Below are 72,089 nucleotides of genomic sequence, written 5' to 3' on the forward strand. Positions count from 1 at the left end.
CTCGATTATCTCGAGAACAAAAAATGATATCGACGTGGGACCAACTGCATTCGACGCGTAATTACGTACTTGGAACTGATTAGATTTCCAACAGAATCGGTCCAGCCGATCGGTCCAGAACTGAAAATGTTTTCAGGAAAATCGGTTAAAGCCATTTTTATGCAGAATCAAAAAACTGAAAAAATAGTGAACTACCTAAATTCTGCAATTTATAAATTATACCATTTTTTAGACGGAATTTCGAGATCTTTTGAAAATATGAATATCAAATGTTTAGAATAATTGTACAGAAATATGATGACAGTATTTCCTAGAAAAAAAAATTTTAAAAAACGAAATCAGCAATAAAAAAATTTTAAACTTGTGTTGGGATGGAGAAAATAGCGTCGAGGATAATAAAATAGTCAATGATTATTGTTAATAATTCCATTCGTTATAAAGAATGGAAACGGGTTTTATTCGAGGTGTTTTTTCATTTTTTCCACTGGGAAGTTAGTCGTGTGGACCTTTCGGGTCGCAACAAGATCACTGCAGAGCACTGATATTTTAAAATATATTTTAAAAAAAGCTAAAAATGAATAGCAATAAACTTAAGGATTGAAGTTAACGATGATTACTCGAGTTATTTTTTGAGTTTTCCTAAGACTTCGTTAAAATAGAAAGGATTTCGAAGAATAGTTAAGGAAGTCAATAAAACTTTAAAAAAAGAGTACATGAGGTAAGAAGAGCGTTAGCTTTTTTAAAAAGGGAAAGACCATGCGAAGGGACTTGTGCGCGCCTGAAAACTGGCAAAAAAAACCCGTATGGATGGAAAGTATAAAAATCGCAGGGCAACGCGATAATTACTTGAGAGAAATCTAAGAATGTCGTGACAAAGGGTACAAAATCTTTTACACCGACGAGTCATGGTGTGGAGCCAATCATAGCAGAAAATATGGATGGACCGAACAAATTGACGCAAGTAAATTTGACAGCTGTGAATTATATCGCGAGAAAGTACAAGAAGTGTACGGAGAAAGAGGTGGTTTTATCACACCTTCTTGAGCAGGAAAAAAAGTCATAATGTTGCACATTCGAGGAGATGACGGATTTGTACCTGGAGTGATGAAATGCTTTGTAGGAATAAAAGGATCCAACGATTATCATGACGAAATCAACGCTCAGCATTACCAGGAATGGATTGCAGACGTACTGCGCGTACTACCGAAGAAATCGGTGATAGTACTAGATCAAGTGCCATAGCACACGATGCTGGACCTTACCACTATTCAAGACATTATGTGTTGAACAAAGTTGCAAGAGAAATAAGAAATGACGAAGTTAAAATTCTCTGGCTCCCTGTAGCTCATTGCGTGTATAACCCCATCGAATTAGTATGGGCAAACGTGAAAAATTACGTCGCCAAACGTAAGAAGACTTTTTAAGTCAATGATGTTCATCAGCTATGCGTCGAAGCGATGGATTCTGTTCCGCCAACGCTATGGCCACGATGCATTGAGCATGCAAAGAAAGAGGAAGATAAGTCTCGTAAGCTCGCAAAGACAATTTCATATAGAATCGAATCAATTGTGGAAGCTGAAAACACTGACAGCGATGGGAACGACACTTCCGAAGAAAGTGAAAGTGACGATGAAGAATAAGGCGAAGATTGCGTAGAAAAAATAACAGAATAATAAACTATCGAAAGAAGGAAAACCGTCACATCGAGAATTAAGTAGAAAAGGGACAGGATGAAAGGAAAACTATGTGTATAGAACCACGAAAATGACGACAGGTCGAAAGAGTGAAACAGAGAATGAAAACAAAAAAGAAAAAAAAGCGGTCAAACTGCAATCCAAAAAACCACACAACTAACTTCCCAGTACAGATATGTCAAAGTTTTCGATTTGCAAAATCGAACCAATTAGAAACGCATATCACTGAGAAGTTAGAAAAAAACAACCTTTTTCCCATCCTATATCCTATCCCTCCTGACGAAAGATGCCTACCACCTTCACGTGGTTATCGTTGAGCAACAATTTATTGTTGGCCAAGAGTAGGCAAAATATATTAATATTGAAAAAAGTTACAGATTTTGGCAAGTACGAAAAATGCATGTTTTCTGTACCTTCTGCTCTTCAATCGATGCTCTCATAATTGCCCGCGAGCTAATTCGCGGCTTTTAATTATCTTAAGTACATGCAATTATAGATTAGACTATTCTCTATCAGTCGGCTAATTTTTATTCCTTAATATTGAAAAAAGTTACAGATTTTAGAAAGTACGAAAAAAATGTACTCTTCTCTCTTGTAATGTCTAAATGTATTTTAATTATTTCCCATAATTATTTAAAATATAGTTTGAGAAAAGCTAAAAATGAATAGCAATAAACTTAAGGATTGAAGTTAACGATGATTACTCGAGTTATTTTTGAGTTTTCCTAAGACTTCGTTAAAATAGAAAGGATTTCGAAGAATAGTTAAGGAAGTCAATAAAACTTTAAAAAAAGAGTACATGAGGTAAGAAGAGGGAAAGACCATGCGAAGGGACTTGTGCGCGCCTGACGCAAGGGACTTTTAATTATGTCACATTCGACTAAATGAATACGTATGGTTTGATGCATCAGTCAGTTGTCGAAAAAGTAAGATCGAGGTCAGATCATCGTGGAACATCTCCTGAAATCGTAAGTCTCGTTTTGTCTTGAGTCTTGTACTGATAATATTTTAAAGTTTGTAAATTTTTGTATAAGGTTTATTTGATTGTCAAATTATTTTTAAATTGATATTTAAATTAATTCGCGAGAAAAAGTGAATAATTGCGCTGACTGGAACATCGACTAGGGACCAATTAATTGTAATCATCTGTTGGTAACGTTTAAATTGTTTTTATAATTTTTCAATAACTTTCATTCAATAAAATTTTGTTATTGTTTTTATATAAATCACACATTTTTACTTTCTCTATCGAAGATCCCCTCATCCCTGTCTCTTAAAAGTTCTAAGGTTAAGCATATAGTGTACATATTGACACCTTCAAAAAGCAAAATTACATAACACTCTATTAGTCTGCGAATTTTTATTCCTCAATATTGATATTGAAAAAAGTTACAGATTTTTAAAGGTGAGAAAATCATGTTTTCTGTACCTTCTGCTCTTAAATTGATGCTCTCGTAATTGCCCGCAAGCTGATTCGCGGTTTTTAATTATGTCAAGTAGATGGAATTATAGATCAGACATTCTCTATTAGTCTGCCAATTTTTATTCCTTAATATGAATATTGAAAAAAGTTACAAAATTTAAAAAGTGAAAAAATCATGTTTTCTGTCACTTATTTTCTGTAATGGATGTAATTACTTTCTTTGTGTAATTCTTTTATGATGTTTGTTGAAAAATATAATTTTTTTCTTACTTTTATATGTTTAAGCCTATGTATGAGAAGAAAAGTTTGACGATGGATTATCCTTGCCGTTAATAACTGTCATAAACACCTCAATGATTTTTTAAATGTTACGTATTTTCGCGGTTTCTTTTTTTTTGCTATCTATTATTCGCGATATATTTTCTATAATTTTTTTTCTTTTATGTCGATGTTGTCTCATTTTTCTATTATCATTTGGAGATATTGTCCTTTGATATTATTTGTTGTTACTTTTCTGTTTATTATAAAAAATGTTTTTTTCCAACTCAATTTTATTTTTCAACGTCTTCCCTAACTACAATAAAATTTTCAATTCGATCCCTATATTTTTCGCATTGCTACGATGGTGTAAACTTCCCTCATGAAAAATTGACCGCTAAAAACATGGTTTTTTACTCTAAAATACTCTGTACCTGGCCAAGTTTTTAATTCATTGCATTGAAATTTTCAGAGGAGTTGTAGAATCGGTTTCTCTTTCTATTGATTTCTCACGCAACTTAATGAGATTATGTTTTTTTTTTTATATCGCTTTTGAAAGTGAGGGGCCTATACTTTTTACGCCGATAATAGTTGTCTCTAGGAAGTCTCTGGGCTGAGTGGCGTCGTTTGAGCTGGTCGAATCTCTCGAAGCGTCGCTTATCCTATCTTCTAGCACGTGCATTTCTCCCGCTCTTTCTTTGTTGATGCTTCACCTGGTGTTGGAGGGCTGAAACTCCAAACGAGGGCATTAGTTTTCATCGATAAATACTTTTGGAAGTCCAAGATATATCTGATGCTGGTAAATTGCCGTTGGTCGAGCCCAACACTTCACACTATACAATTATAAAAATTATAAATTAGTTTTTTTTTCCACATATTTACTAGTTCCAATAAATTTTGATATAGAGAAAGACTTCTTTGATAGTTGAAAATTGAAATTTTTTTTAGAAATTTAAAATTAGAGATAAGAAATGAAATCCGAATGAAACTTTTCCATGAACATTATGGAAAGCTTTGCCTCGTAGAGCTCTTCCGGAAGAACAACAAATGAAACAATTGGAGTACTAAAGGTTTCCCATGGCTTGTCAAGCTTGTCCAGTTCCTGTAACTTTCTCTCCACAAGTATGGCAAATTCCAAAGTATTCCCCCTCTGCCTCTTGTTTTTTCAATTTTTTTTCAAGCTGTCTTGTCAGTTCCTCAATTTTTCCTTTAGCCTCGGTAGGTCCAGAAGGTCTAGGTGGTGTGACATTAAAAGGTAATAACCCTTTTCCTGTAATAGGTTTAGCATTTAAACATTGTACTTCACACAAAAAAATACTCACATCTTCTGGATCGGAAACTAGAAATGTGATATTTAATGTTTTCATATATTTGGTTTTATAATTGGACTCCAAAAGTAAAGATGTATATAAGATATTTTTCCATTGTCTACTCAACACGATAACACCCAAAAAAATATATATTAATTATCAAGTATTCTTGGAGAATAAAAAAATTTTCGTTATAAAATTACCTGACGCAAAGTTCATCCATGAAAGCTGTCGATTAATTGTAGGGAAATCTGAAAGAACGACATATTTTTTAAGAATACTACACATCTAGCAGGATGGATCCTCTTGAAGTGTTCAGCAAGTGGAGTAAGTCTACCATAACCGCTTTTTACAGGCATATGAGTTCCCTGTTCATCTAGTGCTCCTGCCATGAATCAAGCAACAAAGTGAAATCAATTTTTCTGGTGATAGGAGCTCGTGGTGGTGCAGCAAAATTAAACTACACAGTTTTCAACTCCATAACTCCGGAAACAGTGTTACCATTTGAATTTGAGCGTGCAACAAAACTATTAGATACTCCACATTCATCATAATTTTTACATTACTTTTATGAAATATTTCTTTTTCATTTTTTTATCATCATCTTGAACATTATCTCCCTTTTGAAATTAAGATCTTTTTACAATCTTCAGTTTTATTCCTTCCAGGCTACATTTAAACATTATAAAACCTAAACAATCTTCACCATTGTTTGAAGTGAATTTCTTCTGTGGCTTGCGGTGATTATGATATATATATTTCTTCTGTAGGCTGATGTAAATAATAATGCACACACTTCAAAGGCGATGTTATTCGGTATGAGTAAATTTCTCCATCTTAGTTAAGTTAGATATAAGTTTGAGATTTAGTTTTAAGTATTGAGATTTTGAGATATTGTGTAGATTTTGAGTTAGTTAGTAAGTTGAGATATTGAGTTTAGATTTAAGTTTGAATTAGTTGTAAGTTATACCAGTTTAGTTGTTCTGGTGAATAAAAAAAACTTGGCGCCCTAGGTAAAGTAGTATTAGTGTCCCAGGGATGGTTCGAATCAGGATTCCCACTTGAAATAATTTATTAAACTGTTGACTAAATGTCGCTAGTAACTGTTTAGTTCGCTTCGCATCATGCGTGGGATTAAAACTACTACCAAATATTGGCGAAAAAAATCAAAAAGTAGGAATACCTGGTCAACGGTTCTATAAATTATTTTTATTGGCCATCTCTCCCCTATGGCTATCTATCCCGGACTTATCCTATAATAATATTTAAGCTTATACTGACATGTGATCGATGAGATATGATCATCACTGTATTTTTTCGGCAGATAATGTCATCTGGTGATGATCTTATTCATGAACAAATCTCATCATCTGAAAGCATCTTATATAAGACAAATATACATAATATTAATAGAGTCCAATTAGCTAGGCGGAACAGACTACTTCAAAGTAGTATATGATTTGTCGATATCTATTGAATTATTACAAATTTGTACTTTTATTCATGGAATAAAGAATTTAATTTCAGAAGGACTTTTTGTACCCGATGATGGCATTTGTATGATGTGCGCCACTAACGAAATAGAAATGGCATTCACATTGTGTAGACACTATATGATATGCAATGACTGTCTCACTACTATGCAACAGATTGCAGGATTCAACAATGAACCATTGAGATGTCCAATGTGCAGAAGCATTCCAGAAAAAATGAGAGTTGTTCAATAATATTCTTCATTTCGTTACCAATTATTAATCAATTCAATTGGAATTTCGTTTTTTGAAAACATTTAATAAAAATGTTTTTTCTCATATATAAGCTTGAGTTTATAATTAATATAAAGTTAATTTCACTTTGATTTTTTTCAATTAATGATTAAAAGTAATAGTGTGAAGATAATACAATATTATATTCAGTTTTTTGTATTTCTATTTTTTTTTTTTACTACATATTTTTATACTACTTATAATGTATCTCTAATGTACTTCAATATATAATAAAAACTTTGATATTTTAATAAAAACAAAAGTTAAATTCAATTTTTTGTTCCCATAATTAAAATTATTTTGTATTTACTAAAATTAGCATTAGTACTTGTTCGAATACACGTTATGAGCCTGGATTTATTTTTAAATAACTGAATACAAAATTCAATGATAATTTTAAAAAATCAATATAGCGGTGCCATCTAGTGTGAGTTATAAGTACGAAAATGAAATTTCTTCAAAATTATGTTGAGTTTCTTTCTATTACTTATTATTTTGTTACATAAAAAATTCTATATTATCGACAGATTAAATTATGCTCACTACTGGTAACTTATCAACTTAACTTTCTATTATGGCATTGGGCATCATGGGGCAAGGAGAAATTACTTTTTCATCATATTGTCTAAAAGTAATATTTTATAATAGTTTAACTGTTTGTGAGGAGACGATTCTATTATTATATGATGTTTTTGGTTGTATATTGTTATTATGTTGAATCGTTTTTTATATATTTATTTGGTCTAAATATCAAAATAGTAATATCGAATCTTTTATAATATTTACAATATTCTCGAGGGATTTTTGATTGTACAGGGAGTATACAAATTTTTGATTTTGATCGCTCTAGCCTGACAGGCCCTTTATTCTTTCGCATAACCCTAGGGCATCCCCCACTACTCTATACGAAAAATTAGAGCTCAAAAGTTTCCAGTAGTGCTCACTATGAACGCTCGCATCGATATTCTTTCTAACTCTACCCCCTTGCATATAGCCTATATCACATGGATTTGAATGTCGAAAAACATTGATTATAACTATTTAAATTCGTTATAAACAATTACTAATGGTAAGTTCGTCTTGTTAGCACATACAAAGTATGCTTAGACCTATTTTTCGTCTTTATTATTATAAGTTGATCGACTCAGTTGGGGTAGGAGTTAATGTGTATTGATAAAGTATGAAATTATTTTAATTAATATTTATTAGAATTTTTTAACCTTTTGTATATGCGACTAAATTGATAGTGTGAGTACATTCATCGTTTACCATAATCTGAATTCCATTCTTTATCAAATTTTGTATTTGATATACAAAGTTTTCTAAATATAAGTTCATGAAGTCAGGAATTGGTTCTGTTTTTGTGTACCAGAGTGCTGCGAGAAATATATATTTAAATCGGAACTCGTTCCAAATGTCATTGATGATACATTCGATTGGCAAAAAACTATGCCACCCACTTTCAAATTGAGGTGATCCATCTGTGTTAACATTTAAAGTTACGAATTTTTTTTTGTCCCATGGATTGAATATAATTATCATTGATATATCTATCACTATCTTGTATATCGCAAAAAACATTACTAGCTCGATTTTTTTTTTAATTTTTAAATAATTGTCTATCATATCTCTATCAGATTTTTTTTCTAAAAAATTTTGTCGTTAATATTTTCATAAAGATCAATTGTCATAAAGTAATTGCTTTCTTTCAAGCTTATTGTATATTCTTTGCGACACCTATCACATATTGCTGCTTTAACATGCTTTAAATCTGATTTTGGAAGTGACTCAGGTATTGATATATTTCATAATGAACAATAAAAAGAATAAATAATAGTTTTTTCTGAAGGATTATCATATTTCTTCATAAAATACTTGGAAGTATTCAAATTTTTAAAAGCCGTACCGGCCAACACTTGTATCAAAATGAGTATTATTTGTTGAACTTCATCCAAAAGATTATATTTTACTGTAATAGTCATCACCATACATAATACTTCCTATATCAAAAAGTTAGAAGCATCAAACATAATAGTGTTAAACAAATGTTTTAAATTTGTCTCATCTCCTTTATCATCAATTGACTGTGGAGATTCTTCATCTTAACTATGTTCATAGGCTTTATCAGATTCCAAATCCATAGATTGCTCAACTTCTAAGTTATAATTTATACATTTCTTACAATCCGTCATAGAATCGAAATTTTGCGGTTCATAAGAATCTGAGAAGTGCACCGTGTACTCATCCTCGATGTTGTCAACAGCTTCATTGTTCTACCATCGTTATCTGACATTACTTCTCGACATTGTTGACCTGCAATGTATAAATTATTGATTAATGGTAAAGCATAAAATTCAAATTAACGAGGGACATGTGAACTTTCCACGCGGGTATAACGAAAAAAAATACATATTTATAATAATAACGTAGTTATTATTATATTTTTATTATGAATATTATTTATAATTATTATAATATTATATATTATATTATATATAATTATTATAAATATAGTTGTAAGGTTATATATAGAGAAAAAATAAATTTTGAATTGGCAATAATAATAACGAAATGATAAATATCGATTTTTTTTTGTAAGTCCAGTTTTCCGAAAGAAATCTATCTACTTCCGGTCAAAACCAATAGGGATTCTTATAGGGTCCAATTGGGAACTGTAGGTTGACCTACAGTGAATTCCAATTATTCTCCTCATTCTAAGTCTTTTTTTCCAGTTACAACCTATTCATTTCCTATCGTTACTTTATTGGAATTTTTTGAAGATTCTAATAGAAATATTGTCAGTGTCATTTTTTTGTCTAAATTTTTTCTTCTAATTAAATCCTTCACATTTTAAATTGAAATTGAATCGAAATGCCCTATAGAATCCTGTAAAAACATGTTCCCAATTGAATCTAATACATTCCAATTATTTCCAATCGGTCGAATTTTTAGTTTCCAATTAACCCTATTAAATCTAATTCGAAGTCTATTGGATTGAGTTGAATTGTATTGGTTTCAATCCGAATATTCAATCTGGGATTCGACAACTCTGATAAAGTTATTTTAATCAACATAATTTTTACCAAAAGTGTGCTATAAATATATTATATCAATTAACAACAGTTTAGAATACTTAAGTTAATTATCTGAAAATACACTGATAAAACGCACGTGTAAAAATTATTTATTATTAAACCATTAAGGCCAAATATATATATCTATCTATCACAGTAAGTAGAATCTACTGAGTAGATAGAAATGAGACAAATAACAATATACTATATTTTTTAATTCTGGTATTACTTAGTACAAGCCTTATGTAGATATTTCATCATGTCTTTCGGTCATATATTTATGAGTTGTCCATTGTTGTTATTAAAACTAAGTAAAAAATAATTTAAAAAATTTGGGATTTTTATCCATTACCCAGAAAAGAAAAAGGGTACTAGTATTGCTACAAAAAAAATGTAATAAATTTTATTTAATTAATAAACAAAAAAAAAAAGCAACTGGCAAGATTCGAACCAGTCACCAAAAGATTCGTAGACAGAGAATTTACGCCTGAGCTATCGTCCTATTTACTGGAATGGAAGGTAAAGTAAATATTTGAAGTCTTAAGTAGGGTGGGCTTGCCCTACGGAACACAGAGGGAAGACTATTTTGTTATTTGTCTCATTTCTATCTACTGTGATAGATAGGACTTCGAAAAATCCCTACTACTGTTTGTGAGATTAAGGATGTTGGGGCAATAGAGGTTTTATTGCCCAAGAAAATTTTTTAAAAAACTCTCTTCAAGTACCAAGTTCCAGGCCTTTCGAGCAGTCCCAATATTCTTTAAAAAAGTATATTCTTTAAAAAAATTTTGTTATATTATTAAATATTATTTTTTTTAAAATATATTATTAACATTATAAATATCATTATCGAAGCCTTTGACTCATTATCATCATGCATAATTGAAGTCTCTTTTTTTTCCTTATAAACATCGTTATTTGTTACAAAAAAATTCCTTCGGTCGTACATCATTTTTTACTCTCCTTTAGTGTGATCGCGTATAAAATTTGTCCTAAAAAAATTCATTATTATAATTAATTAAATAAAAAAAAAAAAAAAATAACATTGAAAGGCTTGATCACAAAACCTACGTTTCCGTAGTCGAGCGTGTTACCTTTGAGCTGTTACAAGAATATCAAACTGGTTTGATAGCTTTTATATATGTTGCGAACAGTGCTGGACCTTTTCTATTTAAAAATTTGTGCTTGAAAATAAACTGGCTTAGGATTCTTGTAATGAGAGTAAAAGAGAACACAAATCTTATCTCCTTTCTCTCTTAGATTAAGGGGCGTGGCTGAAATAAACCGCTGCAGCGCCATCGTTCGATGGGCTCACAGAAACTTTCATATTGTGACCTGAGATTACCGACATGTTGACCCAAAATACCGACATGTTGACCGAAACTTCGTCCGGATTTTTAACACAGCATTGGACTTCTATACTGGTCTCTCTTCTCTGCTTCAGCCAAGACTGCGCTGCGAGAGTGGAGTGGGCGGAGCTTCCCTGTGGAAAGGGGTCCCGCCAAGCGAGACTGTGAGCACGCCGAGCTGAGAAAATTTTGCCAGTTAGGCTTCCGCCGTTACTGAAGAAAGACATGACCGTATGACGCTCTGTTAGAGCAAATCTAAGTCCAACTAAGTACGCTGAAAACAAGTCCAGGAACCGGAAAACGGGCCTAGGTGGAGTAGTTCCAGCATCTACAAGAAGTTCAAGAACTTGAGGGGGACCAGAACCCACGTTCAAACAAGAAGAAACGCCGGAAGAGTTCTACGTCGGGTCCACAGCTCCTCCTGACACGCCATAAGTCCAGCACTGCAGTCCTGGAAAAGGGAAAGTACATTTTCTCCAGGAAGGTAAGTCCGCATCACGGTGAGCTCGTATTCTGAATTCGTTTATTCAGGGGCACACGGCGAGGCAGGCTACGTGGAAACAGAATTGCAACGCTGACTTTTCGAGCCTAAATTATTGTAATTCGATTATATTAATTGTTGACCTCGAGCATTACAAAGAGAAAATTATAAATGTAACTTTGCCGTTCCGTACCCGGGTCAATTCTTCTCTGTCACCAATAACTCCATCTTTGTAGGCATAATAGGATACGTTATAGCTCGCTTTAGGACGCGGGGAGATATCCCACCGTGTAAAATTGGAATTGTCTTTGTAATAAAGTTTTTCTATATCATATCACGTGTGGAGGAAATTATTTCGGTGTACCCTACGCGTATCTCCATTTGCATGCTTTACAGGGATTGGAGGAGTCCCATAGGAGATTGTCTCTTGCTTTCAGACAAACGGAAGGTCCACATCAAATTCGTATAATCTCGTCCTTGCTTTGGCACGTCGGTGGTCGTAGAATTCTCTCTCAGTTGATTTGTTTCGTTTATCTCTTGCATTCTGCTTCGTCTATGTCATTGTCACCTAGCAGTATTATCAAGTCTACATAAAGGTAAGTGAGAATACACACACTTACTTCTGCAGTCCTATACACAGTTCAAGGTCATAACATATTTTCCAAGTTAGAGACACCATTTCGAATCCCTGGTAACATAAGAACCTTTACCTAACCTAACCTGAAATAAGTGGCGTGAACACACAAAGTCTGAGTGTCCCATTAGTTCCTGATACACCTAAAAAGTCCGATAATTGAGCATATTCATAGCATACCCTCCTCTCCTCTTATTCCCTGGATCCCACATCAGAAACTACCTCCAGAATAAAGCATAACGCACTAAACATACTTCCCGCGCTTCGCCTTCTCTCCTCCATATTTCTTCTGACACTCTCACTCGAACATAGTTGAATTATTATAATATAATATCATAACATTATAATACATTTATACGGTCTTCAAACATTTTTGCGTGAATCCCGCCAAGTTCACGCCAAACACACTTCAATATATTACTATTGAGATTTCGAATTGAAGTGGCCGCTAAGAAATAATGTTCGCTTAAAAGCCGCATGAGAGCGTTCAAGTATAATTACAGCCAATCATAACATTTTTCCAATAAGTTCCGCTCTTCTTCTTCTTACTTCACGACGACGCGAACGGAAAGTCATCCATAATGAAAGTGTGCACGTGCTGTTGATTACATTACGTTATTGTCGCTTTACCATGGCTACCAACAGCGAGAAATGGGCAAACGTAAGTTTGAACAATAAAGAAAAACGTGTAGTACGTGTTAAAGATATATTGAAATTCAACCCTGGCAATTATGACAAACGAAAATAATATTATATGATTATTGACGGGGTTACTGTGAAAGGCATTATATTATTTATGAAAGGTATGATGAAACCAATAGAAATTATTTGCAATTAACCTATTGTGAAGTTATGCAGATTTTTGATGTAACAATTCGTGATAATTAATGAAATTTTTTTTTCAGACAGTAAAGAAGAGATTGAAAGAACAATCAATACGAAAAGAGTACCAGTGCCATCAAGGAGTTATGAACGAAGTGCATCAGAACTTAGTGAATCTGAAGCTGACTCATTGACTTAAGATTGTAGTAATAATATTCTTACTTCATTAGGAATAAAAAAAAAATCTAAAATTGCTTCAACGTCCGAAGCAAAAAAGAAAAATAAAACTGCTTCGATGTCAGAAGGGAAAAATAAATTTACTAGCACACCGTCATCAGAAGCTTAAAAAGCCAGTAAAATGGCTTCTGCTAATGATAATAGTGAAAAGAAAATAGAAATTTTGATGGCTGCATCGTTGAAGGTAAATTCTTCGGTTTTTATTTAATTCAGTTCTTTTTTTTGTTGTGAAAGTATTCATGAATATAATTTTTACTTACATGTAAATAGATCATTTACATTATGTTTTAGAGAAAAAATTCAAAAGAACCGCCATCAAATTTTCCTGGAAAAAAAGCGATGATAATGTTAAAGAAAAATATCGTAGATGAGTTACAGAAAGACTTACAATGTCAAAATATTGCTGCTGTGAGTATTTTTCATGACAAATTTTTTTTTGTGTATGGTAAACTAAAAGTAAAATACTAAACTAAGAGTAAAGTAGTAAAGAGTATAAAGTATAGATTAGTTTTACTAAGTGGGAGAGTAAAGAGTATAATACTAAACTAGACTAAACTAAACAGAGAAATTATGAAGTCAGGTTTTATAAAAATATAATATCTTTATTTTTAGCACCAACAATACACAAAGAACACTGGAAGACTTTTGTTACTGAATGAGAAGACTGAGTGTTGATAGAAATCACTGAATGTCAATTTTTGATTTACTGAATTTTCATTGAATGTCTGAGAGAGGCTTAACTTGGTGTGTTTGGTTTTATTGACCTCCCACACGAGCTCAACACGCTTCACAAGTCAAGAATATGTGATTGTGCACGTGGCGTTAGCCTATCAATGCAATGCAAGAATGAATTCTGATTTTCTTATGTGACTGTAGCACGACTTGTCCAAAAATATGATTTGATTCTGTTCTAATATGAAAGTGTGAATGTTTCTGTTGAATTTGAGTCGCATTAGTACTAATGATTGACTCAGGAAATAAAGAATTATGGGAGAAGAATTCGTGTACACGTGAATGAGAACAGGAAAAGAATGGCGACTGGAACTTCATTAGTCAAACGGGATACTGAAAATTAGTGATCAAATTTTAAAGTGACTTTTTAAAGTCGTATATTAAAAAGCAGTTTCAATACAACAAAATAAACATTTTTGAATAAAATTATAATACCTTAAATTAACAGCAAGTAAATCTACAGAATGTGCAATTAGAGATAAGGAACCCAATAGTCAATTGATTTAAGACAGAAACCACAATTTAAACACTGATTCACGTTCGTTTGATTCAAACACGACTTCGCAACTAACTATTGAGTTTTTACAGTGATACAAATACTATTTGAAGAAGGCATTGACTTTTCCGAAAATAGGAAAAGTCAAAACCAATTAGCTTTGTGATTTTTAACTTATTAATTTTTATTTGTGAGAACTAATACTTTAGGGAGCACACTATCCCTTCCATATTGATGACACTTTAGCCTGAAGGTATTTTACTCGCTACGCACCGACGTCACCGGGCGTAATTACCTTCCTAATTGTTTCTACTGATATGTATTGAAACGGTACAATTTCTTTAGAGTCATTTAAAAGGTGTTACAATAAGCATCGATTATCAATTTATTTTTATTGCTACAAAATTTTAATATCTATTGCATGTATATAAGATACAGATGATGTTCAGAACTAGAGATGATGAACGTTTAAATTCACTGAAACAATAACGAATTTATGAAACACAGTTTTTATTTTTCTACTTAAGATTGATAAATATAATTTTAGTCGAAAACCACTTCATTGAACTTAAGCTAACAGCGGTTACTCTTGGCCCTTGTGGAACCACAAATTGATTTAAATGAGATCTACTTGTTCTAATGCATAGTCTTGCTGTTTTCTTAGGTGGTTGACCAAGAACTAAAGATAATAACCTCGTATAAAACACAACGCTTAGATCAACAAAGAATTTACTAGAACTTAAGCAATGACAAGGAACTTCAATAGTTTTGAACACTTGAAATGATTATTAAGACTTTTATATGATTGATACACTACGTAACTTGCACTAGAAGTTATTGCTCTTTGGTTTCCTCTTGCTACACGTTTCTCACACGAGTGATGAACTCAGTAGACTTCCTTTTATAGTTTAGCGGGATAGCCCAGAAGACTCTGGTAGGTTAACCAATGTTGGGAATTTCGGGATCAGATTTTCATAGAGTTTCCACACCAGAAATTTCTCTCCCTGATCACCAGCATGAGTAAACTACTCCAAACAATTCACAAAATTCTGGAATTCTCTTAATGCAAGCACCTGGAAAAAAGAAAAGACTCACCAGATGATTTATTACTTATTGGTAAAACTTTTCGAAATAACATTAATTGTTTTATTGCTTCTTTCATAATTTTTATAGAATACTTCATTAAATTAAAATTAACATGGTCATAAATTATTGATAATATTTCAAACACAAGAAATATTTCAATAATGAGAGAATAATTACTAAAACAATTTAATGTGGAGAAATAATTATCAATTACTTCTCAAAATTAATAAAAACAGACGGACGTCACACATACAAGTTTTTTAAAATCAGTTCATAAAGTATTGCATCAATAATATTTTTTATATTGAAAACGAAAACTTATTTGGAAGTTTAATACAAAGTCAACAGCTTCTCTATTGAGATTGAATAACCATGATGATCATAATAGACTAGTTTGATTTTTTCAAAGCTTTCTGTTATGTAACTTTCCTTGTTCTTTGTTGATTATTAAACAATTTTCGTTAAGAAAATATCACATCATAAAGAGAAACCCAATAAAATATACCTGTTAATTAAAAGTTCGTAGAGCTTAGTATGTTTTAATTGAATATGACAACGTTATTATTTAAATTCAGCTGTGAAAACAGTCACAAGGACTTTGAACTGGACTAGACATTAAATTTATGCAAATTGAAATAAATCTAGTAAGAAGGAGGATTTTTCAGAATCCTATGTGATTAAAATACAATACTTTAATTTTTTATGTTACTATAATAATATTCAGTACTTAGTCTAAACCTCTATTGAGAAGCAGAGGTTTTATAAACGGATTAAAATTTTTTTTAAATAATTTTTTTCATCAGAACATTCAATTTCATTTTTCAAAATAAGAGAAAATTATTATTTTGTAATAATAAATATATATTTTTTAAAAGAGTAATTACTTTCTGTAAATTGTTATAACCTGAATCTGAGTATTTTTTTTTTTTTAAAAAACTTTAACAATAAAACGGTGGAAGCAAAGGAATAGAAGTGTCAGCAGCTCGGGTAAAAACCATGTGGGGGACATAGAGCTCCGAGACGCATGCTAAGTAAGCACAGGTGAATTCTGCGTGGGGGGCACTAGAGCCAAAAGATGCGCAGGACACTAATCAAAAGGAGAAGAGAAAAATTGCGTGGATGATTGGAGGAAATTAGGGCTAGGCCTAAATAATTAAATTAATTAAAACTTTGGATTGGAGAACGCCAATCTAGAAGCTTCCAAGGGATGCACGAAAAGCACCTTAAAAAGCACGGACTTGGACACAAGAGACACTCTCTTCTAAATTTTTACTGGGCACGGTGTAAATCAGCCATAAAATCATCTCAACAACGCCGAAAGACGCCGCATCAACGCCGAGAGCCGAGAATCGAAGCGTCAACTAAACCAAGTAATTGCAGACTTCCATGCGTATACAACCTTCTGCTACCTAGCTACCTGTTAGCCAAGCTGTAAAACAATTTAGTGAGTAAAAAGATTAAAGAAATTAAATAAAGGATTGACTATCATAAAAACAAATCTCTATCTTTTTTTGAGGAAAATAAATGCACCAGTGTGATTTGTAAAGCACTAAGAAAGAACCTTTCCTATTTCTTTAATTCTCCATCTAAAGTATATTCTGCGTGGTCTCCGCACCCATGGTGAGTAGAGGACGATTGGGTCTTGACTCGAAAAAGAGACTATTCGGTTACTAAGACGTAACAAAATACTAATAAGTGTTGTGTAATTATCACTCAATTTATATTTTTAAATAACGTATATTTAAACTTTATATAGACAGTATACAATTATTCACCAGTAAATTTCATGAAGCACTATTATCCTCGGTTTAATAGTTTTTTTTTCGTATTTTATCGTATTCTAATACTTCCGGCAGTTCAAAATGTCAAAAAACTTGTAACATCATGAAATTTATGATATTTACTACATAGTTACGATTAGATTAACATTATTGATTAATATTAAACTTAAAAATGAAATATAAATATATATGCGCGTATATGTATGTCGTGTTATTCCAAAGAGAAAATTTTGCTTAAAAAAGCCTATGAGTACGGTTGAAATTAGATCATAAATGAAAAATTTTAAATACATATCTAAATGTCCGAATTCAATAATTACATGCTAATTATTTAAAAAATAACATTAGTAAATCCTTATTTTATTTTATTGTCTTTGCGTAAAATAAAATGCACTGTTAGTGCTTAAAAAATTTATTAATTTATTTTTGTTCAATAAAGGTATTTATAGGTAAGGTTTTATGAATGTACACGATATAAATTTTTAATGGGTTAGTAATTAATAATTATCATGAAACACCCGAATCCATGTGATATACACATTATTCGATCGATAATAAATTTTCAATCGTTTATCATAAATTCAAATTTTTGTAAACAATGCATAACTGTTAAGGATTATATCCAATCATAAATAATATCATTTCAACGAAAACATCTGCATCTATGTGATATCCACACTATTTAATACATTAATACGATTTTCAAATTTTTGCTACTGTTAAGAATTAATTAATTCTTAGTTTGAATTTGCCAGCTAACAGGAACTTCAGCGGCCATCTTGGGACTGGATCGATAACCAATCGACCAAATAATCAATATTTCTTAATCTAGTCACTCATTTGACTAATTTTCAGTGTCTCTTTTGACTAATGAAGTTCCTGTCGCCATACTTTTACTATTCTCGTTCACGTGGACACGCTATTCACATTCCTTCCTAACAAATCAATTAAGTTTTGAGTTAATCATTAGTGCTAGTGCTATTAAAATCATCAGAAACATTCGCCAGTTCATTCTGGAGTCAACTCGAGAAATATTTCAAGACAATTCAAAGTAAATTCGAGTATTTTAATTCAATTCATTCTTGCATTGCATTGATAGGCTAACGCCACGTGCACAATCACATATTCTTGACTTGTGAAGCGTGTTGAGCTCGTGTGGGAGGTCAATAATACCAAACACACCAAGTTAAGCCTCTCTCAGACATTCAATGAAAATTCAGTAAATCAAAAATTGACATTCAGTGATTTCTATCGACACTCAGTCTTCTCATTCAGTAACAAAAAGTCTTCCAGTGTTCTTTGTGTACCAGTTAGTGCTGAAAATAAAGATACTTTATTTTTTATAAAACCTGACTTCCGTTTGCTCTGTTCCGGCACAATTATTCCTATCCTTAAACGGTTAGGTTAATTCACAAGTTGAGATTTTCTCAACAGCTGCATCAATATACTTGCTATGAATGATTGGCTTATATATTTGGAACTGTATCAAACTGAAATTTCTATTTTTCATTAATAATAAAAGCTTAAATACAAGAATACAATTTTTTTTAACCATTTACATGTAAATATAATATTCGATTAACTTGATGCACTCTCAATTGATAACGATTTGTCTTTATTAGATTACATCAATTTTTTTAACTTGTACAAAAATCAATTAATTATTTCTATATTAGGTACATTTGTACCATTTGCATATCAACACATCTTTCGTTAGCTAACTGCTATTGCAATGAACAGAAGCTAACACCAACAATATCTATGTAATTAAAATCGTTTTTGATGAAATTCAAATTAACTTAATTTTTGTTTCATACTGATTCGGCAACAACAATTATCTATTTTCATTCTCCAATTTCTGACGAATTATAAACGATACATTTTATGAATTTCTGTAAAAATAAATGAAAAATTAATATTTTTATTTCTAAAATTTAGTTGAATCGAGATCTAGAAATATATCTTATAAGTTTTAACTAAATCGTATCATAACATAGTATGTTTCACTATAAGAAATATAATGTGTCAAGTTGTGAACATCAAAATTTCGGAATGCAGTTGACCAATGATGTCAAGTACAAAGAATACGAATTTACTCACCCACATTGTATTCAAGTGTAATAACTATTGATATTTGATCTCTTTCGAAAATATTGCTAGTCTTTTTTATAAAAAATTTACATTACATGTGGTATACAAAAAAATTCTTCAATTATTAGTTATAAAATGTGATGAGTACTAATTTTTTTGCGATCTTTGCGCAGGAAAAAAACAACGACAATCATGTTTCATTGTATGAACATGACAAAGTAAAGAGTCAACTGAGAGAATTTAAAGGGACTATAAAGTCTTTGGAACAGCAGCTGGAGGCAAAAAAATAAAAAAATTGCCCACTCCGAGCTTCATTAAACAAAATAGTTGCAGATAATAAAATAACATCAATCGTATTGATATAATTATATCTATTCACATCTTTTCAGATAAAACCAATTTTATAAGCCTTCTTTAATAATAGAGGTTATCAATATTATTTTACAGAATCGTTCAAAAAATACAAAAATAATGCACAACTTCCGAATACATCAGCTTTTCCACCAATCGGCTTTGAAAACACTGAATACTCAACAGTCCACATTGGACATGATATATGGATTGACGCAGACACATTTTACATGGTGATGGGACATTCCTCTCCAACTATTGTCATTAGAGATTTATGTAGAGCTTTATTTTCGACATCCTTACCGCTGAGGAGCACGGTTTTAGGAAACCCGACTAATAAAAAAAAAAAGAAAAAATTAAATTAATGAACCTGTCCAAGGATTATCATCGATCAGACTACATGCAATAAGAGGTGAGTATTTTGAAAAATACATAAAAAGTACATTACATCTATACTTCGTATGTTATAATTTAAGTTTACAATTCTATTTTTTGAAGATACATTGGAATATTATTTAAATAAACGCCATAAGGACATGTCACAATTTAAAAAAGATGCTGTCTTGGGAAACGTAAGAACTGTAATTTCATCTCTCATATCGGATTCGAAAAAAGAAGAAAAGAAAAATAAAATAACTGAAGAACAAGAAAGTACGGCTGGAGAAAATAAAAAAAATACAGGAAAAAATATAGTAGATAAAGAGAATAAGGTAGAAGAAAAAAACATAGTAAAAGAAGAAAATATAGTCGAAGAGAAAAATAGAGTCAAAGGGAAAGATATAGTCGAAGAAGGAGAAGAACCTATCGGAAAAATGCACAGAAATGACATAGAGAAGTATCACGATAATGAAGAAACAGATATGAGGAATAATAATGATGCAGAAAATGACGCGAATGAAGAAGATGAAAATCACTGTACGAACACAGACACCGAAGACGAGAAAGAAGAAGAATAACAGATATTTCAATATTTTCAAAAAGTAATTAAAAAAAATTTTGAGAATAAATTGTTATCCATTAAGGTTCTAACAGTATTGAATAAAAAGTAGAGAAGTTCTGTAAAAAAATGTAAAACATTAAGTTCTACAAATATAAATATAATTTTAAAATATATTTAGTATTCTCATTAATTCCTATAGGATTTGATATACCTGTCCGTCAGATTTGAATAAATTCTTACAAAAAGTGAAAAAAAAAAGGATGTATTGATATGCGGTGAGGTGGAGATGCTTATTTTTTATGAGGGCGATCTTTCTCACCTGTATTAGATGGATGACTCTAAAGGTCACCAACTATCCTAACATCTTTTTCTATATAATTTTTAAATTATGAGAGCAGTCCAAGTTTATCAAAACGACTAAAAGACTTCAAATGAATTAAATTATCTGCTTGAACAATAAATGAATGTTTTTCAGGGAAAATAATATTAACTGTTAGGTTCCTCGTAAATAAATAGATTAATTAATTACAATAAAACAGAGTTTAATCTATTAAGATAGGACTTTCTTGGAATATGATTAATTGACTCTCAAGTGACAATAATTTAACATGAACTTGACTTTTTATATAATAAATGTCTCGATATAAAATACAATAATAATCATATTACATTTATGTGATCAAAGACTCGTATTTTTAATTAAAATTGAAGCATTTATGACTTCTATAAGATATATTAATATGCATCGACTATAACGACGACTTTTATAATAATTATTCGACTTCATACAATTATAGCATTTGCAATATTAGCAATAGTAATGAGAATTACATAGATTCATTCATAAATAACATAAAGAAAACCATTTAAGGTACGGCACCACCTCGATTATCATAATAATATGAATAATCATTTAATACATAATTTTCCCATCAATACAGGCAAAGAAAACCATTTAAGGTACGAAAAATCCATATTACTACAGCCCGAGAAATTAGTGCAATTGTGTCAATAATAGCCACCCTTTAGTCTAAGTCAATCACCCTCAGTCGTACAAAGCAACTGGCTGGACTTACATGACTTGATTCGTTGACTTCTTGGAAAACAATACTGGCCACCGGGTACAATACTGCGATCTCTGGACGTCTGAAAATCTGGACCACGTCGTCGATTAGTGACTGCTCCTTATGTCTCTTGTCTCTGGAACTTCCGATTTATCTCCGGACTACGGGCTGTCTCTTTCTGTCGTTGAATTCACAATCTTCTGCCAGACAAACAGTGCTGACAATAGTCTTGAATGACTTGACTTTTCGTAACTATGACAATCTGTCTGAGTGCACTAATATGACCACAATTGACTTTATAAATTTATAGAACAACGTAAACGGCAGAGCAACTACTTTAGATGCCTAGTTGTCTATAGGAAGCCTCTGGGCTGAGTGGTGTCGGTCGTGCCGGCCGGGATCTTCGTGGCTTCGGTTATCCCCTCTTCTGCATGCATTTCTCCCGCTCAATTTCTTGATGCTGCTTCGCCTGGCGTTGGAGGGCTGAAACTCCAATCGAGGGCGTTAGTTGGTAAAATCATTTGGAAGCCCAAGACATATCTGAAGCTAGTATATTGCTGTTGGTCGAGCCCAACACTTCACAGTATGGGATTGAATTTGAGAAATGCATCAGAAATGCGAATTTCCGTATAAGAATCTGTAAGTGTTTTACGAGAACCGAAAATTGTTGCTTGAGTTAATTTATTTTAATTATTTAGATCCAAAAGATGGACAACAGATGAGTTATGCCGTAGGATGTGGTCAGAAGAGGTAGACACACACAAAAGACACTTTTATTGAGCTTTCTTATACTTTTGTTATAAAAAATAAATTATTAATCACGTTAACAATGAATCATGAATACTAGTAGAGCTGAGCAGAGCTTAGAGCAATGATTTAATGAGAAAATAGACAGAGCGGTAGAAAGAGCATGTGTACTAGAGCGTCGAGTAAGCGTTAATGGCTGCAAACACGTTGTAGCCGGCGTCTGTAGACCTAGCACAATAATAGGACACCTACCATTGGCTAGGTTGGAGAAGACGAGCTGTAATTAGATAAGCGCTGAAAGAAAGAGCTAGGATAGGGCGAGCGGATCGGGTGGGCTCGACTGAGCAAGAGCTGGGACGAGAGCGAGTTCAGCTGACAGGTTGCGATTAACCTCTCTCAACAGTAAGAAATTTCCTTATAGATTCTCGTAAAACAAGTTCAATTTCTGATGCAATTTTCAGATTCATTCTCATAAGTTTTTTTTTTATCGGTTTCTATGGGATTGTTCAATCAGGGTATGATCATGCAAATAATTTCTCCGAGCTTGCATGGTTATAGTCTGGTTGAATTTATTAATTATCGGATAGCTTTCTTTTCTATTGAAATATTTGGTAGTGCTGTCGTTGTCGAAAGAAAGTTGATCTTCAGTTACAGAAGGTTGATAAGATGTTACATTGATTATCGTGTCACTGATTATTTTTGAAATTTTATATATATATATATAACAATAATTATTAATCCAATTATAAATTGGAAGTAATGATCTACAGTTAGAAACACTTTATTAATGAGTAAATTAACATGTGTTGAATTTGAAGGGTAGCCTACTTCTGTAGCAACATTAATTTGATTGTAACTTATCTCAAGAGCTTCGAGCCACGATGCTAATCCCAATGATTTATTAAGTCTTCCAACACTATTATAAGGTAAATCTAATCATTTTAATGATGCTCGAATAAAACCAACACCTACATCATTTCCACATATTGCTAATAGTCAGTATATTGTTCCAATGTCACCATGTCCAGTACAGTTTATACTCTCTAATTGTCCTCGGATACCTTGAATACCTTCAACAAAATTTATGGATAATGCTTGAAGCTTAAAATATTTAAAATGGTGAAATTATACATTATTCACTATAAAAATTTTCAAATCAATAATTTCTATTATCACTGATAATAGTAAATTAAACAAATTAGACAGCTTATTAGCTAAAACTATAGTCAATAAATTTTTTATTTATGAAAATATTCAAAGTACATGAACATTGTTTTATTTTAAATTAGATTTACCTCGATGATATTGTTTTAAAGCAGCAATAATAAAGTTGACGATATCATAGCATGACGATATTAATAAAATTTTTAGGTTTTTTCTGACTTTGAGTCGGCTGAGTGAGAAGTCGGGACTTTGTGGACTGTATTTTTTAGGATGTTTGGATGCTAGAACAGTCGGTACTTTTGAACGGTGTAAATGAATCAGCTGACATTATTTAACAGTAACAAATAACGATTTATTGACCACAAAAGTAACAGTAACAGAAAAATAACGAGACGAGAGTCTGTCTGATAATTATATAAGATGAGTTCACTGAAAAACAAAGTCTTCGAATTGTCTGTACAGTATTGAGTTCACTTAAATTTCACATAGAGAGTTCACTGATGAGTAGAATATCACAGAAAAGTTGTAAGTTTTCCTGTACTGGTCTCTGTACCAGGAGTCGTCTGATTTTCAATGTGTTGGCGTCAGTCACACAGACACAAGCGAGTTGTTCTGATGGATCTTATGTGTGTGACTGTCCATGAGGCTGTGAGGCGTCTAAGCCGACATCATTCGCGCCTTTTGTAAGAAAGTGCTGATGCGGACCAACATGAGCTTCCTGAAGATGTCTTCTAAGAGGTAGACTGCCTGATGAGTTCATAATCATCATTATAGATGATGAACTGGTGAGTAAGTCCATGTCTGAGGAGTTGTCTGGGTTTTCACTAGACAGTTCGACTGCGTGAGCTCTCTGCCAGTACACACGTACCGAGTTGACTGTTGCAACGAGTTGTCTGTGGGTTGGCATCGTCCGATGATGCCCAAGAGTCGTCCGAGTACGAGCTACGTACGAATACTCGCAGTAACCGGCAAATACAGACTAATACAGACCGTTTTTCCCGAAACCTCTGTGTTCTCGAAGCTTCTAGGCCCTTAGAGAAGGGATATATACGCCGAGGAATTACTTAGAGTTGTCTAATTGGCGAAAATGAGTTGGCAGGAGAGACCTTGAGTCATCTAATTATTCGGTAGGGAGAAAAATGTTGGGCTGTCGGTAGAGTACCTCAGACCAAGTCAGAACAAGGTTACATACACATTACATGTATTTGAAAGATTTTTTATATGAAAACATAGATAGATAAAAAAAATGCTTATATTAATTAATTTACGTTTTAATTATTATTTATTGTTTGTTTGCCACTTTATTTAATTGAAATTTAATATTTAACATTCAGTGCTATCTATTTGTGCCAACAAAGAACTAACCTTATTACGTAGCGGTTTTTTACACTGAGCTCCTTTTCGCTATTCTTTGATACATGGCTACAGGGCAACCAACCTACCAACAAAAAATTACTACCCTAGTTTTATGCAACTTTGCGCCGTCTCCTGTCGTAGCAACTTTTGTTGATAAATGACACAAATACACGAGATTATTACTATAAACTCCAAAAATTAAAAACAAGTATTTAATAACCCTAGTACCCAAGTCTGTCGACAATTCTAACGATAGATCTTGGTTACTAGGGAAGTAACTCATTACTAATAAGTATGGATTGAATTTCATTTTATTATCTTGCTTTGCATTTTTTATTTTGAATTTTCCTGAATAGGCTGAGCTCATGATGAAATAGTTTAAAGGAATGCATAGACTATGTTTTGATTTTTGTCTTTAAGTTTCTTGAATATATGAAATTCTTTTTATTGATTATAAATTTTCCGTTTCTGATATCTTAAGAACGGATCGAGAAATCAACTCTAACCAAAATTTACTCGGAAGATATTATTATAAAGAAGATCTGGAAGGAATTTAAACAGATTCAGTCGAGCTGTTTTTTTTATAACAATAAAACTAATGAATAGATAACAAAATTAGCTATTTAATATCAGTGCTCTGCAGTGATCTCGTTGCGACCCGAAAGGTCCACACGACTAACTTCCCAGGGGAAAAAATGAAAAAACACCTCGAATAAAACCTGTTTTCATTTTTTATAACAAATGGAATTGTTTATAACAATTTAAAACTTATTATTTAAATATTACTATGATCAATAATCACTTGTTAGTGACAATGTTCAATTGTTATGAACACAACTCCATATTATTGACAATTATTATTGACTATTATAGCGTCTTTAATGCTGTTTTCTCAATCCTAACACGAGTTGAAAATTCTTTCATTGCTGATTTTGTTTTTCAAAATTTTTTTTTCGATGAAATATTGTCACCATATTTTCATACAAGTATTCTAATAATTTAATATTCATATTTCTTAAAAGATTTTGAAATTTTGTCTAAAAAATGGTATAATTTTTAAATTGAGAAATTCAGGTCATTTTCCATTTTTTCTAGTTTTTTGGTTCTGCAAAAAAAATGGCTCGACCGATTTTGCTGAAAATCTAATCAATTTTGAGTTACATAATTACGCGTCGAATGCAATTGGTCCCCCATCGATATCATTTTTCGTTCTCGAGATAATCGAGGCGAAAAATAATTCCGAACGCACATACGTACACACGCACATACGTACATACAGACGTCCACTGGAAAACGATCGTATTCGACTCTGGGGACCTTAAAACGTGAAGATATATCAAAATTCGGGATTCGCAAAATCGAACCTATTACTATAACTTCCCACTGGGAAGTTAATAATTTCTAAGATGTGTGTCCTTTTCGAATCTGTTAATTTTCTCTAGAACTTTTTTAATGTTCTCTTTTTAAATACTATAAAATCCTACCATGGGACATTGATTAGGCGAAAGTCATGTTTCCATGTTTTAGAATAGCGCAGTCGGCAGCGTATTGGACTGTGGACCCGAGGATGCCAGGATCGAATCTCATCATCAGCAGGATTTTTTCGGACAATGTTTCTAATAAATTTTATTCCAGGTGTATATTAAAACAACAAATTCGTGTAAACAAAGAACCTTCTAAAGCGAATTAAAATTTCCTTTTGTTTAAAAGAATTTTTTTTTGTGGTAATAAGATCCTATTGAAACGTCGAATAGGTTTACCCTTAATTTTATAGGAAATTCGGAGACAACAATATTCCTATTGAATTATATCAAATCTTATTAAAGCATCGAAAAGGAATTGCCTCTTTTCGATGGGGAAATTGTAATCTCACAGGTGCTATTAAATTTACTAAAATTCTATTGAAGAATCGAATAGGATTCTGCATCATTCTATAGGAAATTCTGAGACAACAGTATTTCCACTGAATAGTATCAAATCATATTGGGAAGTTAAATAGGATTCAGCGTACCTCAATAGGACAACTCAATAGGATTCAAGCGATTTCTATAGGAAAAACAAAAAACGAAAATGTTCAATAGGATTCTTTAAGCAGGGATTTGCCAGGAGTTTAGTTTAAAATACATTTTTAAATGGACTTTGGTCTCTACCGTTAGAGTTAATGAAGCCGAGTGTATATAAAAGTTCAATGCTGTGTGGAATCACCCCAATAGCTACCGCAACCGTGTTGGACTTCTACATAGCTCCATAAGAATAGATACTACTAAATTTTCGAGACACCTCGGCCCATTTGAAATAAACTTCTATTCACAGCTCTTTTCTCTAACATAATTTATTGTTTTATTTATATATTTACTTCATAAAGAATATGTTTAAATATGAATGAATAATAATCATCATCACTTTATAGGAGGAAAATATAAAAAATTACTATATATGAAATTAGGAAGTTTTACAGTTTAATGCAATAGTCATCTATTATTTCAGGACAGTTGTGAAGACAAACAATAGCATAACATGACATAGTTACATTAATATTTTTCACGTCGCGAGAAAATAATGGAACAATTGAAAAATCAGCTATAAAATTTTGGAATTTTTTACTCCATGACCAATTTTGAATGAAATTTTTATTTGGATGACACCCATCATAAATTATATTCTTCTCTTTCGCAGGAAGCATGTCACTCCTGATAAAACAACGTACCATTTTACCCTCATCGAATTCTTCACTAGCTCGCACCTTTATTTTAAGTTGAAGTTGATCACCAACTTTGATTTCATTCACTTCTTTTCCTTCTTTATAAAATAGTAAAATTGCTTGAATTGGAGATAAACTATTCAAATCGTCGTCGTTATCTGAATAGAAGAATATTTTTGTAGCAGTGATTTCTCGAATTCCTGAAAACTATTAAATTACATATATAGAAAATTCAGCTATACAAAGTGAAATCCAAATACTCACTTTTTCATCTTCAAGCGAAAATATAAAACAATTCAAAACTGCACTAAGAATAAGAGTTTCTTTATGAATTTTCATAATTATCTTAAGAATAAAATATACTAGAACATATCAAGTTAAGTAAAACATAGACAGAATGAAAGTTGTTATTTTGGATCGCTTAATATATATCTTTCATAACTGAATGAATAAATGAATGACGCACGTACATAAATCAAACCTGATCTGATTAGTCACGTTTGTTTTCCATGATAAATAAGAATTGTGCTACATCCAATATTGTTATGGATTTAATTTAATTATCATTATATAATAAATAAAAATATAAATTTTTAGGTATCAAAAACGCGTTTCATTAAAGAAAATTTCGTCCATAAATCATGATTACTTATCATGAGAATAGATTTATTATTTGAATGTGAAATGTTTAAAAAAATTATTCGTTATCTCTTTACTTTCGTGAGGTCTTTTTCGTTAAGAAATTTTATGTAATAAATATTACATCTAAACTTCTTGATTCATCATCTTTTTGTATTCTTTCTGATCTTGAACCATTTTTTGAAAAACTTTGTATTTTCGACAATGATACCTTTAACAAAATTGAAAACAATAATTATATAATATTTTATTAACAATATAAAAGTTTTTTTCAACTCGTTTTTTGTCTACTTACTGATGAGATATAGCTTTAGGCTTAATGACATTAGCATTTCCAGCCATGTATCTGATGGCTTTACTAACTGAAGAAAACGATACAGCTGCACAACATCCAAGAATTGCTGCTCCTAATAAAACAGACTCTTTTTCTTGAGGGATTAATACAGGCAAACCTAAAACGTCAGCTTGCGTTTGTACGAATAAAGAATTCTGACTGAGACCTCCACATATCAAAATTGATTCTATTCTATGTCCTGCAAGAATCAGAGCATCTAGAATATGTTTTGTCCCATACTAAAACAGTAAACAATTAATCGTATAAAAATATATTTAAAAAAAGAAATATAATAAAATATTTAATAATATTTACAGTCAGAGCTTGCATCGTTGCAAGATAAAGAACAGCTAGTGATTCCTCATCAGATGAAAGTGATAGTCCTGAAATCATTCCTTGTAAAGTAGGATCAGCTAAAGGGGAACGATTACCATGGAAGTCAGGCCAAACGTGAAAATCTTGTGTTAAATATGAAACATCAGGAAAATTATTACGTTCAGTCATTAATTGTAAGCGATTTGAGAGATACTGTTGAATATGCCTAAATGAATAATGTCATCAATTGATTAATATTTATTTATAACTTCATTACTTTTTATTGAATAATTAACAATGAAACTTACATTTTTCCATAGATTTTATTTTTTATGCTTGAAGATGCTGGATGTGAATCTATCACATGATCAAGAAGCTTTCCAGTTGCACTCTGACCTCCTTCGTTGAGCCATAATGAAGGAACCATTGCACTATAATAAGGACCCCAAACACCATTAACGAAAATTGGTTTAGTGGATATAGCCATGTGACAAGTAGATGTTCCACATATAAGACTAAGTCGACTGGTAAAATTATTACTTATTTCAGGTGCAGAACAGCCTATCATACCAAGACCTCCTGCGTGAGCATCAATAATCGATGTTCCTACTGGTGTCCCTTCATTAAGTCCTAATTCTGCAGCTGCTTTTACGGAAAGACCTTTTCCCACAGGCTCTCCAGGTGCTTTTACTTCATTACCTATGAGATAGTAATTTATAAAAAATTTTGTTATGATTTTTTCATAATAATTTAACTAATTATATTTTACCTATTCTTTTCCAGTTATTATCTTTTAATGAGGCTAGTCCAATTTGATTAAAAAATTCCTCACACCAGTTATTTTTTCCATCTGGTTTTGCTGTATAATTCCATTTGCATACAAGCGAGCATAAAGATCTATCGAATACAATATTAAATCGATGTTTAAATAAATTATGAATGACATTGCTAATAATGCAAATAAAAATAATTTTTTACCGAGATTCAGAACCGGTTGCTTTCCATGTTAAAAAATCTGGCAAATCGAATAATAATTGAGATTTACTCCAAGACTTAGGAAGATTTTTTTTCAACCAAAGAATCTTTGGTATTTCCATTTCTAGAGATATCTTTCCACCAACATATTTAAGTATATTATGACCCATCATATTGATAAAATTAGCTTCAGCTTCTGCTCTATGGTCCAACCAAAGAATGACATTACGTTTATCATCTCCTATAATAATAAATAAATGACGGATGATAATTTTTTCTTGTTTAAATATTGATAAGATCAAATAAATACTAGCCAGTTACACTTGCAGTTACTGGTTGGCCAGATTCATCTAAAAGAACTAAAGAACATGTAGCATCAAATCCTATACCTTTTATAAACTCTTTTTTAACGTCATTAGTCACATTCTGCAATACGCATACATTAATTTAAATTCATTAAATTTGAAAAATAAAAGAAATATATTACCTTGACTACTCTTTTCACAGATTCCCAAATGTCTTCAGAAGACTGTTCATAATAGTCTGGAATGCTGTTAAATGTTTCAATAGGATTAGTAGCAATTTTTATAAGCTTTCCATTGGCATCAAATAAAGCACCACGAACGCTTCCTGTGCCAACATCTACTCCAAGGAAATAATCCATCTTTTATCAAGCAATCCAATAAACTAAAATTCGTGAATTAATGTTCATTTGCATTAGGTCTACACTGCAGATATACTTATCGTCACTTGAAAGATAAAAAATTGTAAAGCAAAAAAACAAATCATTCAACAGATTGTTGTTCAACGTCATACGACCTCAAGATAACTCGAACGTTCCTTAGTTCAAAAAATATTAATTATTCGTAGAATTATTTAAAAAATAGAAAAACATACATTTGGATAAAATTGATAAGAATATTTCTAATTCTTTATGGCACGCATTATTATTAGAATTGTATTTAAGTTAAAAAATAACTTTTTCTACGTTATTGATTGGATCAATGACAAAAATTGGATTATTAGAATTTGAAAATTTTCTAAATTCTCAATTGAAAATATCAAAACTGCCTTGAACATCGCATCCATGACCCATCGACATCTCCACGCACGAGCATTGTCCACGTGACTGTACGTAAAACCAATCCTCAGTTTATGTCAATAAAAGAGCAATGGTACAACACTGATCAAAATTTCTCTCCTCCACAGCCCGAGAATGTTTACTCGGGGATATATGCATAGAATAATGATAAACTTTATTTGCATCGAAACTTTACAGTTCCATACAGCCGTACACAGAGATATTATAATAGAAAATTAAAAAAGTAATAAATTATTGAATAGATAACGAATTAAATAATAATAATCTTTGAAGCTTTTAGAAAATTACAAATTGCAGTTACAATATTTTTAGTAGGGTTAGAAAGGACAAGTTTAATTTCAACAAGAGGGAATATATCCATTTTAGACAGCACATTGAAGATACAGTACTGGACATAAATGCTGTGTGATTTTCTATAGGACAGTACAAGGAAATTGCATGTATAACCTTCAAAAAATTAAACAGCATTTATGTCCGGTACTGTAGTACCAGAGAAGAGAGACGTGAATAGAAATTTATTTCAAATGGGCCGATGTGTTCCAGAAATGTAGTATGGGTTCTTATGGAGCCAGATATGTAGGAGTTTAACACGGTTGGGGTGGCCTGGGGTGATCCCTAAACAGAACACAGCATTGAACTTCCATGCAGGTCTATTTTCTCTGATATAGTACATACACTCGGCTTCAGACTTAAGGCTGGGCTATATCGGAGAAAAGTTCCGAAGTTGACTTTGCGCCCTCGCGTTGGGAGGCAGAAGGCCGAAGCTCGATTTCAATTGAAATTGAGGGGACGGCGAACTTACGCAAGAACTAGAAAAGTTTTTTTTTGTTGTCAGATTGAGGGTGCCATAGGGAGCGTGACATCCGTCCCCAATAAGATGTCAGTCAAAGGCATTTTTAAAATTTTTAAAATTTAAATCTTTAAATGTATAATCTTACTGATTGTCAATCAAATTCTATGATGCCCAGATTTTTTATCTAATGATCATTTTAAAAATAAGCTTTATTCTTTTAATCTTTTAAAATTGGTTTTTTTTAATTTCAATCATTTAATATTCAATCAAATTATAAAAATGTTCCTTTTTTTAATATTTATCATTCCGTTGAACAGTCAACTTAAGAAATTAGGACCGGTAAATTATCTAGCGGCGGTATAGTAGAAAAAAATTCAACTAGTGTCACTGTTTTCTGATAGATGACAGTAATTGCACTGTTTTCAATTAAAAATTCAAAATGCTTATACAAAGAAAAGTCTTCTTTCTGGCTCATGTAATGTCATGTAATTCCTACTACATAAATAAGGATGTTTAGGCTTATAATCTAATGACAATAACATTTTTATCTTAATGTTAACGTACACTCGTGTTCATTAATGCCTTCCCATTACCATGGGAGAAATTACCGACCGAGACGGTTTTTTTTTTATATGAATTATTCCATCTATTATTTTTCAAATATTCTATGACTAAATTCTCCTCCGGCCCTGCCCCCTCTTAAAAATAAATTTTCCTACTCCAAAACATCTTATTTCCCCTAATTTTAATTATTTCCCCTCATTTTTGACAGCTAACAAACATTTTTGTTTATAAATAATAAACAGTGTACAGTGTCAATTTTATAAATGTAAACATAACTCGTGTTGACATGTATTCGAGAGGCGAGTTATCATAGGATATCTAAAGATTTTTGTAAGTAATTATCAAATTTAAATTTAATTTAATATTACAGGTTATAATGTAATTAAAATATAATTGATATCAATTATATTTTATTATGATTTATCTCAATTTTAGAGCCGGCTTTCAAGTACTCTTTGGAAATTAAGCGATAGTAGTCAAAAAATTGATCAATTATGTGGTACATTCCAATGATAATAAGAAAAAAGAAGCAAAAAGTTATAGTACAAAAAAAATGATTAAAGGTGAATACAAAAAAGGAGATAATTGTGTTATTATCGAAGATGTTATTATCAGTGGAAGTAGTATTTTAGAAAAGACTTAACTCCAGAAGGTTTGAACGTTACTAAAGCATTAGTAATTATAGACCGAGAACAAAGTGGCAAAAAAAATATAGAAAATGCTGGTATTAAAGTAAGAAGTTTGTATACTCTTACCAAGTTAATGAAGTATCTTTTTGAAGCTGTTAAAATTACTTTAGAAACGATTAAAAATGTTTCTCAATACATAAAAGAATATTCAGCGACATTGATAACATTGAATAAAGGTAAAAATTAATATAAATTTTAAAACATTCATAAAAATGAATGATTGATTTTTAAATATTTAATATGTTTACAGAATCATCACATAATCGTTTGATAATGGATTATGCATCTAGATCAAAGCTTACTATGAATCAGCTGGCTGCCAATCTTTTCGAGCTCATGGGAAAAAAAAAAACAAATCTTTGATTAGCAGCTGACATGACAAAAACTAATGATATTTTAGAATTAGCTGAACTTGCTGGACCCCACATTGTTATTTTAAAAATCCACGTAGACATAATTGATGATTTTTATGAAGCATTAAAACATAAATTTTTGATCATGGAAGACTAAAAATTTTGAGATATCCGTAACACAGTAGCTCTGCAATATTCTAAAGGATTGTATAAAATCTCGGAGTGGGCGGATTTGGTAACTATTCATCCAGTATCTGGTACAGGAGTTTTAGATGGTGTCAAAGAAGCTTCAAAACATATTTACAAAGATCGAGGAAAATTCTTAATCACAGAAACGTAATCACAGAAATGTCATCACTTATTTTTAGTTTTTTTATTTTTTTTAGGTAACATTATTCCTTCACTCTCTTTCAGAAGCAGAAATGAAACAGAATTCATTTTTGTTTATAAATAATAAACAGTGTATCTTCAGTGAATTTAAATGTTACATTTATTATAATTATAAAAAATGTTATGACTTCAGTCATAACAATTCATTATTTTTGTTATTTTTCAATATACATATTAATAAATGTTAATGATAATCACAAAAAATACTTTTTATTTTTATTCTTATTTTTATTAATATTTGAAACATAGTACATTCTCATTCTTAAAAAGATCTAATTCTTTTTTGAGAAAAATATCATACGTATTTGCAATGATATGATAAGAAAATTTTTTATTTAATTATTTATACAAAGATATTTAATAAATAAGCAGTTCTATTAAGTGAATCGAAGACAAACTATTAACTATGTTTACTGAAAAAGTAACAATAAATATTCACTTCACTGCATAATATACTGTTAACGGTCTTTACAATAACAATTCATTAATTTTGAACTCTACAATTTATATCTGAATTCCTTATATATATAAATATATAATATAAATATATTTAACGAGATAAATTATGTAATTGTGGATCTTTTTTATCACTAGACATTGCAAACATATATATGTCTATCACTAGACATTTATACATTGAAGACTTGCTTTTCAGGATTAAAATTATAAGTAAAACTTGATGATATAATCGAAAAGTTTTCCTTTCGATCTTAATTTTCCAATTTTGTATAATCGTCTTTGTCGCTGTAAAAATTTTTTACTATTAAAATTGAATAAAAAAAAAAAAATTTTTACTTACCTCAAATTCAAGCATCAGTTCACAATATTTTAAATAGCAGTCAATGCAATTAATCTCTTTAACGCCAATATCATTTGCAATCATTCTACAACAAATTTAATCTGATAAATATTTATTAAGGTGTCTTATAAAGAATGTTCTTTTCTTAAATGATTTTTTTAAAAAATGAAAAAAAAATTATTTTCAGATGAAAACAATACAGTAACCGTATTTGACGCACTACTATTATAATAAGATATCTTAATATTGAATTAGTGTTAAGTATAATATTTATAAAAAACTTACTGCCATACTTTCATGTTGTGCAAATAAATATTGAAAACCTGCAACAATCCTTCCTTTTTAAACATGTATCGATACCGATACATTCGAAGCATAATCAACTTCTTCATCATATTTCTTGTCCACATTTTTAAATATTTTTCGAAATAATTGTGCAATTAACGTATTTTTTATCAATTTCACTTCCAAAAGTGATTTAGTATAATGAATTAAAAATCTATAAATCGATTTTTCTTTGTTTTTATAATTTTTATTCTTTTTTTGTTTAAATGAACAAAAGAAAAACGTGATAATTAAAACTAAAGTTTAAACATTTTTTTTTAATCAATAATAATCACCAAACGAATTTTATGTTCAGATATGAAAGAAATAAAAATTTCTTAAATAATTTAAATATTTAAAAAAAATTTTCTTAAATAATTGAAATAAGATAATGAAATAAAATACTTGGAAGCTACTAAGGATTTGCAACTCCAGATGAGAATACTCTTACTGTTTCTTTTGAGAATATTGAGAAATATTATCAACGACAATTACTGAATAATATTACAGAATTTATATATCTATGCCAAGTAGATTGTAATTTTGACAAAGATATTGTTATTAAAAAAATGATGAACAATGTCGTGTGAGTCTTGTAGATGTACTAACTAGGCATAAATTAATTTAATTGTGCCACTTATCAGAATTTATGGAAAAATTGTTAGAACCCATCCAATACATCAAGAATTAGTTCTTGGAATATTCTCAGGTATTAACTATATTGCTGTTCCAGCCTTATGATCTCTAGTTAATATTTTATCCAATAGCCATTGTTTATGATAACATCCTGCAATCGTTTATGCATGGAGTTGGATAAATTTACTGTGATATCAGGACGTTGCTGAACTCTGGTCCAAACTTGTTGGACATGTATTCGGAGATCGTCTCTCGTTCTTGGGAGCTGTCCTGTTCTCCATTTCAGACTCATGTAACCTAGATAAAATTTTTTATTAAAATAAGTTTATAGAATTAGAATAATATTATTGAATTACTCCAGATGTTTTCAATAGGATTCAGATCTGGGGATTTTGCAGGATGAGGCAGGAGAAGAATTTCAGGATGTCTGTCAAACCAATTTGTAACTATCCTTGCTGTATGTACTGCACTGTTATCTTGCACAAACGGGAGAATTCGATAATCTTCTTCTGGATAAACCTCTCTTGCAGCAGGCAACATTACTTCTTCAAGGACGTCGACGTATTCTTCAGCATTCATTCTTGACGACACCTCTTGTAATACCATTACTCCATAACTGGTCATGCAACCCCAGAACATAATGTTTTGTCGGTTGCTATAATTGTCTGGAAATACGTATCGCGGTTTCAATCTATCACATCTAGGTCGCCAGATTTTTAATTTTCCAGACATTGATGTTGAAAATAGCTGAAATGTATAAAGCTTTTTCTAGTAAATTAAAATTAGAGAAAGGATTAAGTTATTTCTTACTTTTTCATCTGACCAAATTACATGAGCCGAGTGATTTTGTCCCCATCCTAGAAAATCATGAGCATATTGTATTCTAGCTCTTCGATGATCATCTGTAAGGGATGGTTTTTTTTGCAGCTATGCAGCTCACCAGTCCTGCCTCTTTGAACCTACGTCGAGCTGTCAGATCAGATATATTTACTCTAGTCCGAACTACAATATCTGCTGAAGTTTCTGAGGGATGGTTGACGAGATTTGCGATCATTTGCTGATTTTCATCATGAGTTGTTTTTCTAGGCCGATGGTTATTTTTTCTATGATCTTCCAATAATGCTTCATTACCAATTTCATATTTCGTTTTCCATAAATTCACAGTTTTTTGTACTGCATTGTAATAATGCAGATACTTCTGCTACACTCTTACCTGCTTCCAAAAGTCCAATAATTATGCCTCTTTGAGCAGGAGATAGATTAGTATATATATTGGATCTGTTCATTATATCACTCGAGTGAAATATTTCTTTAGATATCTTAAAAAATATTTTTCAACATGTTATGATAAATCAATGTCATAAACAATTGAATGATAAAAAAACAAGTGATAAGAATGATTATCTATCTAAATAAATTCAAATTTAGTTTGTATTAAGTATTTTTAAGTGTCTTTTGAATTTTAAAATTATTGTTGGAGAACCATCATCAATAGTTCAATCTCCTGGAGGCGACACATTGCGTCATAATTTCCAGCAAATCCAGGAAGAGCGAACGTTAACTCAAGACATTCCTCAACAGCCACACTCTAATAAAGAAAAAGCTTCAAGTAGAAATCAGAGAGAAATACCTGAACCTGGACCTCCAGCACGACCTGCCATTCCTCACAGACTCATTGAACCACAAGCGCCTTCTCGACCATTGGCACCAACCCCTCGAGATGATCCAAGACACCAGCACAAAGTTTCTACGCCACCTTCTAATCATCATTCAGCTGCGAATTCAAGTGGAGCAGGCAGTGGAGGATCTGGTGCACAAGCTCCACAAAGAAATAGTCAAGGCCAAGAAGAGAAAAAACTGAAAGTGAAATAATCTTTGGCAATAGACAACAAAACTTCTTACGAGAACGACATGAAGCCAGACTTTTGCGAGCAAGTGAGGACTCTTCAAGAAGACGAAGTTGTAGACCTACTGACCCACCGACTTCTGACGATGCTGGAAATATTAAGTCTACAGCTAGTACCACAGCTAGCGAGTACAGCCCTGTTATCACCCAGAATCGACAAGTCAAACAGCGAAGAGTATCGACAAGCTGTCAAAACACCTGCACCTCTTGCACTTCAACAGAAACAGAGATCTTTCTTGACCTTTGGTTTTGGTGCTGGTCCAGCGAGAAGAGAATCACATGTCAATGTTAATGTCACTCCTACAAGTCATGATTTAGCTTCAGATACTCCGGAAATTAAATAAAATAAAATATCTTTGTATAAATAATTAAATAAAAAATTTTCTTATCATATCATTGCAAATACGTATGATATTTTTCTCAAAAAAGAATTAGATCTTTTTAAGAATGAGAATGTACTATGTTTCAAATATTAATAAAAATAAGAATAAAAATAAAAAGTATTTTTTGTGATTATCATTAACATTTATTAATATGTATATTGAAAAATAACAAAAATAATGAATTGTTATGACTGAAGTCATAACATTTTTTATAATTATAATAAATGTAACATTTAAATTCACTGAAGATACACTGTTTATTATTTATAAACAAAAATGAATTCTGTTTCATTTCTGCTTCTGAAAGAGAGTGAAGGAATAATGTTACCTAAAAAAATAAAAAAACTAAAAATAAGTGATGACATTTCTGTGATTACGTTTCTGTGATTAAGAATTTTCCTCGATCTTTGTAAATATGTTTTGAAGCTTCTTTGACACCATCTAAAACTCCTGTACCAGATACTGGATGAATAGTTACCAAATCCGCCCACTCCGAGATTTTATACAATCCTTTAGAATATTGCAGAGCTACTGTGTTACGGATATCTCAAAATTTTTAGTCTTCCATGATCAAAAATTTATGTTTTAATGCTTCATAAAAATCATCAATTATGTCTACGTGGATTTTTAAAATAACAATGTGGGGTCCAGCAAGTTCAGCTAATTCTAAAATATCATTAGTTTTTGTCATGTCAGCTGCTAATCAAAGATTTGTTTTTTTTTCCCATGAGCTCGAAAAGATTGGCAGCCAGCTGATTCATAGTAAGCTTTGATCTAGATGCATAATCCATTATCAAACGATTATGTGATGATTCTGTAAACATATTAAATATTTAAAAATCAATCATTCATTTTTATGAATGTTTTAAAATTTATATTAATTTTTACCTTTATTCAATGTTATCAATGTCGCTGAATATTCTTTTATGTATTGAGAAACATTTTTAATCGTTTCTAAAGTAATTTTAACAGCTTCAAAAAGATACTTCATTAACTTGGTAAGAGTATACAAACTTCTTACTTTAATACCAGCATTTTCTATATTTTTTTTGCCACTTTGTTCTCGGTCTATAATTACTAATGCTTTAGTAACGTTCAAACCTTCTGGAGTTAAGTCTTTTCTAAAATACTACTTCCACTGATAATAACATCTTCGATAATAACACAATTATCTCCTTTTTTGTATTCACCTTTAATCATTTTTTTTGTACTATAACTTTTTGCTTCTTTTTTCTTATTATCATTGGAATGTACCACATAATTGATCAATTTTTTGACTACTATCGCTTAATTTCCAAAGAGTACTTGAAAGCCGGCTCTAAAATTGAGATAAATCATAATAAAATATAATTGATATCAATTATATTTTAATTACATTATAACCTGTAATATTAAATTAAATTTAAATTTGATAATTACTTACAAAAATCTTTAGATATCCTATGATAACTCGCCTCTCGAATACATGTCAACACGAGTTATGTTTACATTTATAAAATTGACACTGTACACTGTTTATTATTTATAAACAAAAATGTTTGTTAGCTGTCAAAAATGAGGGGAAATAATTAAAATTAGGGGAAATAAGATGTTTTGGAGTAGGAAAATTTATTTTTAAGAGGGGGCAGGGCCGGAGGAGAATTTAGTCATAGAATATTTGAAAAATAATAGATGGAATAATTCATATAAAAAAAAAACCGTCTCGGTCGGTAATTTCTCCTATGGTAATGGGAAGGCATTAATGAACACGAGTGTAATAACGTAATCCAAGTGAAAAAAATTTGAAAACTGAATTATTAAAAAGTTGAAAAACTTCACAAATCATGTCGGTCAGTATTATTCTCTTCTTTAATAAACATAAACAATTTTCGTGCAACGAAAAAAAAAGTTTTATTACTTAATTTTTTATAAAAATAAATCAGTATTTGTAATGAATACCTCAATTTACCTGAATTTAAATATAAATATAATATGAATATAAATTTATTAATAAATTTTAATATAAATCACTAGTCAATTTAATTATTTTAAAATAAAATAATCAGGGTCAATTAAAGAATTCAAAAATCATTCCTGAAGTTATAAGTCTAACTTTTATTTATATTTAAGAAAATGTACATTTTCTGGTATCTCTCTAACTTTGGTTTTCTACACTTCCAAATTATGAGCCACGTTGTCTTAGCTCCTGTCGAATATTTGTGCGTTCAACTACTGCCCACAAATATTCTAACAATGTCATCCTCTATATAAATTGATATTATAACAAATTATTTAAATTTAATATAAAATGATTGAATAAATTGACAAATTATATAAGTACCTTCCATTTCTCAAGGACTCTTGTAAATTATTAATGTACAAGTCAATTGTATGTTGAATTGCTCGAGAATAATTTTGTCGTGTAGTCACTTCTTTAGAATAAAAAAAACAAATTAAGTTATTTTTTTTTTTAAATATACTTATTATTATGTAACTTATATACACGTATAATATATTTTTATTTGAGTAATTAAAAATACTTAATGGAAAAATTACGTTTTTGTGTTAAAACTAATTGTCGGGTGAACTAAATTGAGTAATGATAAAAATTTCATAGGATCCTAATTTTATTTCTCTTCAATATATAATTTATTTGTGTGAAAATTTTTTTTGTTTTTTAAAAAATATGTCATTAATGAAAAAAGGAGTTTGAAATAAGAATTTTATTTAAAAAAAACCTGTTTAAAAAATTTAATTACACGATGGAAGAAACTAACTTTATTAGAAAAGTTAAACTAAGCGTAAATTAATGATACAAATACTATATTTTATTTTATTTATAATTACGATAATACTAGAAGACTGTCTTACTAATAGTCAATTAAAACACAAACTAACTAAAGAAATAGCAAGTAATTCAGTAACGTAAATGATTGATAAAATAAAAAAAGGAAATATATTGAAGAAAAATTCAATTTAATTGAAATTCAATTTGAATTTCAAAAAAAATAATAATGGAAGAAAAATTAATTTTTTCTCTCCCGAATAATTATTTTTTTGCCCTTTACTTTTTTTTAAATATATTTTATATAAATTTATAAATATATATTATATTTCAAATGGATGACTTCCGGTCATCACGAACGTGCGAAAATTGACAAACATGTTCTCGGTATGTCAAGAACATGTATGCACATTTTTAGATCTTTTGAGGTAATTATGTGGAAGAGAAAAATTTATATCTCCCACATAATTATTTTTTTTCGGCAAAAAAAATCGGAAAAAAGTGTCCAAAAAAGTATAGCTTGATCGATAGGAAATTTAATTCTCTATCGATCTATATACATGATCATTGGACCTAAAATTGACAAATTTTCTCTAAAATTTAAAGCGTGTAGAACTTGGAAAAATTCTCGCGCTGAAAAATTTCGAGCTCAGAAAGACTTTTGAAGCAACCAGCATCGGCCCAAAACATCCCCTCTTTACTCACCGTATAGTGTCTTTATCACACTTACGGTTGGAGTGAGTATTTTACTCGCAATTACGCTTTACAATACTCGGCGCGTGCGCAGAAGTTTTGTGTGAGTGCGAGTGAAGCAGAGAGATATGTTTTGCTCTCTGTCGCACCCAACGGCGGCAGAAGAGGAAAAGTGCTCTCGGGGGCCCAAATATTTATACCTGTATAACTTTTAACAGGTGCAAAATAATGAAGAACTTTGCATGTTCATTTAATAAAAATTATCGAATTTAAATTTAAAAATTATTTATATGTAATTTAAATATCAGTAAATAATAATATTAATTTTTAAATATTTGTACTTTATATTTATAAAAATTAGTCTGGAAATAATTTAGTTTCAATCTTTTATTAATATTCTTACAATTTCATACAAAATGAAAATAAAACTCAAACATAAATAAGAAATACATTAAACATTAACTTATACCGCAGTGTCTAGAGTGACCATACACGGAAAACACGGGAACACGGAAATGACTACATGGGGAAATATGACCGTTTTTTAACTGCCCCTACACGGAAACACGGGTGTCCATGTATTTTCTTCAACTGCGTACCCGTGTATCCGTGAACCCGTGGTAAATAAAATTTTCGATATGAATATCTTTTCCAACCGTGTACCCGTGTATCCGTGAACCCGTGACTAATAGATTTCCGTTAAAAACATCTTTTTCAACCGTGTATCCGTGGACTTGTAAAAATTAAAAAAATATTTCTTATTATTATCAACCGATATGAAACAAAACACTTTGCATAACGAAAAGAAAATGACCATATTATGTTAAACGGTTTATTTTAGGTTTACAATGAAATAAAATCATGAACATATATTGTTATAAATCCAAATATATTTTCCCGCTAATATTAGATAAATTTAAGAATCATCAAGTTTGACGACCGTTAAAGCTTGATCGTTTGACGATCTTCGAAGCTTGTTACAGCGAAGTCCGGGTGGTGACAATCATTAGTTAAGGTATCGAAGTCACACGCAGGATCAACTAATTTTTTTTTAACTTTTTTAGATACTGATGAAAGATTTAGTTTTGTCGATGGCTGTTGTTTATTCACGAGACTCACTTACTCACGAGTTGTTTATTCACGAGACTCTGACTTCTACATTTTTAATCCAGGAAGTTTTTTTCCTACTCCAAAAAATTCTAAATCACATTAAAGTTTCACAAAACATTCTAAATGATAGCAATAATCGAGCCCTCCAAATCTAACAGCTTTCTCGCTCTCATAATTTTTTTTTGACACTGAAACAATCATTGCAGTGGTTTACACGTTTTCTTCCCATTTTATTTTTAAGTGCAATTGTCCTTTTCTTAATTTTGGAAATCTAATTGATCTATGGAAGCCTCGAATGAATTCTATTAGCTATTAATATTATCATCTTGCAATTCGTCAGAAGTGTCTGGCCAGGGATCCCAGGGCTCCGACCCACCTGGGGTCTGACTAGATGGGTTTATCCTACAGACACCCGACTCCCTCAGGTTTGAGGGTGAGCCGGGGCTGCAGCCGTTCAGTAATTCAGTAATTCAGGTTGTCTTCTAATTAGATTGTTGCAATAATCTACCTCGTAATATATCATTTAGGTATCAAGTAATTAATTAAAAATATTTGTAACATCATTAATTGTATTTAAGAAAAATATTAAATCATCATTAACGTACTGATTATTCATTTGATAAAATTATCGTAGATTTTTGCAACGATTTAGTCAATGAAATGGTAAATGAAATTGTAGAGATGGCAACGTTGATTTAGATTTAAAAAAGTGTAAAAATCATGACTTATCAGTGTGGAAAGCGAGCACGTACAGGTACAAGAATATCCAATAGTTATTTAGGTAATGTCATTCACTTTTTATATATCATTTTATGTATCTTCATTATTATAAACTGAATAATAAATATGGATGAAGTTATCTTACTTTATTTTACGTAGATCAACAATATGAAAGCGAAGCAGAGGAATCAATAACATCTAGAAATAGCTGTAATAATAAAAACGAACAGCAAATTCTGCAGTCAAGTTCTAATGACAAAAATAATCATGAAGATCAAGAGTTTGCAAGATTTCAGAGTAGCTGTAGCGACAATAACAATCCATGCAAATCTCAATCAAGCTCTGACGAAGAATCTGAAGATAATGAAAGTGAATCCACAATATTACAAAGTAGCTGTAATGACAATAATGATGCTCATGTACCTCGATCAAGTTCTGAACATGTTGTTGCGAATAATAATAATCCAGCAAATTATAATGACTCAGATGATAGTTATTTGAGTACTTGGATTATGTTTCCACAATCAAACGCATTTGTTTGGGAAGTATTTAACATAGTATTAGCACTTGCTTTAAGATTTAATTGGAGTGATGAAGCAATTACAGCAACTCTGGATGTGCTGAAGAAACTAGGGGGTCCTGATTTTGAGAATCTCGACATTTCGAAGTATTTAATTAGTCAATTATTTAGTGCACCAGACGGCGTCATTAGCTATGTATTTCATTGTAAATTTTGTAATATCGCACTTTATGAACCAATTTCAAAAAAACTCTAAGGACTAAAAAAAAAGTAGCTTGTAATGAATGCAAAAGCAATTCATACTAAGTACTTCTTTTAATAATTGGTTTTTGACTATTGATTTGGAGTACCAAATCAAGTCTTTATTGTCGAATATTGATTTACAATCAAAAATTTATGATAATATTGATCGTATTAAAAGAAAACGAGAAGATAAAAATATGGATATCATTGATATCTATGATGGCGACCGATACCATTGTAAATTTATGAAATCAAAAGAAGCATCTAATAAAATAGTATTAACATTAAATGTTAATACTGATGGCACTCCACAATTTCACAGTGGAAAATATAGTTTTTGGCCGTTGGAGTGCATAATTAATGAACTACCGGCAAATCTGCGATTTAAAATTATACTTCTTGAAACTTTGTGGTATACCACAGTTGAACCAACTCCTGATTTCATGAAATTATATCTACAATATTTCGTTGATTAGATAAAGAAACTGATGAAGAGTGGAGTAGAAATTGTGAATGCTAATGAAGAGAAAGAAATTATCTATATCATGGTATTAAGTATGCCAGTTGATTCTGTCGCTAGGTCATTCATGCAAAATAGAATCCAATTTAATGGATATGACGGATGTAGTTGGCGCTATGCACACGGTGCTTTTATTGGCAGCATGAGATATTTAGTAACCTCAGAAACTATTGAAGACCGTACTCATAAAAGTTATTTAAAAAATGTGAGGGAAATAGAATTACGTGTAAGACAGCAAAAATCTAATAATAAATCAAACAAAATTATTGTTCATGGTGTAAAAAGTTCATCAATATTGAGTGATTTACGAGGGTTCGACTGTGTTTGGGGATTTCCATGCGAATACATGCATAGAATTTTATTAGGTGTTGGACGGCAACTCTGGGATAGATGGACGAGTACAGGTTTTCTTAATTCTGCAGACTGTAATACTATCAATAATCGTTTAGTTAATATTCATCCAGTAAAGGAAATTCATCGTGTACCTCGATTGTTATCAGATAAAAGTAAATGGAAAGCCACAGAATGGAGGTCTTGGCTTTTATATTATAGTATTCCGTGCTTATCAGGCATATTAGATGATGAAGCTCTACAGTCTTTTTGTTTGTTAGCCAAATCAGTTCATAAATTACTTTCTATGCGTATTACTGACGATGATCTCGTTCAGTGTAAAATAGATTTATTAAGATTTGTGGAAGATTGCCAAATATTGTATGGTGATGAATTCATGACTTTTAATGTTCATTCATTACTTCATATAGTAAGTAGCACACGAAAAAATGGACCATTGTGGGGAAACTCAGCTTATCCATTCGAAAGCAATATCTTTGAATTAAAAACTTTCATTACAAGTCCTAAGGGTGTACTAGATCAAGTAGCAAATTGTATATTGAGGAAAAATAATTATGAAGATATTTTAAATTCTAATGACAATGGAGAATCATGGACATGGATTTTATGTAAGGAAATAGTTTGTCGCAAAAAATTTATCAAAAATATTTATTGTACAGCAGATAAAGTAACAGTAATAAAAAATAAATCACATTATACGTTGAAACCCGAAGATAGAATGATATATCAGAAATGTATATATAATGGGATTGTTTATCAAAGTATTTATTATACAATAAAAAAAAAACTGATAATACGTATGTTGTATCAGAAGATGGTTCAACTGGATGGATATTACATTTTGAAATTATAAATGATCATACTTTTGTCAAGCTACAGATGTTTTACATTTTAATATTAGCAATAAATTCGGTAATAACGAACATGATTCAAATCGGAAAAATACGAGAAGAATCAAAAACTAAGCCGATTACTATTATTCTGAGCAAACTAGTCGGAGTAAATATTGAAAAAAAAAATTCAGAAGAAGACATTACATATATTTGTATACAACCAAATACTATTGAAATACAATAGATTGTCTTTTATTTTTTAATGGAAAAATCAAATAGAAATTACCGATTTAAAAAAAAATGAGTACAAGGATAATGTAACTAGGATGTATATTGTCATCAGTTAAGAAATATTATTAATGAATACGAAAAGTATAAAGCTAGACAAATTTAATTATACAATTCCTATGTTTTATAAGTGAACGATCATTTTCCCATTCAATCTTATTGAGCTTGAATAGAAAATTTCTGATATAATCTCATTAAATTCAGTTTTTAAAATTGTTGATTAGTTGCCCATTCAATCCTATTCTGCCCGATTAAATCTTATTTATTCCCATTCGGAAATTTTTTTATTCAATAGGAATTACAACTTTTTCTATCGGAATTAATGGGATTGTTTAATAAGGGTGTATTATATCCTCTGAGTCGGGTGTGAGAAGGAGCTAACTTACGAACAGTGTTAACAGAGGTTGCACTATTTAATGAACTTTTCGAGCTTTTTAAACTACTTCTTGATCCTGATTTCTCCACTTCGTTACGCAATGAAGAGCTTTTCTTAATCAAAGACTCAATTTTCTTGTTAGAATCAGTTTTTTTCAATACTTGACGCTTTGGGCTTTTAGATTTCTTCGGTAAGAAACTGAATTTTTTATTATTTATTTGGTTTGAAGACCCTGTTCGAGGTCTAAACTCTTTTAAACAAGCAATCTTATCTTTTGCTATTACTCTTTTCTTATTTTCTTCAGAATCTTCATCAACAAAATGCATCTCAGCTGGAGAACAACATGGAGTATCATGAATATCTGTTTCATAATTTCCCGAAGATTTCTTCAAACCCTTCATCATTTAATTCTTGTTATTGTTTTTTTCCAACCAGCGGAGAAGAAGATGATATATTGATGTTAGTAATAATCTTTCTCTTAAACAATGTAAATTCTTGTGGCGGATTTGTTGACATTTTATCTTCATCAATATCCATTGTAAAATCAATTTACAAAGAATACAGACCCGGTCATATTCAATTCTGAAATTTTCAAATGTCTCAGTTTTTGGTCGTTTATGTCCTTTTCCACTAGTTGTTGCTCTATCACTTGAATCCTCTTCTTCCTCTTAAAATATAAATTTTAAAGAATAACAGATTATTCATATCTATTGTTAAGTTTTAATTCGTAAACGTTCATTCTTATTATCGAGAGCGACTTTATACAACAGCAAAAGACCCGTAGAATTTTGGAGATCTGTACAACACCTATAACTAATGACTGAAGCTTCTTGTCAAGTAATTTTAAGATCTTGAGACAAAATGCCAACAAAATTAGTAGTTCTCGATCCGTGCGATAAAAGTTTCTTATTAAAGTTTCTTACGTTTCACTTTGAAGACGTCTTCGATCTCCAAAACATATAATGAATGTGTTGCTGTAAAAGTGTTTTTAGCATATTTATCAATTAATCTAATTCTTCATTGTCGTGATCGAAAACATCAGTATCTATGTTTAATTGTTGATAAAAAGTATTCAAAGGATCTTTAGTTTTATCTCTTTTGACATTGAAAAGAATATTACCAATTTCCATTTCAATGAACGACTCTGACATTTCACATTATTCCTTGATAATTTAAATTATCAAGGCAAAATTTAAAATTTATAATTAGCTAGAAGTGGCAGCTCTCCTACACCAAATAAATGAAGTACCAGAATATAAAATCTGTTAGAGACATCTTTTAATAATATTCTTTTAGGATTTTCTTGAAAAATCAATTCTAAAGTTCCTTTAAATACTACATAGGTATGTTCAAATTGTTTCTTTGATAACTTATCCAAAGGCATTTTGTTGTTTCAAGTCCAAACTGCTTCATCACTTATTTCATGATATTTATATCAAAAATAAGTCTTTAAATTCTTGAATGGGTTTCTCCAAGTCATAAAAAGTTTTATAAAGGTAATGTATAAAGAATAATCGCTCCTTCACCGCATGAAAATTCATATTAGTTGCATAGTTTGTCGTAAAATAGATGCTGATGATAAATGGTAAATTATGCTATTGAATGAAGACATATACTTTGATTATTACATTTCTTACAAAACCATGGTCCTTTTGGGATTTTCTTAATTTTTGCACATTTTTGATCTGTCCATTTCAAGCATCCTTTACATAAAATGCTTAATGGCTGTAATTTTTTTTTACATATTGCACATTTATATGTTTCAGTCATTTTTTTTTTTATTGGCACTGATAGATTTTAAATATTTCACTGCATCCATCTCAAAATATTCTGAAGTACATTGATGTTGCAACTCGTAATTTCATCTGGTAAATTGTTTACATTTAGGTGTTCAATTTCTTGTTTTGTCACTCTTCTTATTTTATGAATTATTTCATCTTTTATTTTAAATAACTTAAGCCATTCCAAAATATTTTCAATTTGAAGATGAAATGTTAATTTATTAAATATTACACCATTTTTTTCAGTAATTTGTTTTTCGTGAAGAATTGTTGTTGATGAGCCAATTTCTCTTGTATCATTTCCTTTTTCAATCTTCTTTTCTTCAATAGGTTGAAACTCAGATAAAACTGTGTTCGTCTGTTGACTATCTCCATCAGCTACTGCTTCTTCAACTTGTTTCTTTTCTTTTTCTTTGCCTGTTTCAGTTGTCAAATCCGGTAGAACGTCAATTTGTTCATTGTTTTCATCAATTTTATTCTCATGACAAGCTTTCTTTTTAATAGCTGTTCCTTCGTTAGACTTTTTCTCTGACTCACCAACTGTTTCTTGAGCTTCCTCTCCTCCTTCTCTTATTTCTGCAGCAGGCTTTAATTCTGGTAAAATTTTGTCGATTCGATAGTTGTCTTCAACAACTAACTGTAAATCATCCCACTAAAACAAGTTTTTCAAAGTTGGTGAGTTGGTAAAAGCTGGCGATATTCCGGGAGTTACTAATTCTTCAGAAACCGCCGATTCTTTCGAAGTTGATGGTAAGCTGAAGATGTCCGAAGTTTGGAATTTTTCTAGTCTCGATTTTTTTGTAGGGCTTGGTTCTTCATTATCATCTTCATGCATGAATTTAGCTACATCACGTTTTCGTCTAGGTTTAGGTAATGTCTAAAATAATAAAATGAAAAACATTAAATATTTACGTTATTTACATCACTACACTTGATAGATAATTGTCTTTAATTTACTTACCTTTGGAGGAGCATGGTTATGTTTTCCATTACATTCAATTGTTTCTAATTGTTTTCCTTTGTTTATTGCTCGTAGAGTCAAATACGCTTCACACTTTTTGGCATTGTTTCTGTAAAAAAATGATTTATATATGGACATGTACTTCAGTCACGCATATGATAATATTATTGAACTATTTGAAGCTTTTTTACTTACCCTTCTATATCTTTGTTGGTATAAGTACAATGATAGTAAATCTCATAGTAAACTAATTTTTTGTTATATTTTATATTCGTATTTTTATATGCAACCTCCAGCGTTCTACTCTCTTTCACGTATAATCTGAATTTTTCTGTTTTTTCATAATTCTGTAATAAATCATCGAGTTCTTTATATGTATTAAAAGTCATCCCAACAATGAATATTTATTTTTTTCCATTTTCACTTCTTTCGCTAATAAATTTTTACGATAATATAATTACTATTCAAACAAAGAAAGTGTCATCAAATACAGTGGTGCCAAACTTAATTAGAACGAAAATTTGCAGCGCGGCGTCTAAGTGTGGTGGTAACAAGTAATTATAACGCTCTTCATTTGTCATACCATGCCAATTTACGCCATTTTTTGGTGGTTGTTCATTTTGACATATCATAAAAATAAAAATTACGTATAGAAGTGAAATGAAGAACATTATCGTTCTGAAAGAAAAAGACTCTTTCAATTCATACGAAGAATTGAAAAAAAAAATAGAAGAATATTGTCGTCAAGAAAAAGTTATTTTTGTAAGGCGACACACCACAAAAATTAACCCGGCCAATAACTTATTAGTGTATTCCAATGTATTTTTTCAATGCACTTTTGGAGACAACAGAACATCAAAATCAAAAGGCGAAAGAAATACCAGGTAATAGATAATTAAAAATATTCTGTATTAAATTCTACTTCTCTTTCTCTTTCTCTCTCTCTTTCTCTCTAGATATATACGTTAAATTAATTGTTATATGTTTAATTGTTATATGTTTGCCGGGAAATTTTAAAAAAACATAATCATAATAGTCCTCATCGCGAAACGCTGCAGCAATACACAACTAGATGCTATAGATTGTGGTATAACCATCAAAAGAAATTTAAAGACTGTTATGATAATTTTTTTAATATTAACATAAACAAGAACAGGCCGCATAATAAAGGAAAAAATATCTCAAGTAACTGCAGTATTAACGAAGAAAATGACATTATAATTATTGATGATGAAAATAGCAGTGAATTAGTGATATCTACACCAGCTGTTATATCACAACCTATCGAAGAATTGGAATTATTATTTGAAGGAAATACTTATCCATTAGATTTTCCAAATATCGAGAAGAAGGTGTATGGCATTATGTTGAGCAGAGAAAATTTCTCAACCCTTGAAGAGGGAAAAGAGTTAGATGACAACATAATGAACTCCACCTTTGGATTATTCGAAAATATGGGGAGAAAAAATGGCATGAAGATACTGACATTCCAGACATTCTATGCTTCGGATTTTATTCAATTCGAAACGATTAAAGGTGGATTTCGGAAGTGGACGGAAGCAGTCAATGTCAACAATTTTGATATTTGGGTAATTCCAAATTGTTCATTATAAATCAATTGTTTATATATATATATATGAGCTGGAGTAATAAATTTTGATTGTAAAATATGGAGTTATATAAGTCATCTAGGATTATTTATTGCTAGAAGATTATTAAACCAGTGCAACTGTTTAATAGTCAAGAGCAAGACCTTCAAGTGCTGCAACTAGCATATAGCTAGCTGTAATAGTCACATCAGCATCTCCAGCTGAACAAAATGCTTTTGATTTTAGTAAAGATCGTGTTTATAAATATTTAAGTTCTTTATCATCATCTTCAAATTCAAGCTCATATATATGTATATATATTCGATTCATAAAAAAAATTTGTTGAAGAAAATAACATAATTGATTAGATTTCAATACTATTACTTTAATGAAATCAAGAAAATTTTCCATGTTTGTTTATGTTTGTGAACATACTATTGTGTAAAAAAGGTTTCGTGCAGCATAGAAAATATTAATTCTTGATTTCAGAACATATTGCTACGAGTGTCCTGCATTTATTAGCGTGCACTTAATGAACGGGAAACTGGAAATTTATGACCTAAATCTACTCCATAAGAATCATCCTGAAAATATTGAGGTTTAAAAATATGATTCTTTTATCTGCATTTTCCATGTTATACAGATTAAACGAAATTAAGTTACAATATATTTATGAAATTTTTAGGATTATTATTGGGCACATCCTATAAATCGGCAACTACCACCAACAATTGACGAAGAAGTGAAATTGATGCTGAAAATGGGAGGCAAAATAGCATTATTAAAAAATTATGTGCAAGAAAAATATGGAATTTTTCTCTCTCAAAAAGATCTACAAAATAAAAAGGCTTCACTAAAAAACCACAACGGCAATTCTCTCGAAAAGTTTCTGGAATTATTGAAAGAACATGGTAAGTTTATTTATTAATACTGAATACTACTAAATATTCAAGATATTTTACATAGAAAAAACATTATAATAATTTTGAATTGTTTTTCTGTTTATTCAAAGTTTATCAAATATTAAATTTTGTTCTTATTCATTAATAATCAATTTCGATTTATTTTAACAACTTATTGAAGTAGTATATTCATAATGGAATTTTATAATGCGTTTATTTTATGACAATAATAAAAACGCTCTTACAAAAGAAACTTTCATTTCTAGATTGCTTAATATCTCTTCATAGAGATGAGCATAATAAATTTAAAGGAGTATATTTTTCGACGCCTAATATGAGAAAATCTATGGAAGCTTGGCCAAGTATAATTTTTGTTGATGGTACCTATAAGTTATTCAGCTTAAGATTTACACTTATACTTCTTTTGGTGCAAAGTGGTATTGAAAGATCAGAAATTGTTGGAGTTGCCATTGTACCAACAGAAGATGCATCAACGTTCGATTGGATCGAAGAAACATTCAAGAAGGAGAATCTTTCTGCGTGTGACCGTATCAAATGTATAATGTCAGACAAGCAGCATGCTCAAAGAGAAGCTTTTAAGAAGTTTTTACCACACGTAAAGCGATATTTATGTATATTTCACACTTTACAATCTTTCTCAAGAAAGATAAAGGAAATTCAAGTAAAGAAAGAAACGGCTGAAACATGTTTGGAACTATTACAGAAATTGGTTTATAGTTCTTCATCTGAAGTATATAACGATTTATATTCTAAGTTAGAAAATGCAGCTCCGAAACTTTTTATGACGTACTACAATAAAAATTGGCATTCGAGTAAAGAAGATTGGACAGTTTTTAACATGATTGAAGGGAATTCCGGACATTTAACTAACAATATCGTAGAAAGTACTAATAGACACATCAAAAGTGTTTGTGGTCGAAATAATGATTTAATTAGCTTTGGTGAGAAATTCTTCGCATTTTACAAATCACAATGTCAAGAAACAAATTTACGTAGAGCTCAACAACATATCAAAGGGGCATTTGTGACGGAAATAGCGGATGAAGAATTAATGGAATATCAAACTTATTTAACAGATCAAGCTATGCGAAAATTGCTACCCCACTTTCAATGTTATCAGAAAGTGAAACTGCACAGGATTGATAAAGAAACAAAGAGCTGCGAAATCGAATTTTGCGCAAATTTATTAATAACAACAACAAGTTGCACTTGTTTCTTTTTTCAAAGCATAGAATTGCCTTGCTGCCATATTTTAGCAGTAAGGAAACATTTTGGAGTAAAGTTATTTAATCAAGAATTGTGTAACTTGAAATGGACTATACATTATGATAAACAATACGGTCGTTCGTTTACACCTCAAACACCTGCAATGATTAGAGAGCATGATAAATCGATTACATTTTCCGTATCTAAATCAAAAAAATTAACAACAGTAGCGCAAAGATACAAGCATTTGCTGCAACATACTGAAGAATTGGCATCTATTGGAAGTTGTTTTACAGGAAATTTATTTGAGGAAAAAATTGAGGTGTTAGAACGTATACAGAATGCATGGAAACAGGGTTTGACAGTGAAACTAGAAATATTAAATGAATATGATAATGATAGTATGATTACATCTAAAATTAAAGACTTGAGCATCAACGAAAACATAAATGACGAAGAGCTAAAAATCATTAGTGGAATTGATATGTCGACTCCATTAAAAGTTCGAGGTCATCCAAAAGGGTTAAATAAAACTACAAGTGGTTTTTTCCCAAGGAAAAGAATATTTCAAAATAAAGTTGATGAAAATTACAAACAAATTGAAGTTTTATTAGGATTGAAAACTGCTGCAGGAAAAGAAGGAGAAGAGAAAGTGGTTAAAGCAGCAGAAGTAGTTTGTACAAATCATCTTGATGAAGAAACAGCTGTTAAACAAAACCCAGTTACAGACATTGTTACAGCGAATTATAAAACTGTAGCATTACCAGAATTAGAATCCATTCGAGAGAAAGGAAGGCAGAGAGGGAGAATTAAAAGAGCGATTGGTTTGCTAAAGAAAGCTTGTCATGAGAATAAAATTGATGAAAACAATGAACAAATTGACGTTCTACCGGATTTGACAACTGAAACAGGCAAAGAAAAAGAAAAGAAACAAGTTGAAGAAGCAGTAGCTGATGGAGATAGTCAACAGACGAACACAGTTTTATCTGAGTTTCAACCTATTGAAGAAAAGAAGATTGAAAAAGGAAATGATACAAGAGAAATTGGCTCATCAACAACAATTCTTCACGAAAAACAAATTACTGAAAAAAATGGTGTAATATTTAATAAATTAACATTTCATCTTCAAATTGAAAATATTTTGGAATGGCTTAAGTTATTTAAAATAAAAGATGAAATAATTCATAAAATAAGAAGAGTGACAAAACAAGAAATTGAACACCTAAATGTAAACAATTTACCAGATGAAATTACGAGTTGCAACATCAATGTACTTCAGAATATTTTGAGATGGATGCAGTGAAATATTTAAAATCTATCAGTGCCAATAAAAAAAAAAATGACTGAAACATATAAATGTGCAATATGTAAAAAAAAATTACAGCCATTAAGCATTTTATGTAAAGGATGCTTGAAATGGACAGATCAAAAATGTGCAAAAATTAAGAAAATCCCAAAAGGACCATGGTTTTGTAAGAAATGTAATAATCAAAGTATATGTCTTCATTCAATAGCATAATTTACCATTTATCATCAGCATCTATTTTACGACAAACTATGCAACTAATATGAATTTTCATGCGGTGAAGGAGCGATTATTCTTTATACATTACCTTTATAAAACTTTTTATGACTTGGAGAAACCCATTCAAGAATTTAAAGACTTATTTTTGATATAAATATCATGAAATAAGTGATGAAGCAGTTTGGACTTGAAACAACAAAATGCCTTTGGATAAGTTATCAAAGAAACAATTTGAACATACCTATGTAGTATTTAAAGGAACTTTAGAATTGATTTTTCAAGAAAATCCTAAAAGAATATTATTAAAAGATGTCTCTAACAGATTTTATATTCTGGTACTTCATTTATTTGGTGTAGGAGAGCTGCCACTTCTAGCTAATTATAAATTTTAAATTTTGCCTTGATAATTTAAATTATCAAGGAATAATGTGAAATGTCAGAGTCGTTCATTGAAATGGAAATTGGTAATATTCTTTTCAATGTCAAAAGAGATAAAACTAAAGATCCTTTGAATACTTTTTATCAACAATTAAACATAGATACTGATGTTTTCGATCACGACAATGAAGAATTAGATTAATTGATAAATATGCTAAAAACACTTTTACAGCAACACATTCATTATATGTTTTGGAGATCGAAGACGTCTTCAAAGTGAAACGTAAGAAACTTTAATAAGAAACTTTTATCGCACGGATCGAGAACTACTAATTTTGTTGGCATTTTGTCTCAAGATCTTAAAATTACTTGACAAGAAGCTTCAGTCATTAGTTATAGGTGTTGTACAGATCTCCAAAATTCTACGGGTCTTTTGCTGTTGTATAAAGTCGCTCTCGATAATAAGAATGAACGTTTACGAATTAAAACTTAACAATAGATATGAATAATCTGTTATTCTTTAAAATTTATATTTTAAGAGGAAGAAGAGGATTCAAGTGATAGAGCAACAACTAGTGGAAAAGGACATAAACGACCAAAAACTGAGACATTTGAAAATTTCAGAATTGAATATGACCGGGTCTGTATTCTTTGTAAATTGATTTTACAATGGATATTGATGAAGATAAAATGTCAACAAATCCGCCACAAGAATTTACATTGTTTAAGAGAAAGATTATTACTAACATCAATATATCATCTTCTTCTCCGCTGGTTGGAAAAAAACAATAACAAGAATTAAATGATGAAGGGTTTGAAGAAATCTTCGGGAAATTATGAAACAGATATTCATGATACTCCATGTTGTTCTCCAGCTGAGATGCATTTTGTTGATGAAGATTCTGAAGAAAATAAGAAAAGAGTAATAGCAAAAGATAAGATTGCTTGTTTAAAAGAGTTTAGACCTCGAACAGGGTCTTCAAACCAAATAAATAATAAAAAATTCAGTTTCTTACCGAAGAAATCTAAAAGCCCAAAGCGTCAAGTATTGAAAAAAACTGATTCTAACAAGAAAATTGAGTCTTTGATTAAGAAAAGCTCTTCATTGCGTAACGAAGTGGAGAAATCAGGATCAAGAAGTAGTTTAAAAAGCTCGAAAAGTTCATTAAATAGTGCAACCTCTGTTAACACTGTTCGTAAGTTAGCTCCTTCTCACACCCGACTCAGAGGATATAATACACCCTTATTAAACAATCCCATTAATTCCGATAGAAAAAGTTGTAATTCCTATTGAATAAAAAAATTTCCGAATGGGAATAAATAAGATTTAATCGGGCAGAATAGGATTGAATGGGCAACTAATCAACAATTTTAAAAACTGAATTTAATGAGATTATATCAGAAATTTTCTATTCAAGCTCAATAAGATCGAATGGGAAAATGATCGTTCACTTATAAAACATAGGAAATGAAAATTCTTTTGTTGCTATGAGCGATCATCAATTATTTGAATAATAAAGAATACATTTTTAATGTTTTCAGTGTTACACAGAATGTACTATTGAGTAGCTATTGTAATCCAATAATTAGATGTATCTCTTTTAAAATAAAAATTTAATAAAGCTTAAATAAATAATATGGCATTCTTTCTTCTATTATTCAAGCTGTTAAGTGTAGTTAATAAAAATTTTAAAAATAATTATTAAAACTTAACAGTAGGTATACCTAAATACATGAATACTCTGTTAATTCTTTATATTTTATATTTTAAGGGGAAGAAAAGGATTCAAGTGATGGAGCAACAACTAGTGGAAAAGGACGTAAACGACCAAAAACCGAGACCTTTAAAAATTTCAGAACATGTTTTTAATTTTCTGTGTTTATCAACAGTACTTTTCTTCAAGCTACTCCACTAAGCCTGCATTTTATTTACATTGCGTTGAAGTGTTCTGTGATCTTGAAAGTATGTGTCTATCTTCATCTAATAGCATAATGACTTCATGCCCTATAGAAGTTTTCAAGTTCATGAGACTTCCAATTGTTAGTCATCTCTCAAACTCTCATTATCTGTTTATTTACGGTCTTATTCCTTTTTTTAATTAGTGGAAAGTTTACCGACAACTGCAAATTGTTCGCGAATTTTTAATTTTAAAATTGGATCACTTAATACTTCACATAATTATTTACCAGCTACTTTAGCATCAGCTAGAAAAGATCGTTAGTCTTTTAATTGACGTTCAAGATTTTCAATTTTACGAAATCGTTTTTTTGATTCTTCACTAGGTAAAAGATCCAAGTTATCAGAATTTACTTGAAGAGCATCACAAAGACAATTGAGCCATCTTCTAAGAATGTTATTCAATTTATCACTTATTTTTTACCATTAACAGAATCTTTAATTAAATGGTTAAGAATATTTTCTCTAACTTCAACTAAATGATCAAGCTGAGACTTTTGTGTTTTAAATTCTTTTTCGAGTATACTCTAAGGAATCAGCTGAGTATACTTCAATAATAAAAGTATACTTTTATTGATTGAATTTGACTTGTAATCATCTTAGAATAAGACAAAATTGAACCTAGAACTCCCAACATTTTTTCTTCAGCTCCGAACAAGTCGTTCAACACTATCAACATTTTTTTATGACAAACTATATAACAAATATGAATTTTTATGCTGTGAAGGAGATATTATGTTTTATGCATTTCCTTTATAACAATTTTTGTAAGCTTCAAATCCTTTGGTCACATTCTGAACTAGAAGACATCAAACTAGAAATTGAACAGCTCACAATACATTCTCACATTTCAATATCTACGTACTTATCACTTTAGGAATCTAAAAGCTCAGAACCTTCCATGCGATATTTAATGAAGTATTTTAATTTAGAGACGATTGACATAAATTACTGCTGATAAATTAGTATAATTCGATTCAATCAATCACTTGGTTGAGTTTCAACACCTTCTTTGGACATATCATGACGTGACATATGTATCCTTCCAAACCGTGAACTCTTGAATATATAAATCTAAAATCCATGAAAACGATTTCACGTCGTTGTTATTTCCTTGAGCGTATTTTCATTCGTATGAAACAAGAAATTTAACGATTAGCAAAGCCTTCAGGTCACTGTAGTAAACATGAAATACACAGTTAGCATTAGCTGATTTATGTACTAGAATTTGTCGACTTGCAACAGCAGTTTATTTAACAGCTAGAATGAAGAATCTTGAACAAATGTTCTTGCACGTTTACTTGGTTGGATCAAACATAATTTTTATAGAAGCTATAATAAAACACATTGTTACTAACAATAAAGATGTCTAGGAACTTATGCTTATTTAAATGGATGTGTTTGCTCAACGAATCAATTTTTAAATTTAATTACTGAAACATCTCATACAAGTCGTTGTTCAGTGTCTTCATCCCATGAAGCTTTAAATGCTTAATTGTATTATATGCAATGTTTTCAATTAGAATATGGAAAAAAAGTCTGGCATTCAAAAATTAACGTATGAAAGAGCTTATGTCGTTTTACCACCATTGATTTAATAATTGAGGCTTGCAATTGCTCATGCAACATGACTTATACTTTCGAGTATTGATTGTCCAGTTCAACCAATATTGTTTTCTGAATCCACTATTTCTAAATTTATAAATGATAATAAATATATACTGTTATATACCTTACCTATATACTTATAGTTTTAAAGAAACATTAGTTTTATAGTTTTAGAAAGTTAAGATTTCTCTACAGGGAAAACCTAGTTTTTATATGCATTCCAAGTCCTTCACCGAAAACCCTTTTTTATATCATCCCTGATTTCTAAAATATGAACCTTGGACTCATCCCGATTTCTCCAACTTTCTCTTACATAAAAACACTTCCTTTAACCCTACAAGCTAGATTTCAACCCCTCTCCTGGATCTTCGGGTCAGCCCTTTAAATAAAGCTCCTTCCTTCAATATCCAGAGACTTACTTAGAATCTATCATCTGAACTACTCAGATCTTCTAAATCGCTCATACAACAAATATTCTGTAATATCGTGTACCTATTTACGTGACAATAAACGAATAGAAATAAATAAAATATCGTCAAGTCATTAGGAATACAACATAACTGACGACGAGGACAAAATCGGTTCGGTACTCTAAATTCAGTGTATAGTGAAAATTAGCAACTTTTATCCTGAATCAAGATTATCGAAATCCAACATCGAATCATCGTTGATTGGACAACTGGACCTAGCACCCCAACATCAATCGACGATTTGAGAACTCCACTATTGGTTGGACTCTCGACTAGCACCCCAGCACCAATTAGACAACGCTGTACTTTTGTCTGGCCGATTATCTATTCAGCATTTGCTCGACGAAGTAGTAAGTACCATTACTTCAAATATTTGTTGTCTTTCTTGATAATTCTTGTAATCCCCAATTCATCCAAATTTATTCCAATTCTTTCTAAATCCTTCTCAAAATGACTTCAGCACAAGAAGTTTCTACAACTCCTGGAAATCGTGTCTCTCTCGAATTTTTAATTAAATTAATCCCAGAATCTTTTGACGGTGATAGATATAAAATACGTAGCTTCATCAAACAGGTTGATTCTGTTTTTGAAATAGCTCAGCCTGATCAAGTTAAAGCACTATTATTATTTGTAAAGAGTAGAATTGTTGGAAAAGCTAGAGAACAGATTGATATTCATTGTAACCTCACAACATGGCAGGAAATTTCTGAACTTTTGCTTAACTCATACCAAGATCGCAAATCTTTTGATCAATTGCTCGAGGAATTAAACAGCATTAGACAAGGTCGTAATGAGAGTGTTTCAACATTCTATCAAAGATTAGAAGACCTCTCATCACAAATCCTAGCAGTCATTCATTCAACCGAGAGTAATAAAAATATGTTAGCAGGTAGAATTTCTATGATCACTGATATGACTCTCAATCGGTTCATCTACCATTCTCATCCTCAAATTTCCCAAATGCTAAGATATAGAGATTTTAAAAGTATTAATAACGCATTTACTGCTGCAACCGCAGAGGAAAAAGCATTACGCTTAAATCATACCTCTTATTCAAACTCTTCTCAAAAACTTAAATATCAAATCTGTTATAGAACGAATCATCCTACAGAAAAATGTCGCGATGAAAGAGCTAAACAAAATCATAATCGTACCTCACCTCAGATGGGATCAGTTATTTTCGCAAATCACAAAAATTCTCCAACCTCGAATCAAAATAACCAAAAATTCTGTCGTTACTGCAAGAACAATGGACATACCATTGAAGAATGTAGGAAACGCGAGTTTAATAATAAAAAACGTGAACAATTACAATCTTCTTCCAATCAAAATCAATCGAGTAGTACTCACAATCAAAATCAATCAAATTCCAAACTCCAAAATCAAACAAGGAATATTCACTTTCAAAATCCAAGTAATACTGCATGTCAAGATCAAGCTCATGAATTAAGAGAGCAAACTCCAAATTCAAATCCTACTTCCAATGAAAGCCTAATGTCTTTTATGAATGCAAAAATACTAACACTTGACACAAACGACCTTAGCTATGTCTTAATTCAGTCTGATTCTTCTAATTCTCCTGATAAAAACGTCAAGCTCTTATTGGATACAGGCGCATCAATTTCAATTCTTGAAACAAGTTGCCTAAACTCCTACGAATTACTAAATCACAAATCTATAACCTTAAATGGAATTTCAAAAAATTCTCCTATCCAAACACTTGGAGAATCTAAAATAAATTTAAAAATGAAAAAATTCAACGTCAAATTAAACGCTCAACTAATTGATACACCTACTAATATACCATTTGATGGCTTAATAGGTCAAGACTTCCTCCGTGCTAATAAATGTAATATAAATTATCATGATTCCACACTATCCATCGACTCAATACCATTTAAGATCCCAATCTACGTCAATACTCCACAGCCAATAAATATGATTTCAATAAGCCCTAGAATTGAAACAGTAATTAAGATAAAATTAAAAAATTCACAAAATCTTCACGAAGGTATCATCTCTCGACAAAAACTAAATAATGATAAATTCCTTACAGTACCTAATGCTCTCGTAAAAGTTTTACCTCAAAATCATGCTTTAATCACGGTCGTAAATCATTCTCCTCAGCTTAAACATACTCCAATCCCACAACTTGAAATTGAACCTTTACCAATTCAAAAATTTCTCTTCTTAACGTCACAAGAATACAACCTAGGAAATCGAAACGAAATTCTTGGGAAAAATCTTCGACTTAGTCACCTTAACACAGAAGAACGTTTGTCAATCAAATCTATTTGTCACGACTTCCAAGATATTTTCCTTTTACCAGACGACGACCTAACAATCTTCCGTAGCACTAGTCCCTATACCCACGACAGACAATATTCCGGTACAAGCAAAAAACTACAGGTATCCAGAAGTACATAAGCAAGAAGTCAGTAAACAAATAAATAAAATGCTAAGGCAAAAGATCATAAAACCCTCTACTAGTCCGTGGTCAAGCCCCCTTTGGGTAGTACCGAAAAAAATGGATGCTTCCGGAGACACTAAATGGCGTATCGTTATTGACTATCGTAAACTCAATGAGAAAACTATTGGGGACGCGTATCCTCTTCCAAATATCGAAGATATCCTAGACCAACTAGGTCATGCCCAATATTACACAACTCTCGATTTAGCCAGCGGATTCCACCAGTTACCCATGGATCCTAAGGACTCACCAAAAACAGCCTTCTCAACTCCAGAAGGACACTTCGAATATACACGCATGCCCTTCGGATTAAAAAATGTCCCTGCCAATTTCCAACGCGCAATGCAAACGGTCTTAACAGGACTCAATAATAAACAATGTTTCGTCTATATGGATGACATCGTAATTTATGGATCATCTCTGGCAGATCATAATTCAAAATTAATTAATGTTTTTAAAAGACTTCGCGAATATAACTTAAAATTGCAGCCAGATAAGTGCGAATTCTTGAAATCCTCATGCCTATATCTAGGACATGTTATCACTAGAAATGGCGTAACTCCAAATCCAGATAAAATTAAAGCAATTGTTAAGATGTCTCAACCCGAAAGTCGTAAAGACATCCAAATATTCCTGGGAATGATAGGTTACTATCGCAAATACATCAAGAATTTTGCAACCATAGCTAAACCCCTTACATTACTGCTAAAAAAAGACTCAGCTTTTCATTGGTCCCAAGATCAAGAAAAAGCATTTCTAACTCTAAAAAACATTATAACATCTTCGCCTATCCTCCAATACCCTGATTTCACTAAACCTTTTATACTTACTTGTGATGCAAGTAATGTAGGAATCGGCGGTATCCTATCACAATTCAAAGACGGCAAAGATCTACCTGTATCTTTCTACTCAAGAACCCTCAATAAAACCGAACAAAACTATTCGACAACTGAGAAAGAACTCCTAGCAATCGTCAATTCAGTTGAACATTATAGACCTTATCTTTTTGGTAGAGAATTCACTATATACACAGACCATCGACCTCTTCAGTGGCTTTTTAATTGCAGTAATCCCTCATCTAAACTAGTTAGATGGCGACTACGACTAAATGAGTACCAATATCAGATCAAATACAAACCTGGACGAATCAATTCTAACGCTGACGGCTTATCCAGATTCTTACCAGAAGATAGTAAGCCAATCGAAAGCAACATAAACTTTATTACTGACGACTCGAACTATAACGATTTCATTAAATTCCATTATAATAATCAAGATATCATTGAATATGAAAGTGAAAACAGGCCTCTACAAAAACTAGAAGAAATTATAGTTTTGCTTTGGTCTCAGGATCTAGACGAAAGTAATCAATATTCAGATCACATACAAAGTCACTTTGATGTCAGCAACCTAGATCCCCCAATTAATGGAATCTCTAAGTTAAAAAACAATGATCAAACAATTTATCTATTACATGCAAAGAATTTTCACCATGATAAATTGGAATACAAAAACAAATTTGGAACCCTCAAAAAATTAAAAACCTTAATCAAAAAATCATCCTTCGTTTTTATCCCTCCAACTAACCAGCCAAATATCAAAATAGCACTATTAAATGAAATGCTGAAGTTCACATTTTCAAACAACCAAATCAAGGTCCTTAATACGACTAAAATTACACCCAAAACGCGAGATGAAATCAAACAAATTCTAATAGAAAATCACGATAGCAAGTTATCTGGACATTGTGGTTTTAATAAGACTTACGCAAAGATCAAAGAAAGATATTTTTGGTCTAACATGAAGTCAGATATTAGAAAACATATAAAATCTTGTCACTCGTGTCAGATTAACAAAGTTAACTTCAAACCTACAAAACAACCAATGGAAATCACGACCACTTCCGAAAAACCTTTCGATAGATTAGCTATTGATGTAGTCGGACCTCTACCACTTACAGAAGCTGGAAATAAATTTATAATAACTGCGCAAGATGATCTCACAAAATACTCCTTCGCCTATGCCACTCATAATCACGAGGCTGGAACAGTTGCAAAAACCTTAACGACAATATTTACAAATTTCGGCATTCCAAAAACCTTTTTGACTGATCAAGGCACTGACTTCACATCTAAATTAATTAAAGAACTTAGTAATATATTTAAGACTAAACATCTTACCACTACTCCCTACCATCCTCAAACTAACGGCGCATTGGAACGATCACACTTAACACTAAAGGATTATCTCAAACATTATATCAAAAAGGATCAAAGTAATTGGGATGAATATCTTCCATTCGCAATGTTTAGTTACAATACATCAATACACAAGTCTTCTAATTTCTCTCCCTACGAATTACTTTTTGGTCATAAAGCTTATCTACCATCTTCAATCACTCAAGATCCCAAGTTTCACTATACCTATGATAATTACGTTAGATCATTACAATATAAATTAAACTCATCATTTAAGATAGCCCGAGATAATATAATATCTTCCAAAGAAAAAAGTAAACTGAATCATGATCAGCATACAAATCCCAAAACCTTCAAAGAAAATGACTTCGTATGTATTTACCAAAACCAAACAAAAGTAGGACTTTCAAAAAAATTATCTAGCAACTTTAAAGGACCCTATAAAATTATTAAAGTATATCCAAACAAAACTGTTGATATTCAAGTAGGAAAGAAAATAATTAGATACCACACTAATATTCTCAAACACTATTTTTCAGATGGATCTAATGAATCTTACAATCTTGCTATTCCTTCTACCCCTAATTCCCCTAACAGATCAATTCTATAAAAATGAACCTCTAACTCAATCTAGTGGTATATTCTTCAACAAGAAAGGAACTGTTAGACTCTCGAGCTCAAAATTAACATTACTAACTCACCTCAATTTTACTCATCTAACTAACCTTAGAACTGTCTTACTGAATAATTTCGACAAATCCAAAAACATTTGTAATAAAATCACTAGCAAACCAGTTGAACATACTCCTCTCTTTTATCATTGTAATAAAACTCTAATAATAATTGAAAATGAGATAAGCAATGTGAACCTAAAACACGAAATCCTTAAGTAAATGATCAAAACCAAACCCTCAAGAGATCGACGTGGATTAATCAATGGTGTATCATATGCCCTGAACTGGTTATTCGGTACACCAGACGCCGATGACGCAAAATTTTATACAGACAGCATAAACGCTCTTCTAAATGATAATACTCAAACACAAACCCTTCTCAAAGCTCAAGTACAGATAATTTCTAGCACAATTAAAAATTTTAATAGCTCATTAAACTCATTGAAAAACCAAGAGATTACAATGAACGAAAACGTCGAAAAACTCAATGATTTCATGAAGAATACTGATGATTATCTTCACAAACTCATATTTGAAACTTCTCTAAATGAACACCTCACCACCCTTTCTGCTCTTTCAAATAAAGCCAATAGAGAATTCAGCCAAACGATCGAAGCTATCAACTTTAGCAAACATAATATATTATCACCTTTAATTATTACCCCCCGAAATGTTATTAGATGAATTGAAAAAATATAAAGGTAGCTACGATTTAATCGTCGAACCAAACCCCACTAACATTCTTACTTTATATTATTTAATTAGAGTAGATTTAATCTTTCACGAAAATAGTATTATCTTTGCCTTAAAATTACCTCTAGTAAATAAAAACATCTACGATCTTTATCAACTAATCCCAACACCAATTCAACATGATAATTCCTCTATTTTCTCTTACATTCAACCCACTTCCCCACATCTCCTAATTTCTATTTCCAAAACCCAACACACCTTTTTGCAAGATTTGTCAGATTGTCACGAATACGCTGAGGGAAAGTACATTTGCTTCAACGTGCACACTCTGAAAGCTGTGGACTCCTCTAACTGCGAACTTCAACTGCTATCTCTTCGTCTTCACCAAATACCTCAAGAATGCTCCACCAGAACTATAAGAGCCAACATCGAGACCTGGACATACATTGGTCACAACCGCTGGATCTATATTTTTCAAAAACCTTCAACCTTAACCATTGTCTGCTATGAGAATGACAAAATAGAAGACGTCATTCTCCATCAAACTGGAATCCTCCATCTTCGAAGTCACTGTAAAGGCTACACCGATTTATTCGTATTAGAATCTAATGACTATGCGAATAAAAATATCACCTATATCGTACCATCTCCAAGAATAATCGAAGACGACTACTGCATTCCTCTCTATGAATCAACAATAAATCCTCCAGAAAATTTACAACCAGTGAGACTCACCAATATCGACCTTACTGATTTAAAAGTTGCCAACAAGAAACTCAATGAATTCGACGAAATCATCACTGCAAGACTCAACCAACCTTCCATACTATCCCATACCAGTTGGTACACCATACTATTAAGTGCACTGAGTGCCATCGTATTCATCATCATCCTCATCAATTGCTGTCGCTGCTGTGGATTTCTGAATTGTTTAAAAAGAATCTGTTGTTTCACCAGAAGTCCACCAAACGGCGAAATACTATCTCCGACAATCAAAAATTTTATCAATTGCAACTTCGACTCAGACTTAAGGCAAGAACACGCAGCAACTTCCAGAGACATTGTAATCTACGAACAACCAACCACATCACCAAGAAGCAAGTCACCACTCCCGAACATTCCAGAGTCTACCGAAGAAAATGAACCACATCAACACCAACTCCGTCGAAGAAGCACTACTCCACTTTAAAATTTAAACTTTTTTTATTACTTCATATAAAAATTATTATTATGTTAAAAAACTAATTTTAAGAGTATTGAACACTACCGTGTCCATACTAAAAAAGGGAGGTGTTATATACCTTACCTATATACTTATAGTTTTAAAGAAACATTAGTTTTATAGTTTTAGAAAGTTAAGATTTCTCTACAGGGAAAACCTAGTTTTTATATGCATTCCAAGTCCTTCACCGAAAACCCTTTTTTATATCATCCCTGATTTCTAAAATATGAACCTTGGACTCATCCCGATTTCTCCAACTTTCTCTTACATAAAAACACTTCCTTTAACCCTACAAGCTAGATTTCAACCCCTCTCCTGGATCTTCGGGTCAGCCCTTTAAATAAAGCTCCTTCCTTCAATATCCAGAGACTTACTTAGAATCTATCATCTGAACTACTCAGATCTTCTAAATCGCTCATACAACAAATATTCTGTAATATCGTGTACCTATTTACGTGACAATAAACGAATAGAAATAAATAAAATATCGTCAAGTCATTAGGAATACAACAATACGCAAATTGATATTGAATATGGCATTTAAAATGTTAAATAGTGGCAAAGCAGAACTAGTTTTACAAGCTTTACCATTACTTCCTATTACAAAATTCGATATTATAAATGACAATGGGATTACTGTGCTGACGCTGACTTGTACCTTCGATGATAAAAATGTATCACTTGTATTACTCTATAGATGTTAGTGTTGAAGCTAACATTGAAAATCCTGCTCCAAAAAATCGACAGCCGTCAGATACACTGCCCAAAAGTTTTAAAACACAGCGATGAACTACATTGACTGATTCTGTTCTTTTGGATCATTGTAATAAAAGCATGTAATAGTTTATCATATTTATATTCAATCTGATAAAAATTATGCCGTTTGTATCAAATTAACATCATAATGACATGCACAATATGCTGTTTCTCTTATATTAATATTTTATGCTTATACTGAAAGTCCAAACCCGCAATCGATGAATTCTCAGATTACAATATGACAATAAAAAGTTTCAAGAAATAAGTTACCATTGTTTAAATTTCATCATTTCAATAAATACACCTTAACTAATGATTGTCACCACCCGGACTTCGCTGTAACAAGCTTCGTCAAACTTGATGATTCTTAAATTTATCTAATATTAGCGGGAAAATATATTTGGATTCATAACAATATATGTTCATGATTTTATTTCATTGTAAGCCTAAAATAAACCGTTTAACATAATATGGTCATTTTCTTTTCGTTATGCAAAGTGTTTTGTTTCATATCGGTTGATAATAATAAGAAATATTTTTTTAATTTTTACAAGTCCACGGATACACGGTTGAAAAAGATGTTTTTAACGGAAATCTATTAGCCACGGGTTCACGGATACACGGTAACACGGTTGGAAAAAATATTCATATCGAAAATTTTATTTACCACGGGTTCACGGATACACGGGTACGCAGTTGAAGAAAATACATGGACACCCGTGTTTCCGTGTAGGGGCAGTTAAAAAACGGTCATATTTCCCCGTGTAGTCATTTCCGTGTTCCCGTGTTTTCCGTGTATGGTCACTCTAGACACAGCGAACTTATACATATGTAAGTATATATTTAAAAACTTATAAACATAGTAAATTAATCATTTTAAATCCAACATTTTTTTACGTATTCTATATTATTACCTGCACGTATTTTATGTGTTATATAGGCATTAGATATTTCTACCCATGATAAACACTTGTAAATTTTTTTATATTCAAAAATACGGAAGGCATAATAATGTTCATCAAAATGACATTCTATATTTTCAACAATTACATAAATATTTTCTTTTTCGTACTCTTTAAATATATTCATTACGACACTAAAAGATGGTCCATCCTGAGTTGGAATCATAAATACACTATTAATTACGATGTGATTGTTATGGAATTCCAACCATTCAATTTCTGAGGTTTTTTCTATGTTTACTGTTGGAAATAAATATGCAAAATTTTTATAACAAGTGATTTTGTTCTTATTGGATTTTGTTGGACCAACAATGAGATCAGACGGTTCTTTAAAATTATTATAATAATCATTTAATTTAAGTTGATGCTTATCGGCAATCGTTCGGGTTATATTGATTCTATTTATTGTTACGCCGTGACTACCTCACACCATACGTGTATTTAATTTTTGCTGACTGTAATATTATTACGCGTGTGTCTCGAGACTCATGGCAACTCTCCTACTTATTTTTCTCAAGCGCAGTAACACATTAGTAGCACTACTTTTGTATTTTGATATTTTTTCATTTTTGTTATTCAGTTAGTCGACAGGAAACTATCATTGAAGTAGAAACAGAAATAAATAAAGTTTTCTCGATTCATGTGAAGAATAAGAATCAGAATATTGTCAATAAGTTTAGAATATTCAGTAATAAATAGAAGTGATTAATTAACTGTACTGTTGTTAACTATAATTTTAGTGCTAAACATTTAAGTGTAATTAATATCGAAAGTGACAATAAATTTGTGATCACTTAAAATAAATTTTTGTGTATTTAAATTGACTGAAATCCTGGAATTTATCCACGGCATAACAAAATTGGTGGCAGCGGTAGTATCTCAAATCAGTTCGAAATTTGAATGCTTGGATTGATAAAGGATAAAATGATAATAACAACACTTCTGTAAGTACAATTACTTATATATGGAAACACATATGACGGATAACGCATTTTCGGAATACAGAGAAAATAATAATAACGATTATTTTAATACGGACGATTCTGACGAGTCTACGGAAGATTTAAACGAATATCGAAAAATTCAAGTAACAGAAAACACGATGGAAGCTCGAATTACAGATCTCGTAAATTCAGTACAAGCATTACAGAATCAATTAACTACATTACATGCAATAATAGAAAATATAAATGCACCGGCTAACAATCACACGTCAAATCACGATACAGTCGATCACGCATCTACAACGCAAGACAGTGTTACGTCCGACTTTTTATGAAAGTTTAAATAAATAAAAAGGCGCGAAAAATTAGGATTGAAATTTTACCTACTGCAGAAATTTAAATTTAGGAGATGCGTTGGAAGCGCTCGGTAGGAACTGGGCCCAGGAGGCGCGGACGTAAGTTAATCTCAGATAGAGGACAGAATTCCTCTATCTTTTTATTTTTATTTTTAATTTAGGGATCGTTCAGAAGGACTCTATCCCTCTGACCCTTTCTTGCTGAGTGACTTTTCCTCGAATAGCGGGAAAATTGTGCACCTTACCTTTTTGTGGAGAGATATCCTACACAGCTACGACTGATGATGGAAGGATTGAACCTGCAGGTTGTCGGGATGTTGTCCAGAGAGGCACTGTCAATTAACTGTACCACGGGTTTTGTTTCTTTTGAAATTTATTTAAGTTCTGTTTAACTCGGAGTATTACAATTTAATGACAATTGGTGTCGTGATAATGTATAGAAATATATTTAAACACAAACTAAACTGAGATCTCAACTTAATAGGGCGCGTTCGACGTCGTTGCACTAACTGACGTCATTTAATTCTCGCGACGCTAAGTACGCGGGCTGTCTTGACTAATCTCTGGTCAGTGACAAAAAGCCACGATAAAAATTGTTTAGTCTACAGGTAGACTCGGTACTTGGTCTAAGTCGCCGGGGGTTTCCAAGAAGACCGGAACGATAGAGCATCGTAAGCGCTTCCGATTTCAGCGTTTTATTTAAAAAGTACTTACAATGAAATTCCTTTTATTTAAATATAGCCTCTATTTTGTAAGGTAGCGAAAATAAAGACCTGTTTCTCGGCTTGGTCAGCTTGAGAACCTAAAGTTTAAACAAAACGAATATTTCCATTAAGCAAGGGCTTCGGGTTTCTGCATGGGAAATGAATTCTCTCATGAGGAAGCGTGAAACTCAATTTCCGTCAAATACAAAAATTATTTTGTCAGCGTATCGGTAAATTAAGTATGCGTTTATTTTTTGGTTTACCAAGAAAAGAAGAATTGTAACCATAAAGTCGGACATAACATTCCCCCCCCAAGACGAACGTCTGCTGCAAGCAGGCTTTGTATTGCATAGATGTCCGTGGGCGGAGGCGCGGATGCCGACAATGCCTTTTGCGCCAGCTGGTCTGCGCACTCATTTCCAAGCACTCCAAGGTGACCGGGGACGTGTTTGACTTGCGCGTCTAGTACCTCTAGATCGGCAGCGAGCGACAGCAGCTCATTTTTGTAGATCACAGGGCGACCGGAAGAAGTGCGCCAGTTTCGGCTTCTCCAGACGGGTAGCCAGTGGCACAGGCTATTAACTATGAAACCAGAGTCCGTGTAGATGAGAACTCCCTTTAATTGATGGCGCTTAGCGATCCGAACTGCTTCTTGAATCGCCTCTAACTCGGCACCGTTGTTGGTCTTGCGGTTAGGGGCACATCTAGAAATATTTTCTGGGTGATCCTCATTGAAGAATACCCCAATGGCTGCGCGAGCTTCAGAGGTGCCGTTTCCGGTGCAGGCTCCGTCAGTGTAGATAGAAATTTTTCCTTCCGGGCCCCGCTGGAACAGGGTGCTGTTAATTATGGTCCTGATGGAAGAGCTAGACTGTAGTCCTCGGTGAAGAAACTCCTTGGCTTCGTGAAATCGACGAAAACGCCGAAAGACTGGAGCTGGGTATCCACTGACTTGCAGCCGACACTCATCCCAGGTGGGAAAGACACCGACTCGGCGACCCCGGGTTACTACGTAATAAGGCATTCCGGAGGTTCTTACAGGGAAAGCGGATCTCACTTAGACCAAGTTCGAGTCATGAATACACAGTGAGAACTTAATCTAGGTAGAAAGTTATGGTCTTAGTTAGATTGACAAAGGAATGTACGATATAAGAGATAGATACTAGAACGAGGCAATTGTTTCATAGGGAGTGGACGGAAGGTCCCAACGTCTCCCTAGCGTAAATAAAACTAACTTACTCTAGCCTAAAAATAACTTAGAATTAACAAAGAATAGAGAGGTTAAAATGCGGCCGAGGCAGGAGAGATGACCACGCCGGCTCTGGAAGTGAGCCTTCGTGCGGACGTCCTTAGTGAAGCCTCCTTTGGTGTTCCTGAGGGTGGAGCCGGATCAGATGATATTCCTGTAGCGACTTCCTTCGGAATTATTATGGACAGAGGAATGTTGTTCCCTCGCCGTTCCTGTAGGGTCGGAGAGCGTCGCCGTATGGAGCGCAGGCGGCTGCAAGTGGTGTTAGCCCAGCACTTGTAGGCCCCGAAGGCGATGATTATGGTGCTGATAATGCCCACGACACCAGCGATGCCAGCGGTCCAGGAGCGATGCTGCCGGTCTCGTTGATGGTGTAACCCAATTTGGTCAAGCTCCGTCTCGATCTGGTCCAAACCACTACCCCACGGAAGCTGGGTGTCTATGGTGGGAAGACGGTTCTTTACTCGTTCATCTGAGGTTGAGACGAGTTGGGAGGTGTTGAGCACGTTGGGAGAAAGAGAGTCAAGGCTAAGGGAGGTCTCCGGGACTATTCCGGGGGTTTGGTTGGAAGAGTCTATCAGAACTTGGGTTTCGCAGATGGGCTTGTTTTCGGTGGAACTCAGCGCCGTGGCAGGAACACAGGCTAGGCTTCTTCCTGCTGGTAGGCAGTCGGTTAGCTCCGCTCGTGATGCTAGGAAGTACCTGGTTCTGTCCGCGGACATGATTAGGAACTCCTTTTCTGGAAGGATAGTGAGGGCTGATGTTCCAGTTCCCCAGGGCTGTGGTATCCTGTAGGGCCGAAGGTGGTAGCTTTTCCACAATTGTTTTTCCAGAAGCGGGATTTCTATAATGGTGGCAAAGTAGGTCCCTACGCGGGCGGCAGAAACCCTAGCGATCTTTGAGAGTACTTGTAGGTCTATGTGGTCCAAAGGCTGAGGGGGATTGAGGTGTGGTCGCTTCTCTTCAATATGCCGCACAGCTTGTCTAACTTGGTCGGCAGATACTAATGTGGGGTTAAGGATACCCCTTTTTGCTTCCTCTACGGCCAGGATAGTCTGTCGCATCAAAGAGTTGTGCCGCTCGATGACACGATAGAAGTGGAGGCCAAGCAGAGTGTAGTCGCGCTCCTTTTCGACCATGAGCCTCCAATGATCCTGTTGTTTAGATAGGGTGGCGGCGAACGCAGCCAGGTCGTTTACTCGTTTGTTGGTGTCTGAGAGCCCGGCGATCGCAGTGTTTATTTCGGCCCTAATGATATGCGTCGCATTGTTCACCAGGTGAAT

General features: G+C 31.9%; 2 protein-coding genes, 1 long non-coding RNA gene and 2 pseudogenes across 5 annotated transcripts; 3 read left to right on the forward strand and 2 right to left on the reverse strand.

The window, feature by feature from the left end:
• The first annotated feature begins 12,571 nt into the window (after window positions 1-12,571).
• Window positions 12,572-13,531, forward strand: LOC118073084 (uncharacterized). Its single transcript, XR_004691070.1, has 3 exons — window positions 12,572-12,792; window positions 12,895-13,232; window positions 13,340-13,531. It is a non-coding gene; the product is annotated as an uncharacterized lncRNA (long non-coding RNA).
• Window positions 13,532-18,045: 4,514 nt separating this feature from the next.
• Window positions 18,046-20,652, forward strand: LOC118073083 (glutamic acid-rich protein-like). Of its 2 annotated transcripts, XR_004691069.1 has the most exons (3): window positions 18,046-18,194; window positions 19,682-19,997; window positions 20,084-20,273. XR_004691069.1 is itself a non-coding variant. In XM_035093380.1 (2 exons), exon 2 carries the CDS (start codon window positions 20,122-20,124, stop codon window positions 20,539-20,541), a length of 420 nt encoding a protein of 139 aa, XP_034949271.1. In that variant the 5' UTR covers window positions 19,093-19,997; window positions 20,084-20,121; the 3' UTR covers window positions 20,542-20,652. The 2 variants fall into 2 exon arrangements, 1 of the variants encoding a protein (XP_034949271.1); XM_035093380.1 differs by lacking the exon at window positions 18,046-18,194 and having other exon boundaries at window positions 19,093-19,997; window positions 20,084-20,652.
• Window positions 20,653-27,293: 6,641 nt separating this feature from the next.
• On the reverse strand, window positions 27,294-31,283 carry LOC118073082 (FGGY carbohydrate kinase domain-containing protein). Of its 2 annotated transcripts, none has more exons than XM_035093379.1 (9): window positions 30,308-31,283; window positions 30,135-30,246; window positions 29,824-30,061; window positions 29,615-29,742; window positions 29,154-29,544; window positions 28,846-29,071; window positions 28,492-28,769; window positions 27,822-28,407; window positions 27,294-27,757 (listed from the first exon to the last, which is right to left on the reverse strand). In XM_035093379.1, exons 1-8 carry the CDS (start codon window positions 30,482-30,484, stop codon window positions 28,323-28,325), a joined length of 1,635 nt encoding a protein of 544 aa, XP_034949270.1. In that variant the 5' UTR covers window positions 30,485-31,283; the 3' UTR covers window positions 27,294-27,757; window positions 27,822-28,322. The 2 variants fall into 2 exon arrangements, with proteins under 2 accessions (XP_034949270.1, XP_034949269.1); XM_035093378.1 differs by having other exon boundaries at window positions 27,294-27,764.
• A 191-nt stretch (window positions 31,284-31,474) lies between these two features.
• LOC118073092 (uridine 5'-monophosphate synthase-like) lies at window positions 31,475-33,787 on the forward strand (annotated as a pseudogene).
• Window positions 33,788-38,076: 4,289 nt separating this feature from the next.
• On the reverse strand, window positions 38,077-42,849 carry LOC118073093 (uridine 5'-monophosphate synthase-like; annotated as a pseudogene).
• Window positions 42,850-72,089: the final 29,240 nt, after the last annotated feature.

This window comes from Chelonus insularis, unplaced genomic scaffold, assembly GCF_013357705.1.
Source record: "Chelonus insularis isolate UGA/USDA-ARS -01 unplaced genomic scaffold, ASM1335770v1 contig_98_pilon, whole genome shotgun sequence".
NCBI lineage: Eukaryota > Metazoa > Arthropoda > Insecta > Hymenoptera > Braconidae > Chelonus > Chelonus insularis.

Coding starts and splice junctions, on each gene's coding strand:
- LOC118073083 (XM_035093380.1), top strand. CDS start 20,122: ATGTCACAATTTAAAAAAGATGCTGTCTTGGGAAACGTAAGAACTGTA.
- LOC118073082 (XM_035093379.1), bottom strand. CDS start 30,484: ATGGATTATTTCCTTGGAGTAGATGTTGGCACAGGAAGCGTTCGTGGT. Junction 30,247..30,307: donor CTGTGAAAAGAGTAGTCAAG/GTAATATATTTC, acceptor TGCGTATTGCAG/AATGTGACTAATGACGTTAA. Junction 29,545..29,614: donor TAATAACTGGAAAAGAATAG/GTAAAATATAAT, acceptor ACTATCTCATAG/GTAATGAAGTAAAAGCACCT.